This window comes from Lolium perenne, chromosome 1 (genome assembly GCF_019359855.2).
Source record: "Lolium perenne isolate Kyuss_39 chromosome 1, Kyuss_2.0, whole genome shotgun sequence".
NCBI classification, from domain to species: Eukaryota; Viridiplantae; Streptophyta; class Magnoliopsida; order Poales; family Poaceae; genus Lolium; species Lolium perenne.
In genome coordinates this window covers 1,551,854-1,623,189 of record NC_067244.2, presented here as the reverse complement: position 1 = coordinate 1,623,189, position 71,336 = coordinate 1,551,854, and the positions used below count along the sequence as shown (strand labels likewise).

Genomic DNA, 71,336 nt, shown 5'->3' with positions numbered 1-71,336 from the left:
GTTCGATGAAATGCCTAAGATCTTTTGCCACTTGAGTTCACACAAAACAAGCCACACTTAAAGCTTGGTCCTATCTTTTTTCTTCTCCATCGAGGTTAACAACTTTATCCTTTCATCTGTCATTGATAAAATGCATGTGTATATATATATACATTGTCTCACTAATCATGATGTTCTTTAATGGTTTTTGATAAGCTTAATGATATCATGCAGATGAATCGGCAATGGATGTACATTGACTGACGCTTTAACTAGTTCACTTGGGGCCTGAAATTTTTTATCGATGTGGCTGAGGAAAACAAACAGGGTGGTTTTATGTATTGTCCATGTGTTAACTGTGAGAATGTCATAAATTACTCTTCCTCGAAGAAAATTCACACCCACCTGCTGCGGTCCGGTTTCATGCCCCACTACAATTTTTGGACCAAGCACGGAGAAAGAGGGGTTATGATGGAAGACAATGAAGAAGAAGAGGATGATGACAACTACCCCATGTTCGCTGAATACGGTGATACTGCAAAGGGGGATTGTTTTCCATCAGAAGGCAATGAAGACAATGAAGCAGAAGATCAAGAGGCACCATATGAGCCTGCTGATGATCTTGGTCGGGCCATTGCTGATGCAAGGAGAGAATGTGAAACTGAAAAGGAAAGGTTGAACTTCGACCAGATGTTAGAGGATCACAACAAATTGTTGTACCCAACTTGCGAAGATGGCCAGAAAAAGCTAGGTAGCACACTGGAATTGTTGCAATGCAAGGCAGAGAACGGTGTCACTGACTCGGGGTTTGAAAAGTTGCTGAAAATAATTAAGAAGCAGCTTCCAAGGGGTAACGAATTGCCCGCCAGTACGTACGAAGCGAAGAAGGTTGTCTGCCCTCTAGGATTAGACGTGCAAAAGATACATGCATGCATTAATGACTGCATCCTCTACCGCGGTGAGTACGAGAATTTGGATGCATGCCCGGTGTGCACTGCATTGCGGTATAAGATCAGATGAGATGGCCCGGGTGATGTTGAGGGCGAGCGCCCCAGGAAAAGGTTTCCTGCCAAGGTTATGTGGTATGCTCCTATAATACCATGGCTGAAACGTTTGTTCAGAAATAAAGAGCACGCCAGATTGTTGCGATGGCACAAAGAAGACCGCAAGAAAGACGAGATGTTGAGACACCCTGCTGATGGGTCCTAGTGGAGAAAAATCGATAGAGAGTTCCCGTACTTTGCAGAGGATGCAAGGAACTTAAGGTTTGGTCGAAGTACAGATGGCATGAATCCTTTTGGAGAACAGAGCTACAGTCATAGCACCTGGCCAGTGACTCTTTGTATCTATAACCTTCCTCCTTGGTTGTGCATGAAGCGGAAGTTCATTATGATGCCAGTGCTCTTCCAAGGCCCGAAGCAACCCGGCAACGACATTGATGTGTACCTGAAGCCATTAGTTGAAGAACTTCTACAGCTGTGGGCCATAACAGGTGTACGTGTGTGGGACGAGCACAAGCAGGAGGAATTTGACCTACTAGCGCTGCTTTTCGTAACCATCAATGATTGGCCTGCTCTTGGTAACATTTCAGGACAGTCAAACAAGGGATACAATGCATGCACGCACTGTTTAGATGACACTGACAATGTATATTTGGATAAATCTAAGAAGGTCGTGTACCTGGGGTATCATCGATTTCTTACGCGTACCCATCCCGTAAGAAAGAAAGGCAAGCATTACAACGGTGAGGCAGATCACCAGAAGAAGCCTGCCCACCGTCATGGTGCTGATATATTTGGTATGGTCAAGGATCTAGAAGTAATATTTGGAAAGGGTCCTAGCCGACAGTCTATTCCGAATGACGCTGCCGGACACGCGGCCATGTGGAAGAAGAAATCTATATTTTGGGAGCTACCCTATTGGAAAGTCCTAGAGGTCCGCTCTTCAATCGATGTGATGCACGGGACGAAGAATCTTTGCGTGAACCTGCTAGGCTTCCTGGGCGTGTACGGGAAGAAAAAAGATACACCAGAAGCACGGGAGGACCAGCAACGTATAAAAGACCCAAAAAAACTGCATGAGACAGAAAAAGGACGTCATTACTCCAGCTATGCTCTTACAAAAGCAGAGAAGGAAATCTTTTTTTGAATGCCTGAGCAGTATCAAGGTCCCGTCTGGCTTCTCCTCCAATATAAAGGGAATAATAAATATGGCAGAGAAAAAATTCCAGAACCTGAAGTCTCATGACTGCCACGTGATAATGACGCAGTTGCTTCCGATTGCATTGAGGGGGCTTCTACCGGAAAATGTTCGAGTGCCCATTGTGAAGCTATGTGCATTCCTCAGTGCAATTTCTCAGAAGGTAATCAATCCAGAAAGTCTACAGAGGTTGCAGAATGATGTGGTCCAATATCTTGTTAGTTTTGAGCTGGTGTTCCCACCATCCTTCTTCAATATTATGACGCATCTCCTCGTTCACCTGGTCGATGAGATTTCCATTCCCGGTCCTATGTTTCTACACAATATGTTCCCCTTTGAGAGGTTCATGGGAGTCTTAAAGAAATATGTTCGGAATCGTGCTAGGCCAGAAGGAAGCATCTCCAAGGGCTATGGAACAGAGGAGGTCATTGAGTTCTGTGTTGACTTTATTCCTGACCTTAAGCCGATTGGTGTTCCTGAATCGCGGCACGAGGGGAGACTGAGTGGAAAAGGCATACTAGGAAACAAAGCAATGATATGTAGGGACGGGCATTCTTTCACTCAAGCACACTACACAGTTCTACAAAGTTCCACCTTGGTGGCTCCGTATATTAATGTACACAAGAATTTTGTACGCTCCCAGAACCCAGGGCAGTCGGACGACTGGATTATACGTGAACACATGTCGACTTTCGGCGGTTGGTTGCAAAAACATCTCATGAACGACACTACTGTTGGAGATCGGCTGTACTTGTTGGCCCAGACACCATCTTCGACTGTATTGACTTTCCAAGGGTACGAGATAAATGGGAATACATTTTACACGATCGCCCAAGATAAAAAGAGCACCAACCAAAACAGTGGTGTCCGCTTTGATGAAATTCCACCCTTCACAGTGAACATTGACCCAAGTATCAAGTTAAATGATGAAGATGGTCCATGGTTACGGCCGAAGAAGGTTCAATGATGAAGATGCTCCATGATCAAGTTAAATGAAGAAGGATCATGGCACAAATGAGTATCTCAACATGGCAATCAATTTCCCATTTATTTTTGTGTAATCATGTAACTGTATGTAAGATATTAACAGTGGAGATGGTTGGCTCTTTGTACCATATATATAGGGAGATTCCCCAACACTGTTAGAGGAGATGGAGTCTTTCACGGACTTGCAGGAAAAAAATTCCGAGGCAGAGCTTCCGAAGATGTCCTAGGGCGTGTGCACCAACGACATCTTTGGGAAGCTCCACCACGGGAGATTTCCCAACCCTTTCCCCAACACTGTTAGAGGAGATGGAGTCTTTCACGGGCTTGCAGGAAAAAAATTATGAGGCGGAGCTTCCGAAGATATCCTAGGGCGTGTGCACCAACGACATCTTCGAGAATCTCCGCCACGGGAGATTTCCCAACCCTTTCCCCAACACTGTTAGAGGAGATGGAGTCTTTCACGGGCTTGCAGGAATTTTTTTCCGAGGCGGAGCTTCCGAAGATGTCCTAGGGCGCGTGCACCAACGACATCTTCGAGAAGCTCCGCCACGGGAGATTTCCCAACCCTTTCCTCCAACCATGGGGATGAAGCTCTCCCTACCTTCTAGGTTGGCTTGTTGAGCTGCTTGCCATTGCGTATCGATGCTCCTTTTATAGGCATGACGCCGCTTCTCCTTCGTCTTGTTCCTCCGACAGGGCGTCACGCGCTACATGCTTTATCTCATCGAGCAGTGCGTCCACCCACGCGTCCTTATCCTGCCGACAGCTTTAGTCTCAGTTGCACCCACCAGCCGGGACTAAAGGTTACCCACACGTCCTTATCCCACCGACAGTTTTGTTAGATGACACAAAAACCACCTTTAGTCCCGGTTGTACCCACCAGCCGGGACTAATGGTTGCCCGCACGTCCTTATCCAGCCGGGACTAAAGGTTAGATGGCCAGCTCTGGCTTCCTCTTCTTCCTCCATATGCTCACCACCAGCTCTAGCTTCCTCTTCTTCCTCCTCCTCATCATCATCGGCGTCAGCCACGATGAAGCCACCAGCTTAGGCTTCCTCTTCTTCCTCCATATGCTCACCACCAGCTCTGGATTCCTCTTCTTCCTCCATATGCTCACCACCAGCTCTGGCTTCCTCTTCTTCCTCCATATGCTCACCACCAGCTCTGGCTTCCTCTTCTTCCTCCATATGCTCACCACCAGCTCTCGCTTCCTCTTCTTCCTCCTCCTCATCATCATCGGCATCAGTCATGATTAAGCCACCAGCTTAGGCTTTCTCTTCTTCCTCCATATGCTCACCACCAGCTCTGGCTTCCTCTTCTTCCTCCATATGCTCACCACCAGCTCTGGCTTCCTCTTCTTCCTCCTCCTCATCATCATCGTAATAGAAATTATGCAAAAGATATAAATTAATGCATTTTAAATTAAAAATGGCAAAATGGTTATTAGTTTGAATAGTTAGAATAATTATTTAAGAAAACATAAAATGGTTTTAGATTAATTATCTAAATTAAAACACTTTTCATGTTGAAAGTTTTGTCACATTCAAAATTATACATAAGTTATTCAAATTCATATTCAAATTCATAGGTTATTCAAATTCATATTCATAAGTTATTCAACTTCATATTCATAAATTATTCAAATTCATATTCATAAGTTATTCAAATTCATATTCAAATTCATATTCATAAGTTATTCAACTTCATATTCAAATTCAAATTCATATTCATAAGTTATTCAAATTAATATTCATAAGGAATTTAAATAGTTAAATGTTCATAATAAATAAATTATACTTTTATTACATAGAAATTTCTTTTCTGAACATTCTGAAATATCATATGTTATTTTTTGATTTGAAATAAGGCGGGAAACGAAATTATTTGAAAAGGCACATAGAAATATGCCTTTGGTCCCGGTTCGTGCCACGAACCGGGACCAAAGGGTGTTTTGCGCGCGTAGGGCACAGGGCAACCAAAAAAAGGCCTTTGGTCCCGGTTTGTGGCACGCACCGGGACCAAAGAGGGGTATTTGGTCCCGGTTCGTGCCACGAATCGGGGCCAAAGGGTCCTGCACCTATACCTGCAACTCCTCCTTCTCCGCGCAGATCATTCGCGTGGAGAAGGACGAGTTGCACCGCCAGCTGCCGAACTCGCCCGCCGCCGCCCAGATTGCTGCCGCCGCGCGCCACCGCCACCGCCAGCTGCCGCCGCATCCAGCGCGCCCGGCCTCCTTCTCCGAGCCACCTCTCCCGCCGTGCGTCCCGCCGCCGCCGACCTCCGCCACGCGCACCACCGCGCGTCTGACGCCGCCGCCGCCGGCCTCCTCCGCCGCCGGCCTCTTCCACCTCCGTCGGCCTCCTCCATTTGTTGGTAAGTTTTTTTTTTAATTTAGCACTATTTGTTAGTAATGTAGTGTAGTAGTAATATTAATATTTGTTTAGTAGTAGTGTAGTAGTAATATTAGTTTAGTATTAGTAGTAATATTTGTTAGAAAAAAAAGTAGTGAAATTTATATGTTAGAAAAAAATTTAGATAGAAATATTTGTTAGTAAAAATTTAGATAGAAATATTTGTTAGTAAAAAAGTAGTGAAATTTATATGTTAGAAATATTTGTTAGATAAAAAATTACATGTTAGTAAAAAGTAGTGAAAAGTAGTAATATTTGTTAGTAATATTCATAAGTTATTCAAATTCAAATTCATATTCATTAGTAGTAAATATTAGTAGTATAAATATTTAGATAGAAATATTAGTTAAAAGAATTTGTTAGAAATATTTACTTACTAAATATTAGTAGTAGTATTAGTTATAAATATTAGTTATAGAACTATATTAGTAGTATGTATATATAGTTAGTTTATTTAGCACAATATTATTTCGTATATAGTTAGTTTATCTAGCACAATATTATGTTTATTTAATTATGTTAGTATATATATGATTTAGTTTTCATAGCTACGATGCCGCGCCCGCCGCGTCGTGGAGGGTCTGTGCACGTTCTGGACCAGATGCTGACGATGGGGGAGGTCAGGGACTGGGCTCCGCCGGGGTGGCACTGGGAGCTGTTATCTTCCGGAGCGCGTACCTTGGTGCGGAATCCGGGTCCCGTTGTCGACCCGGATCTTCTTTGGTGGCGGTCGCGTGGGCCACGATCGGTGCGGAGGGAGCCGGCCCCCGAGGAGGTGGTACATCGCCGCATTAGAGAGGAGGATGAGCACGTTCGCCTTTACCTGCATGTATTAGACACCATGTATAGAAACGGATGGTCAGTTATGCAGGGATCTCACGTGAGCTATAATCCTGTGATTGTTATGTGGCTTTGGGTGTTCACCCGGCGTGGCTCAGCACCCGGTCGGCGCCGTTGAGAGGTTGTAGTGATGTATTAGGGTTAAATAAAAATGGACCCGAGCTATATATGCATGTAACTGCAATATCTGCTTTCAGCACTACATTATCCTTAATTAATAACTATATATGTAACTCTAATCTCTGTTTTGTGCAATATCCTTAATTAATATATATATATGTGATTATATGATGGTTTCTATAACTTGCAAGTCGTTGCAGAAACTATGAACGCTGACAGAGACGAAGTACAAGAAGAATTCATGGCGAACCTCATATCCGGCGGTATTCTGGATGATGGCGGTGGAGATGCCGATGTCACCGCAACGTATCCGAATGAGTCCGGTGAGGGAGCGGAGGATCTTGAGCGAAGAGAAGATGGCTCCAGTGAGGAAGAAGATAATGGCTCCGCTGATGGAACCTTAGTTATTACAAAGTCCACCGAGGTATATAAATTAAGCCGATGCTGACTAGATGCATTAACTAATTTGTATATATATATATTGACGATGAATTCTTTCTTTTTTAGCCCTCCAGATCGAGCAATTCTTCTGTAAAGTCGAAGCGAGACCCGGCCAAAAAGTTGTCCGAAGGTGTTAGGTTCAACATCGTCGAAATCGATCAGAGTGGCCAACCGACTGCTCCCGACAAGGCTGCAAAATTATTTATAAGTCAATGCGGAGTGATTGTTAGGGACTGCATCCCGATCACCGTTCGAGAATGGCACAAGCCGAAGGCTGGAGAGGCTGATGCAGGTCATTATGTCGATGATGTAGCCAAAAGAAACCTTTGGCGTCGGCTCATGGCACATTTCAACCTACCTCCAGAGGAGAATGTCAATAAAGCCAGACAGATGGAGGAGAAAGTCAAGAAGTTTGCTTTAAAGAAGATGGCCGAACTATTCAAGAACCACAAGAAAAGATTGCACCAGGACTTTGTCAAGCAAAAGAAGACTCTGGATTTCACTGGAGCGTATGAGAAGATAAAAGATCACTGGCCCGAATTCGTGAAGTACACGCTGTCAGAAGAATTTAAGAAAAGGTCGGAAACAAATAAGAGAAATGTTGCGTTGAAGAAATATCACCAAGTTACGGGTCCAGGTGGCTACAGGGCTAACATGCCTAAGTGGCAGACAGCTGAGGCGGAACTGGTCAACAAAGGGATCCAAATAGGGACATTCGATTGGACCGAACGGTCGAAGGAGTGGTTCTACGGGATTGGGCTAAGGTTGGACCCAGAAACAGGGAAGTGTATTTATAATAAAGAACATCTCAAAAACCCTTGTGAAGCCCTTATAGCTGCACATAGGGACGTGCGGGAGGGGAGGTTCCATCCCGAAAGAGAGAACGACGAGCTGACACGCGCCCTTCGGAACAAAGAACACGACGGACGAACACGAGACACGATTGGCTCCGTTCCGTGGAAGTATGGCTTTCCCGAGGAAAGGAAGAGATTTCCTGATAAAAGCCATGAAAGGAGAAAGGCAAGGGAAGCAGACCGCATATCGTCCTTAGAGGAATCTGTGAGCGTCCTTACAGCCCAAATTCACGAAGTACTTACCCAGCGATCTCAGGGGCAGCATGAAGATACTGCATTCGATGCTATCGACCCGTAGCAATCTCAGCACCAGAAAAGCAGTGTGGCTTCCACTCAGCTCGATAATGATGATCAGGTGATGGTGCCTACTCGCTACCCCCCCCCCCCCCCCCCCCGTGGATGATATCACAGAGAGCCGTCCTTGTGAGCTGCATGTAAAAGTTGTGAACATATCCATGAAGGAGGCGGTCGGCTATGTCTTACCTACAAAAACTTACCATTGCCGTCCGGTTCCAGATGGCTATGCTGTTGCGGTGGTAGATGAAGTGACGGCAGGATATGAGCCGTTGATGCTTGACCACCCTGCAGGTGAAGACGGGGAAATCACTGAACTGGGAGAAGCCCTTAGAACAACCGTTCTATGGCGAAAGGAAAACATTGTGTTTCCAGGTTCGAAGCCAAGCAGGCCACCTACAGCTCATTCTCCGCCACCTCCGCCGCCTCCGTAGTCTCCTCCGCGTGAGCAGTCTCCTCCGCGTGATCATACTCCGCCGCCTCCTCCTCGTCAGGAGACTCCGCTGACTCTGCGACCTAAGCAAAAGAGGAAGAGTACTACAACTCCCAAGAGATCATCAACTCCGAAGAGGTCTAAGACTCCTGAGTTGTTACCATACGAGAGGACTGATGAGCAAAACGACGAAATCGTAAAGGCCTAGATGAAGGCGCATTTTGCACCGAAGAAGCCCCCGCCAAAGCTGTTTATAGCACCGAATACAGTGAAGCACTTTGTCGAGACGAAAGCAAAGCAAGCTGAGTTGCCAGCTGATTATGACCGTTCTCTTGGACAGTCGTCTAGAGTGAGAAAAGCGAAAAGAATTGCCCAGCTCGGACAACAGGAAAATCAATCGCTACCCCCCTTGGTCGTGCACTCCTATGATGATCCGGAGACGGCAGGGATGATCGAACGGACGGCTAGAGAGCTTGGAGCAGTGGTTCAGTACGAAGGTTACTTTCCCATGGCTGAAGTCAAATGCACATACACATACGGGGAGCCTCTCGTCAGACCTGGCCATCTAGGGACTCAGATGCGAAAGTTGCATGAATGGTACATGCAAGCCTGTAGGGACTCGGAGATCGTACTGACAGTGGGAATTAGAGATGAGCATTATTTCCGGGGAAAGGAGGAGCTAAACATTGATTTTGAAGAACTATTTCAGTTATTCAATCAAGACGCCCTCGACAAAGCTCTCATTAGTTGCTACTGTCTGTAAGTGATTTATTTCTGTAATTAAGTCTCTAGCTCAGCTCGTTCATTGCACTAACTATTATCCTCGCTATATTATGCAGAATGAAGATACTCGAATGCAAAAGAGGCGGACTCTATGACATTGGGTTCATTGACCCAAGCACCGTTCATGAAGTTACGGTAAACCGGTTCACCAAGGACACAGAGGATAACATGCTAAGGTTTTTACAGAAGCAACAACACAAAGAGGAAATATTCTTCCCTTACAACTCCGAGTGAGTCTTATTGTCTTATACATATTCGATTTCGCTTACTCATGTTAAGTCTTAACTAATCCTCTGAGTTATGCGTGCGCAGATTCCACTATATTCTCCTAATCATTCAGCTTCAGAAAGGAGTAGTACTTGTCATGGACTCGAAACGTAAAGAGCATGCGCAATGGGCGAACATGGCTGCCATGCTCCAGAGATAATTTCAATCAATATCGCCCTGTATCGACAGCTTCTATCCTCATTTCCTGATATCAAGTAATTAATAACTCATTCCGGGGCAGGGCTTGGAAACGGTTCATCAACACTGCTCCAGGTAAATGGAAACCAGAGCTTACATTTAAAGATCGCCCTGTAAGTAGTACTATAGCTATGTCCGCGAATCTTTTTGATATTTTGTTTCAATACCATGCTTGAATATTAGTTTGATCGAACTATTTTTTCGTAAAGTGTTTGAAGCAGTAACCCGGGAATAACTTATGTGGATACTACGTCTGCGAGTTCATTCGCGAGATGACCTGTCACCGGGACCCGGAGGAGGCTATACATGCCACTAGAGTACGTGAACAATATTTCACAATCTTATTTTATTACCATCAATTGTATTGAGTTCCATTCATATATATTGGTCTCCTTTTTTTTTAAATTAGATGGAACGCTTGCGGGACTCTCTCCTAACGGTGGAGCATATCCGAGCAATTCAAGAGGAATTTGCAGGATTCTTACTTAGGGAGGTCATAGCTCCAACTGGAGAATACCACCGGGAGTTCATATATTTAGGGATTTGAGATAGATATGGTCAACAGGATCAACTTTATATTTGTAAACATGCATTACGTGTACTGTATTTCATGACGATGTCTATATACTCATGACGATGTTTGTGGTTTCTTGAATGATGCATGCATTGCAGAATTGAATGAATAACATAAAACCCTAAAACTCTGCCGCGGCAGAGAAACGCTGCTCCACCCTAAACCTCTGCCGCGAGCTCCCTGGCCGCACCACGTGGAGAAACCTTCAGGCCCGGTGTATATTTGAACCGGGACTAAAGGGGAAGGCCTTTAGTCCCAAAGGTCTAGTCCCGGTTGCAAAACCGGGACTAAAGGCCAGGACTAAATGTCCGTTTTCCACTAGATGACGACTCAATGAATTTCTTTGACTTCATTCATTCTCCCCTCTTCGATGAGATCACAGGCCGAAGAACACAGCAGTTTAAGTTTCTAGTATAGTGGATTGATGTGATGGCTGTGATGCTACACTGGTTTTGTTTTATTTTTTTATTTTTCTGTGGTTTTTGTTTATCTGCATCATCCGGTGTTTGGAGGCCTTTTTGTCTATCGTAGTACAATAACTGGATTGCGGTAGATTGCAGCTTGAAAACTTAATTTAAACTACAGGCGCAGCTTGGAAGGTAGCTGGGTGTGGTGGATTGTGTATTTTCTTCACAGAAAGAAGAAATTACTGGATGGAAGTGCGGTGCAGTGCAATAAAAAAATAGAAAAGAATAGTTTCTAAAATCGTTTACAGTCCTCAAGTGCTGCTGCATTTGCCACTTCCATGAAGAGACTGAGAGCAGGCCAGCAGGAGCTGTGCCTGAAAATCTGGGTGAACCTGGCCGTGAGGTCAACAACTGCATCGCGCAAACCCTCACGGTGCTCAACCTGCTCGTCTCGCTTGTCCTCGCTGCCGTCGATCATGGGCGTGCACACGCCGTGCTCTGCATGATCGCGTACCTCGATCCACCTCGAAGAGACTGCAGGTGCTCGGGGACGACGCCTGCAGCCGCGGTGGTGGACGTGGTGGGTGAGACGCCGGCGCATCCGCGCACCCCTGCTCAACCGCCTTCCTGTGCAGGCTCGCCGGTGCCGCCGGCCCTGCTCGGCCGCCTCCCTGTGCGGGCTCACCGGCAGAGCTCGAACGGGGCTGATCCGGTAAGGCTGCAGCGCGGCGCGGAAGGATAGGGGCAGCGCGGCGAGGCAGGATAGCGTCGGCGTGGCGGAAAAGGATAGCGGCGGCAGGCTTGAACACTTTGCGAGTGTTTCCGAGTAAGTAAAGTCTCCTGCGTATGTAGGAAGAATTAATGAAACATCTACTAATTCCACGCAATTCAGAACGGATGGAGTATATATCATATATATCTTGCATTTTAATTGGGTAGCATTTGGTCATATTCTTATCTTAACCAAACCAAACAAGACTTAGAACTCGTGATGGATGGAGCAGTGTGATTAACTAACCAAAATTTCCACTTGTAGCTAAACTAAGAATCCAGTCCACATCATCAAAAAATCCACTTTAAACACAGCTGATCAAGTATGTAATAGGCGCCGGACCATCGAAGATAAACAAGTAAATCACAATGTCCACATCCATACATGCGCTCCACGACAACAATGACCAATTACCGTCCATCCTTTCCAACAAAATCTAGCTTGCACAGAACCGATCGAGAGAAAAGCAGGTCCACATGCATGCACAGTGTACCCAGCAATAAATTAAAACCCTACCTAAATTTTTAAATACATCAGATATATAGATGCTGGCAAAGAACGCATATATGTACCTTTCACAGGATGAAAGTTTGGCCCTTGGTGCCATGAAAGATGCATATGTATATGGGTGCATATATATTTTGATGTCGGCATGCTCTCTTGTTTAACCGTCTTCGCATATATAACTCGTTGGACAACGGGCCCAAAATATGGTGGGACCCAAGCGTAACGATAGTGACAATAACTTGACCCGCCAGCTTGAAATGTATGGTCCAGATGTCTTCCAGGATAGATCGAACGGGTTAGAATGTGTATGGCTTCAGCGGCGGGTCAACATCCCGGCATACAAGTAAAGAAATTTCATGGTTCCGAGAAAGTGTGCATAGTAGGCTAAATAAACTGGAAAATACCAGATAGAATTTATATTTCTCCCTTGCCAGTTCATTCCATAGTTTCTAATTTCCACCACCATTTAAGCAACGTGCTAATATTTAAAATATCCGGGATCTAAACATGAAGCAGTTTCGTTTCTTTTTTGGCAACCACATTGCGGGCCATAGCACCGTGAACTAAGAGACACGAAAATAGACAAAACCCGATTTCGAAAAAAATCACCCAATATGCAACTTAATTTAATCATTGCAAAAACTATGGAAAGAAAATCAAAGATAAACTCACTACCATGGTGCAACTGAAAAAATGTTTATACTCACTTGCAACCATTATGCAACCGAGTTGACCGAGCTCTAAGCTAACTCTACCAACCCCTTACATTTTAGATACGAATATACGAATATCGCAGGGCCATATCACAATCTACTTTTAGAGACAAGAAAATCCGAATAGACTTATTAGATGTGGACAGACACGCATATAATTAATCACTGTAAGTATGGTTAGTTAATTGTCAACATGTACATACATAATTCCATGGATACATATAGTATGTGCATACATGTCAGGCCACACATGCATTCAAATGATCAGCAGTTGGTGCGTTGATTTGGACCGCGATCCTTCCTGTCCATATATAAACACATCTAGCTAAGCTCTAAGCCAGGACGATCTCTCCCTTTCCTTTCCTTTCTACACCCACGTACCAATCATCTCTCCCTAGCTCTCGATCGTCCGATCGGAGCTTTCGGCCGCCATGGTCAGCGTGGCCGCCGCTGTGCATGAGTCCCCGGCCAACTCATCGACGACGGCGTTGTTCCTGGAGCGGTGCGCGGCGTCGGGGGACGCGGCGTACGGCGAGCTGAGGGAGCTGCTGGCGCGGCTCAACGACCCGGCCACGAGGAAGGAGGCCAGGGTCTTCCTCGCCGCGCTCGGCCGGATTTCCGTGGACGGCGCCGGCGGCGCCGACGAGTTCTTCCGGCGGTACGGGTTCTGCGTCCGGGAGCTGCTCCTCCACGACTCCCACTGCGGCCTCCCCATCACCACCCTCTCTTCAGGTTAGTATACAATATTCATCATCATGGTCATCATTAGAAAGATTCAAACCTTAATTAATCATAACTCTCTCCTCCACCGATCATCATATCAGCGAACGAATATGTTTTAGCATATGAATTATTTAAGCTGATTGATTACCATTTTTTTTCTGTTTGTTTATATATGTGTGTTTGCTGTTGCTCTACTATGAATATGCCTATTCAGTGACAGTGAGAGACTAGGACGTGGTGATGGATTTCTACGTTAACTATAATTATTGCCCAAAAGTTGGCTAGGCAGAGTAGAGTCAACTCCCAAGTCTTTGTAGGAGCACTAGATTTCTCTTTTTGCTGGCAAATATGTCAGTCGTCCTTGTAGAAAATCGTGTCCAGTACACATTTTTTGGGTGGCCACGGACTATTTTTTAGTAGCTCTCTATGTCTCGGCAGAAATAAATGAGTGAATTGGAGAGTTACGTAACTGCAAGTTGGCATATGACATGTCCACTTGTGGTCAATCAAGCAGCATTTTTTTTCAAGAAAAAGAAGTTGCATTTTTTCCCTAGAACCTACATCATTTGCTCTTGCATACCAATGATTAACCATTCGCGGCAAAAATAGATTGAATTATTGTGGCCACCGGATTACCATTCAAAATGTTTTTTCATAAGTAATTTGCTGGCTTACTTCTATTTACAAAGAAAATAGAATTCACATGTTTAATTAGGAAGAAATATCTATACTAGAAAAATCTCCGTTACCATCGATGACTTTTTTGTAGACCTTGTTTCACTAAAAAAATTGATTTTGAAATAGTTTACAATTATGACAAGGCCTAAAGATTGGTTGGTGCGATACGTGACCAAAAACGACAACAGAGTACGAGAGGGACGACAACGAACTAGCTACAGTAGTCCAACACATGGGAAAAGGGTGTTATGCATGCAACACCTTTTCCATTATTGCCATAGCAAACCTACCAATCATTTGTACTCCACCTTTAAAAAAATATAATGTCTATAGGACAATGATATGGCCTTCAAGATCAATTTCCCATGTTAATTATTAGTCAAAATAGTTGAAATGCTATCTAGTCAGAGTCAACTTCCAAGTCTTTGTGCTACTGGACATTTTCTTGGGTAAGTAAAGTCATCTTTGAGAAACACATGCTAACTTCCAACACCTATTTTGGCTGACCACAAAAATGAAATAACTATCTAGATTTCTTCGAAAGAGAATCAATGAGTTGGAATGGCACCCAACTGAAAATTGACAGATGACATCTACTACACTTATGGTGAATGGTGAATCAAACTACTCCCTCCGATCCATAATAAGTGTCATGGTTTTAGTCCAAATTTAAACCAAACCACGGCACTTATTACGGATCAGAGGGAGTAATTTATTTTTCTTCATCATGCCACATTCGTTCTTGTGTGCCATGTAGTTCTTTTTAGGCAAGTTACGCATTCCATGTGCCCGGATTATCATATTTTGTGGCCCACCGGAAATCACAGTCACCCCGGCCATGCCAAGGTTGAATTGGTTCTAGAAAATAAGGTTCAAATGTTGACCCTAAAAATAAAATATTCATTTGTTTGCTAAAATAAGATAGCTTCATTATGGCCCACAAGCAAGTTGCTTCCGTACCAGATTTGTAACGAATAATTTAAAATCATTCTTGAAAAACATAATCCCTAGTTCTCTGTGACAAATTATAGATTGACCCATGCGATGCCAGAATTGAAAACGGCGACAAACTATAGCTAGTACAATAATTTCATACATGTTTTTTTTCACGGCCAAGCTAACAATAATATTATTTTATTCCCATCTAACTCAAGAAAGTTGACTTTAGGACATCTACCCAGTTTTCAGTACGATTTTGTGATCATATATTTCGTTTAAAACATGTTGCTTTTCTAAATTTAGTCACATATATATAATTGACAACACATATTCGAAAAGGTTTTGCTAGTTCCTACCTAACTTAGTTCTCAGTCGGTTTCTACACCATCATATTTTCATCTTAATTCAAGCACTCGAGTTGCAAGTTGGGTTGGAAGTGAGATTTTTTCAATTCCAACTTGGATTGCAACAAAAACATTTCAGTTGCAAGTGAGGTTGCCTCTACGGAAAATGTCTCCATACCATTAGATTTTGTTCAAGATTCGTGCTAATTATGACTTGCAACATGGGTTGCAAATGAAGTTTGATAACGTCATTTGACAAAGAACTAAGTTAGTTCTCAGTCGAATGAGAATTAGTCGCACCCTATTCACAAAGACTAGTATTTATACAAAAGAAGTATTCTTTCGTTATTAGCTACCTTGCATGCACACAGTTTTTTTAGGTATCCACGTGATAACAAAGATAATACTAAAATATTGTTTTTATACACATGGAAATGTTTGATGAAATTTCGCACGTGGAAAAGGAATGGTAATATCACCGTTGTGGGTACAAAATATAGTAACATCTAAATAATTTTTTCTGCAAACTTGACATGTCAATTGCCATTGGTTGACTCTTAAATAATTCCCCTATCAAGACGAATACATAAGAAATTATTCACAATTTTCACAATAGAAAGGTAATACATTTTAGACTTAAATCTACTTTTACAGGCTTCCTTTTTTAAAAGTTGCTTCATGTACACGACAAATACTAGCCTAATGTAGAAATATCTTGTTGTCTAAAGTAGTGTCATCTTTCCCCTTAATGCGATAAAATCATGGGACAATAAATTTTAATTTAAATTTGTAGACAAATACTAAGTTTACTTTACAACTATTCTACATCATCTGCAACTCATTCTGAATCAGAATGCGCATTCTGAATCAGAAAGGCGTGGAGATATTTAGGGAGTCAAAGGATTCAAAAGATTTGAATCCTTAGGATTTTTTCATACAATAGTAGTTTAATTCGTAGGGTGCTATATTTAGATTTTTTTCTCCAAGGATTTATTCGCACTGTATTTTACGGTAAAAATCCATCAACTCCAACCTTAAATTAGAACTCCTTTGTTTTTTCCTGCGTATCAAACACTTGTTGATCCAGATCCAGTAGTTTTCTAACCAACATGGGGTTCGATAGGAAATGCCACTCCAACGCTAGAGTTTTCATACTCGAAGAATGCAAATCCAACGGTCAGGCGGCTCAAGGAACAACTAGCTTAGACACCACCACCACCACCACCACCACAAGTTGATGCATCTCGATTCAAAGGAGCAAAAGCCACACAACTACAATGTCCCATAGACCATATATTAGAACTTTATTTGCAGAGCTTAAGGAATATAGAACAAAATAAAAAGTAGAGGAAAGATATATATAACACCAAGTTGGTGACTCACCTAACCTACAACCATGATTCATGTGCTTTCGTGCCACCCCTTTTCAGTTCTCAAAAGCCTAAGCTAGTGCTTGAATAAAGGAGCATTATTGTGTGGAACTATGCACAACCTCATGATTTCTGTAGTTTAGAATGTGTATATTATACATAATGACATAAATAGTGTGTGAGACTATCCACAGCCTCATATAGTTTCTTAAAAACAAATTTGATGACAAATCATGACATGCTACTATTATAAAATTAATGAATATATTTTTTCAAGCTTCAAATTTCTGAGTGGTCAATCAGGAAATGCAGAATCCCCATGCCATGATGCCGTCACAGAATCTCTGAAAGTAAATATGAATTGACGGTTCTACCCTTCTTCGTCTTCCACGGCGACGACGTCTAGACCCTTCGCCCGGCCCGCCTATATAAGCCAGACGCAGCAGCCAGGCTCCGCCATTGCTCTCCACCTCCATTCCCCCTCCACAACCCGAACCAACCGACCCGATCCGCCGGAGGGAAGGAAGCAATGGCCGCCGCGCCGCCGCCGGTGGAGGAGGTGGACGCGTTCCTGGCGACGTGCGCGGCGTCGGGCGACGCGGCGTACGGCGCCGCCAAGGCCGTGCTGGAGCGCCTCCGGGCGCCCGACACCCGCGCCGGAGCGCGCCGCCTCCTCGGCGCCGTGCGCCGCCGCTTCGCCGGCGGCGGCCCCGCCGCGGGCCACGAGTGCTTCCGCACCTTCCACTTCCGCATCCACGACGTCGTGCTCGACCCCCACCTCCAAGGTATCCCCCCGCCCGCCGCCATTGGCAACGGATCCGGGAATCCCGGGGTCCGGTGGAGAACCGCGTGTTGCCCCCGATCCGGTTCCGGCCGTCAGTAATTTAGTTGTAGAACATTGCGTTCATTTGCGTAGCTGATACTACTGGTACTCTACTGAACTTGTTTATTACTACTGGCTGGCTGCTAAGTGTGGAGTGCTAGTCAGCGTGTGAGTGGCCGCCATCCTAGCTAGCAAACACAACAAAGATCTGACTATAACTTCGCCCAGAAACCAATGGACCGATTGCGAGGAAAGCGATTAGTACATTACTAGTGATAAGAGGATTCCAGCACAGTTCCGCGTGCACTGAATAGATTATACGACACACAATTATCTTGTCTGCTGTAATGTCTACGGGGTCTTTGAGAGAGGGAGCGTATCCTGTGGTTTCTAGTGGTGCATCGGCCATGTGGGCACCATGTGATGCGCTTGACCGTAGCAAGCGTTAGGTGTCCCTGGAGGGATTTTATAATTTGAACACCCATGCTCCTTATCCAAGGAGCTACTTGTCTCGGTTGTTGAGTTATGTGACGTGTTTTAGTTCATTGTTTACTTGGTGGTGTTGGCTGATAGGTTTCCCTTCCAGGATTTGCTACTGCATTGTCAATCATAATGTGACGTGCCTCCTTGTTTGAGGCTTGCTTTGGTAGTATATCTAATTCCCAACACATTTTCAAGAGATCACTTACACATTCCGACATTCAGTACAATATATGCAATTTAAAACAGGGAATCATTTTCTAATGGGTAGAAAAATTCAAATTGAGCAAGAACTAAGCCAAACCAGAAATAGTTCCTGTTTTTTTTCTTATGATATATATATGTTTTGCTGTGATGGGCACTTATTGGCTTGTGGAGTTGGTAGTTACAAAGGGCCAAACGAAACACTTATGAGATTAGAACAGAATAAGTCATTGGTCAAATGATTCATTATAGGAGTATTTTGATGACATTAGGATTCCTGCTGTTAGATATTTTGGTGAGACAGGTTTTTTTCTACTTTCCTTTTTCGCAGAACAATCATGCCGAACTTACCTTTTTCACAATAAAACATGAAAGATAAGCCTGACAAAATTATTGCCATGACAACTGCAATAGAATATATGTACACCATATCTCTAGTTAATTAATACTGATTGATGTTGTCTTTGCACTGGAACAGCTGTGATGTTGGACCTGACATGATTTCTCTTCTATTGTTTCTGCTTATAAATTGTTGTCTTCAGTTGGCGGTTACAGCTTTCCCGCTTCACTAATGCATTAAATTTGTGCTGTTCTATTATCTTTCATTTGGTTTCATACATAATACCTTGATGAATTTATCAACTGCTTTTAGGATTCCAGCAAAGAAAGAAGCTAACAATGATGGAGATACCTAGCATTTTCATTCCTGAAGATTGGTCATTCACTTTCTACGAGGGTCTCAATAGGCACCCGGATTCCATCTTCAGGGATAAGACAGTAGCAGAGCTGGGATGTGGCAACGGTTGGATATCCATTGCACTTGCAGAAAAATGGTGCCCTTCGAAGGTTGGTACCTCTTGTTCTGCTACAAAAGTGGAAACACCAGCAGTTATTCATTTACTCAGGTTGCATGATATAGAACTTTTAGGCGTCTGCCAATCTGCTGACGGCCTAACTTGTTTTGTATACCTGAAAAAAAAACCTGGAGAGTATATTTTGCTTCTAAATTTTGTGTCTAATTACACATATTGTCTCAACCATGATGATCATCGTTTTTCAGTTGAAAGGAAGAAAAACAAGAATGAATTGAACCTTGATAGTCTGAGCTTCACACACAAGCTTATCAAACTAATTTGCGGTCAGCTTGGCATTACCTTACTTTATAATTGTTTGTTCTTTTGAAGGTCTATGGTCTGGATATCAACCCAAGAGCTATCAAGATTGCATGGATAAACCTTTACTTGAATGCCTTTGATGACGATGGTCTCCCAATTTACGACAGCGAGGGGAAAACACTACTAGATAGAGTTGAATTCTACGAATCTGATCTTCTTTCTTACTGTAGAGACAATAAGATAGAACTCGATCGCATTGTTGGATGCATACCACAGGTATGGTCAGGTTTTTTATCAGTTTTTTGTAAATGGAGACTATAGTAGACCAGAACTCAGCAATGCTCTCAATATCTGGCTTTCAGATTCTCAACCCCAATCCAGAGGCGATGTCAAAGATTGTAACTGAAAATTCAAGTGAGGAGTTCCTGTACTCCTTGAGCAACTACTGTGCTCTTCAGGTGAGCTGAGATATATCTTTTATTATTCATTGCTCAGCGTATATTTATTGACATGCATTAAACTTGAATTAAATTTTCCCATCACTAAATGTGTACTCATGCAATATATCTTCAGGTGAGGAGTCCGCTAATATATTTTTATGCAACGAAAGTGGGAAATAATTAAATTATATCCCATGCAATGACTTTCGGATCAGTGAATCATACTCTTGGGAGATCATATATTTTTTCATAACCTTCTTAGGAAAAGGATGCATTCTAACATATCTTGTTTCCTTGGTAGGCGCGTGGTCTTACCCTTGATATAATAAAAATGAAACTTAGTAGAAATAATGTATGGTCTGTGCTTACAACATAGTTCCACCAGTATAATCAGTTTATCTCTAGGTAGTTAGGATGGACAGCACTGGCAATCTATATTGACTGGGGCAACAAGCCTATTCAACTTATAAGAACAAATGTGATTAGCAGTGATATTTACTTTTAGCGTTTTCCAATGATAATTTTTTATCATTTTCTTTAAGAAATATAATCCTTATGCCATGATGTTACACATAGTTTTACTCAAGTCAATATTTGTTACTATAGCTGGTTCTAATATTTGCCATCTTTCTTTTTGAACCTTGAACAGTAGGGAATGCCCCTACTGTTATAATATTTTTAAATAGAGAGGAAAGTTAATATTTTCCATCTTGTTGTTTCGTTATGTTTGTGAACTTACTAGTTTATGCATGTCTTGTTGCATACAGGGTTTTGTTGAGGACCAATTTGGCCTCGGGTTGATTGCTCGGGCAGTTGAAGAAGGGATTTCTGTCATAAAGCCTAGTGGTCTAATGGTATTCAACATGGGAGGCCGACCAGGGCAAGGTGTCTGTGAACGGCTATTTCTACGCCGTGGATTTCGCATCAATAAGCTCTGGCAAACAAAAATTATGCAGGTAATGATGCTGTGACAGTCCGGGGATAACAAATCACAAAGTCTTTTCCATGCTAGCATTATGTCCTGGTTAGCAAGAATACAGTCTTCATGTTGTACACCGCTTTAGTAGGGCCTAGAATTTTCATGTACTTACAAAAACGTTGGTGTGGAGATTCATTACCAACAAGTTGGGTTCTTTGCAGGCTGCTGACACAGACATTTCAGCTTTAGTTGAAATTGAGAAAAATAGCCGACATCGCTTTGAGTTTTTCATGGATCTTGTCGGGGATCAGCCTGTGTGTGCACGCACAGCCTGGGCATACATGAAATCTGGTGGCCGCATTTCACATGCTTTGTCTGTGTATAGCTGTCAACTTCGTCAGCCCAACCAGGTACTTATGAGCTCTGATTAGCCTTATAAACATTGGTATTAATGATGGGAATAGTAATAATTTGGAGGAATTTCAGGTGAAGAAAATATTTGAGTTCCTTAATGATGGATTCCATGAAGTAAGCAGCTCTCTGGATTTGTCCTTTGATGACGATTCTGTTGCGGATGAAAAAATTCCTTTCCTAGCATACCTAGCTAGTTTCTTGAAAGAGAACAAGTCCAATCCTTGTGAGCCTCCAGCTGGATGCTTAAACTTCCGGAATCTTGTTGCTGGATTTATGAAGAGCTACCACCACATCCCATTAACTCCTGATGTAAGGCTTGGTGGCTATTGACTCTACAGTTATGTTTGGTTACTAGAAATTCATAAGATCAACCTATTCAATGATTCTCACTTATGCTTCATATGCTGTCCCTTTTCTTTTCTGGTGCACCAGAATGTTGTCGTGTTCCCATCCCGTGCTGTGGCGATAGAAAATGCACTTCGATTATTCTCACCGGGGCTTGCAATTGTTGATGAACATCTAACCAGGCACTTGCCCAAGCAATGGTTAACATCTTTAGCAATTGAGGTAATATAGTTCCCCCTCCCCTGTCTCTTTCTCTGTATGTGTGGAACTGCAGGAAATACATGCCTGTTCTGTGTATGAAAAATGATTGCCTTTCTTTTAAATTTCAGGGAAGCAACCATGCTAAAGATACGGTCACTGTAATTGAAGCACCACGGCAATCAGATCTGCTGATTGAGTTGATAAGGAAACTGAAGCCTCAGGTTGTTGTTACTGGTATGGCTCAGTTTGAAGCCATCACAAGTGCTGCTTTTGTGAACTTACTAAGCGTGACGAAAGATGTTGGCTCCCGGTTATTACTAGATATTTCAGAACATCTGGAGTTGTCTAGTCTGCCAAGCTCAAATGGTGTATTGAAATATCTTGCTGGAAAGACACTACCTTCACATGCATCTATATTGTGCGGTTTAGTAAAGAATCAGGTGCTGTAACTTTATCGCATCAATTCAATCCCATTGAGTGTGCTTGCATGCTATGTTATTGTCAATCAGCCTGGACTATAGGGTTTTTTTGAACCTTTTTTTTTAACTTGAGCCTTGACTATAGTTGAACTGTTGCATTTTTTGCATCTACTTTATTTTTTTCTCATTTGCGTTTGCTTTATTTTTTATGTGCAGGTTTATTCTGATCTTGAAGTTGCTTTTACCATTTCTGAAGATGCAGCTGTCTATAAGGCATTGTCACAAACTATTGAGCTGTTGGAAGGGCACACTTCGGTGATAAGCCAGCACTATTATGGTTGTCTTTTCCATGAGCTCCTGGCATTTCAAATTGGTGACCGGCATCCACCACAAGAGGTAAACATTACTGGCTTCTTCCAGTTCTCCACCTCAGTCGTCCTCACCTCAAGATGCTGAATGATCTGTTTTAGTGGACTCTCCCCTTAGTATGTATCAGCTAGTCTTTAAATTTTGGATTAGTTCCATCTAGTTGGTTACTTGGATAACACACCAATGAGCTCCTAAATATGTTAGTTGGTGTTTGATTATGTTTTTCATCTTTGCATTCTAATTTTTGGTCGTTCCTTTCACAGAGAGAACCTGCAGAAGTGATACCTAAGGAGATGATAGGATTTTCTAGTTCAGCTATGTCTACCCTAGAAAGAGCTGAGTTTTTCGTTCCTGGTTCCAAGGAGTCTGGGGTCATACATATGGATTTGGATCGCAGCTTCTTGCCAGTGCCTTCTGCAGTAAACGCCTCCATTTTCGAAAGTTTTGTCAGGCAGAACATCACTGATTCCGAGACTGATGTACGTCCAAGCATTCAACAGCTGGTGAAAGATAGCTATGGTTTCTTGGCAGATGGCTCCTCGGAGATCATATACGGCAACACCTCCCTCGCGCTCTTCAACAAGCTCGTGCTCTGCTGCATGCAAGAAGAGGGCACCCTCCTTTTCCCCTCGGGCACCAACGGCCATTACGTCAACGCGGCAAAGTTTGTTAACGCAACCACCTTGACTATTCCGACAAATTCACAATCTGGATTCAAGATCGAACCAAACGTTCTAGCTTACACACTGGAGAACGTATCTCGGCCATGGGTGTATATTTCTGGCCCCACAATCAACCCTACTGGTTTTCTGTACAGCGACAATGATATGAAAGAGCTGCTATCTGTGTGCGCGAGATTTGGAGCCAGGGTGGTGATCGACACCTCGTCCTCAGGTCTCGAGTTCCAGGATGATGGCTGCAGCCAGTGGAATCTGGAGAGATGCGTCTCTACCTTGAAGCCGTCAAAGCCCTCGTTCTCAGTCATCCTGCTCGGGGAGCTGTCCTTTGAGTTGACCACGGCGGGTCTCGACTTTGGGTTCCTGATTTTGAGCGACCCATCCTTGGTTGACGCATTCTACAGTTTCCCAAGCTTGAGCCGTCCGCATAGCACGCTGAAGTACACTTTCAGGAAACTCTTGGGTCTCAAGAACCAGAAGGATGAGCATTTCTCTGATCTCATCAAGGAGCAAAAGGAGACGCTCAAGAATCGTGCCAACCAGCTGATCAAGGTTAGCCTTTGCTGACATTTTGTGTTTTCGTCTCAATTTTCTTCCACTCACCAGTCCTGGCCCTTTTAGTTTGTAGATAAAGATCAGTAGAACCTTAGGTTAATCTGAGTATTTCGAGTTCTCCTCAAAATATCAAAAAAAAATTCACATACAAAATGGCATGACTGCAACTAGTCAGACATAGAGAATCAAAAAATTGGACAGGCATTCTTTGGCGCAACCGTAAGAATTTCTAATTGAGCATTCATGATTTCCACCACGCATGTCTGACAAATTGCACCCTCTTGTTTGCTTTTCCTATGATGATGAACAGACACTCAAGAGCTGTGGCTGGGATGCTCTTGGCTGCCATGGTGGCATTTCGATGCTGGCGAAGCCGACCGCCTACATGGGGATAACACTCAAGGTGGGCGGCTTCGAGGGTAAGCTCGACGGCAGCAACATCAGGGAAGCCATCCTCAGGACCACGGGGCTGTGCATAAGCAGCAGCACGTGGACCGGGGTGCATGGTTACTGCCGGTTCAGTTTCGCCCTGGAGAGCGGCGAGTTCGACCGGGCCATGGACTGCATCACCCAGTTCAAGGAGGTCTGCCTGGGACCCAAACAGTAACTAGGGGCTAGGGTTGGTCAGGTGGGTGAAGAAACTACCAAACCTGAGATAGATGTAACCACTCCTCTTCATTCTCGCCTGTTTGAATTTGAGTTTGAGCTGAACTTTGTTTTGAATATAATCTAAAATGAATAAAATTACGGAATTTCAGTCTGGTATAATTATACATGTGTTTGGCTATTGTCTTTTGTCTTGGAGAATGTACCAAAAATTATGTATCTCCTAAAAAATTATGTATCTCGTGACGGCTCTGCCTGACTTATCACAATCTTGATGCGATCAATGAAGAAACATTAGAAATTCCTGGACTCGGGGGCCCTCGCCATCATCCCCTAGGGCTTGGACTTGGGGGTCCTCGTTGCGCTCATCCCCTAGGTTGGTCGTGTGGGGCGGTGCGAGCTGGTGGCGGTGTCCCATAGCAGGAGTTCGATGACAACCGACGTAGGCTGGCTGGTGACCCGTGGCCGGAGGAGCTCTATGCACATCGAGGTGATGTGGGTGAGCGTCACGGACACCTACATCCTCTTTGTAGGATCTCTTTGTAGGAAGGCGAAGACGGGTGGATCGGGTGTGACACCAGGATATGGGACGATCATGGCAGCGGTCCTCTCTCGATGTGGCATGCATAGGGGTTCCGGCAATCATGGCCGGGGTGCGCGGGGGAGGGAGGGGGTTCAGTGTGTGTAGGAGATGTATGTAGGTTACCGAGTTCACCAAAATTTAGGAGAACTGTTAGAGGGTTCCGTCCTTACCTTCTTTTTGTCAAAGTCAATTTTTTTAAGTTTGACCAATTATTATATAAGAAAATAAACATCTAGTGCACTCCCTCCATATCGGTTTATAGAGGTGGTATGCACTTTGAGATAAAACTTTGATCTTTAACTTGGTTAACAAAATATGAAATATATGCAAAAAAAGATTATAACTATTAATGGTTAAATTTTTTTTTATGAAGTACGTATTATCATAGTAGACCGGTATGGAGGTAATATCAAAGCATATAATATGAAAATATAACTTATGATGTTTCTAGCTATATTAATTTAAAATTATAAACATTGACATTTTTTCCTAAATAGCTGGTTAAACTTTAGTTTATATAAAGGAGATAGTACGAGAAATAATTTTGAGCCATTTTTCTTCACTGAAGGAACTTTGTTTAGGTTCAAGTAGATCCAATGTGTGGATAGGTTGGGCTCCGAAGTTCCTTTTGAACCGGTTCGCTCAGGATTGTAATGACACTTTTACTTAATTAATACAATCCTGTTTCCCCTTGAAAAAAAAGAAGGAACTTTGTTTAGATGAGGATTGATGAACAATTCAGACGTCCGCTTCAAAATTCAAACGAAATTGTAGACAGTGTAATCTGGACTCTTTTTGGTAGGATAGAAATCTTTGTGTGCCACGTGGCAAGAAGAGATAATACAGTATTTTCTGTTTACGCGGTGGAAATATTTAAATTCTATTTTGCAAGTAACCGTGTCGTCTCCATTTCTTCAAGAGAAAGAAATAGGGATTCGATATTCTTCCCAATCCATCCAAAAAACCAAACTCGAAAATCGGCGGAGGCTTTTCCCCATGGCGGCGGCGGCGGCGGCGGCGGCGACGTCGGACGGGGTCGGCCCCGGCGTGGCCCGGCAGGCGGAGCTCCGGCGCGCCGAGGGCAACGCGTGCTTCCGCAAGGCCCGCCTCGGCGCCGCCATCGACTGCTACACCGAGGCGAGCACCAATCCCCTTCTTCCCGATTGCGGCCAGTTCTTGCCCGTGACAGATGAATCCCAATCTGGTTTCAATCGAACGCGCGAACGAATTGATTGATTGATTGATTGTTTTGGTTGGTTGCCAGGCGATTGCGCTGTGCCCCGACGTGGCCGTGTACTGGATGAACCGGGGCCTCTGCCACTTCAGGCGCAAGTAAGCCAGCGCCTCCCTCTTCCCCTTCACGGATTGGTCCAGCACTGAATCCTTGCCTGTTCCGCCGGCGCGCGCAGGGACTGGGCCAGGGTCGAGGAGGACAGCAGGAGGGCTCTCGCGCTCGACGACGCCCTCTTCAAGGTTGACGATTCCGGCCTTGGCAAAACGTGCAGCTGTGAGATACTAGTTTGTAATACTTGTGTTCGTGTGATGCAGGGGCATTACCTGCTAGGATGCGCCCTGCTCGAGAAGGAGGAGTGCGCTCTCGCCATCGAAGAGTTTCAGAAGGTTTGGCATTCTGTACCAACTTCTTTTCGTTATGTTTCCTCTCTGTCATTACAGTATGGGCTTGGTGGGTTCGGCATCTTGCAAACTGGCTGTGCCATTCTGCATTATGCTAAGATTGTTCGCGTCTGTGTCATTGCATAGTTGGCTTGTTAGTTGTACCAAAAAATGTCACCATTCTGATGATTGACTTTAAGATTGTTTAGAATATCTGCAGATCAAACTATGATCTGACAATGTTGCACAAGGCGGCATATATTTCCTAACTATGCTTGAAGCCTACCCGCTTTCATCGCACCAGCCCATTGTGTCCTGTTTCTGTTCAAATTAAAGGCATAGGTTGTAGTTGACGGTACTGTCTACGTCTTCACTAATATCTGTGCAGGTGGAATTTGAACTGAATCCCGTGTTCTCTTTGAACTGAATCGTGGATGAGATCGTTTCAGAAAAAAAAAAACCTCTGTGGCTGCACATAATTTTTGCTTTTCCGCTTGCTGTTGATATGAGAAATGTGGTGATTGTCAATAAGTAGTGCAGCCTTGGTGGCGCCCTTCACCAAGCTCTTCTGCTTATTTAGGAGCTCACGTGATGTATTCACAAGTACCTTGCTGCACATTTAGTTAGCGGACTCAGCTAATGGTTATTTTGACTTGACATGGTTGATGTCCCGCAATACACTGCCACTAATGTCTTGCCCATCTTATATTACGGGGAACAGGCTTTGAATCTCCTCAAGTCTTCGAATTCAGTGGATAAAATGGCGGAGGACATCTGGCAGGTACTTGCCAAGGCGAAATATCTGCACTGGGAAAAACACTCCACTGAACGAGTTTGGAAGATGCAAAGCTTAAGGTAAGGTGTATACTGAATTACCATTGTGCTGTAGGTAAACCGAAGTGTGTCTATTTTGTGCCGAGATTCAGTTTTATCAAACTTTCACACTCACTGTGGTGGTGCCTCAAATTCCTGACATGATGATTTTCCTTAATACTGCTCTAACATGTACATGCAGGGAAGCATGTGAAAATGCTCTGCAGGAGCATCACTTTCTTAGCGGCACACTTCCGGAACACTCTGACAATGAGTACTCAGAACAATGCAAACTATTATCTGAAGTCTTCACGAAAGCTGTACTTGATGACACACCAGGAGATGTAAAAGCACTATTTACTTACGATATCTTATATCCAACTTTCTTTTGTTCGATGCCAATTTTTGTCTGTGTTCTGAAGCTGTTCCCGCTTTGAACACCTAGGTGCCTGACTACCTTTGCTGTCAAATAACTTTTGAGATTTTTAGAGATCCAGTTATCACACCAAGTGGTGTGACATATGAAAGGGGCATATTACTTGAGCATCTTCGCAAGGTGTGCCCTCTTCCTAAGCTGGCATTTGCTTACAGCGAACTCTTGATTTTATTCATCTTATTCTTATGTAATCTTGTTTTGCTATTATATTCCCCTGTAATTTCCATTCTAGGAATATTCCACTTCAATATCTTGCCTGATTCTGCAATGCTGTAGATTTAGTTGGTTCCTGCATAGCTGAAAGAACTGGTACTACAGGAAACCACACCGGCACAGAAACTTTATCAGTAGCTGGTGTAGCTAAATTGTACTAGTACAGTATTTGACTGGTATATTATGATCATCAACTCACCAAGTATGATTCGTTATGTGCCAATGCTTAAAATTAAACACCGGCTTAATGTGTGTGGTACATATGATTCAGTTTATATTTATGGATAATAAATTTACTTGAAAGTACAGTATTTTAAAGCTCATAATAACTTTTTCTTTAGGTGGGAAATTTCGACCCAGTGACACGGGAGCCCTTGAAGGAGCAACAGTTGGTTCCGAATCTTGCCATCAAGGAAGCAGTCCAGGCCTACCTCAAGGAGCACAGCTGGGCCTACAAGTCTTAACTGAGGGGATTGATGGTTGGCCTTTGGGATTAGCTGATTGATTCTTGGGTAAACACTAACGAAAGCTTGGCAATTGTACATAAACAGCCAACACTCTCTAGGCTAGAGCAGTTTGTTGTCTATAGGCTAGTCATTTTTAGTGTTGAGCTGTTGAATGATTTGTTTGTGTTGATCCTCTAGACTGACCATTCGTCTATTCTAGTCTGGTGTTAATGCATTTTTACACCACTTCTTTCGTTGCCATTCTGCAATATCTTAGAACATGTGAATTTGAAGGCTTATGAGTTATGACCTGTTCAGAACACAAAATAATTTAGCCTGAGAATTAGCATGTTCAAAAGGTCTCACCATGGGTAGAAACTTATCAAATCTTACCATGTTTATTAATGATTTAAATAATTCAAATTCATTTAGACACTGACTAGCCCAGCCTGTGTCCCTATCTGCTGCTACATATGTACCTATCCGATTCACTTCCATTTAGACACGGATATCTGATGTAGTTTTTTGGGTTGTTTTCCATTTATGAAGGCCTGTGTTCCTTAAATAGTTGTTGGATTTCCTTCTGGCCTTCATTCGGTCAGAAACCTGGGATTGAATTGATACGTCGGTGTACTGAATTCTCGGTTAGCTGTTTTTCTCAGCACTGACGGGTCCTCGTTTTTAGCAAACAAAACTTATTTTTAGGACGAGAAACCTAATCGACTGTTTCAGTCTAACCGAATCTCCAGCGCAGTTACTTTGGTATTGTTTGGGGACAACAAGAGACCTATTAGTTTTATTGCACATTTCCTGGCATAGTAGATATTCACCTACCTCCTGTCATGTTCAATATCAATTACAGAGTCAATAACTTAGCAGAAAAGCTACCGCTACTATATTACTCCATGCCAGGAGTAGCAACTAGTAACATCGATGATCCATAAATATTAATCAGATGCCAACTTTGACCGGAAGAAATGTGAGGTAAGGGTGATGTCAATGTCGAAAGGGATGATCTGCATGAAAACATCGGTTCTCATTCAAAAGTTATGATGGTACCTTGAATAGAACTAGCTAGAGGTGAGTTACAACAATTTTGATCCATTTTCTCAGTGGTGCAATGATGAAAACATTTCTTCAATGCTTATGATTTCATCATGAACGTCCTTAATTGTTGGCCGATCCTTCGGTGATGTCTCAGAGCACTTTAGGCCAAGTTTAGCCAGCTGTTTGACCAACCATGTTATTTTTACTGTTGTGAGACTTTCCCCACCTTCATCATATTTGGTCAGACTGGGTTCTAAAATGTCACCAAAATTTTGTTGCAGTGCTTCTTCCACAAATCCGTGAAGGTTCGTACCATCCTTGAACATATCATCTGTTGGTTGCTTCCCCGTCATCATCTGTAGAAGAATAATTCCATAGCTATAGACATCCCCCGCTGTTGAGATTTTGCTTCCTGTGCCGTACTCTGCAAAAATACAAAGTTCTTTAAGAAATCTTCGATTTGTTTGGTTGAAGAATCACAAGATTCTAGAAAAAAGTATCTGCACATTTTATGAGGCCAATAATACAGTACAGGCTAGAAATATAAAAATGGGATAAGTGTTACCAGGTGCAATGTAGCCGACTGATCCTCTTGGTCCAGCAATGCTTGTTGACATACTAACCCCCGTTGAAGAGTCGCCATGAAGAAATTTTGCGAGACCAAAGTCAGTAAGACATGCAACCATATCGTCATCTAGAAGGACATTTCTTGGTTTAAGATCACAATGAACCAAAGGAGGACTGCACCGATTATGGAGATAGTCTAATGCAACAGCTATGTCCTTGGCTATTGTTATTCTTGAGCCTAAACTTAATGTTCGTTGATGGAGCCAACTTTCTAGGTCACCAAGTTCCTTGTACTCAAGAATAAGTGCTTTGAACTCATTTCCTCTTGGATCAGTGGTTGAGCATAAACTAATAACCTTTATAAGATTCCGGTGGCGAAAGTTTCTCAATGCCTCACATTCAGCAAAGAAACTCTTTGATGCTCCAAATTGGTCAAGCTTGAATACCTTAATGGCAATTGTTTCCACTCCTAATTGGCCTTTATATACCAATCCAAATCTTCCGGAACCAACAACGCTGGCCGAAGAGAAACCATTTGTTGCTTTGAATAAATCATTGTACGATAGTATGTTGCGCCACTTGAACGATTGGGTGATGGGCCGTTCAGTTGCACCTCTGTTCTTCTTCAGAAGGATGAATCCAAGACATGCCGAGGTGATAAAACCAACAATGGTAAGCGGAACCACTATTGTTAGAACATATGACGTCTTCTTGGTTTTGGAAGGTAATGCACCACACAGTGGCACTTGGTGCATTGGAGATCTTGCACATAACTTTTTGTTTCCTTGGATAGATATGGCAGTTGAATTGGCGAAAACACCACCTTTAGGAACTGGTCCCTCAAGTTCATTGAAGGACAAGTTGAGAATATATAAGGAGGTAAATGACTCGAAAAATTCTGGAATTGTACCAGACAAGTTGTTTTGGGATAGATCCATCTCATATATGCCTCTTAAAGCGCTCAGAGAACCTGGGATTTTTCCTTGCAGGAAATTTTTCTCCAAATGGAGAGATTCCAAAAGAAGGCATTCACCGAGTGCGGAAGGAATTTCACCTGATAATTGGTTGTTGGAAATACTAAGTGAATTGAGATTCATCACATGACCTATTTGCGAAGGTATGTTCCCACTAAGCTGGTTATAGGAAAGATCCAAGCCTTTAGAAAGTGTGGAAATTGATAATATTTCCCATGGAATGCTTCCATTGAAGCTATTGGAAGAGAGGTTCAACAACAACAAATTTTTACATCCTTTCAAACTAGCAGGTATTTGACCAGTCAAATTGTTTTCCATGAAGTAAATTTCAGTGAGCCGCTCAAGTTTACCAATCGAATGTGGGATTTCTCCGGAAAGTTTGTTGTTGGATAAGCTTAGTAGGGACATGTTTGGAAGATTTCCAAGTGTATCAGGAATATGCCCTGTGAGTGAATTTTTTTGCATTACAAGGACAGTTAGACCTTTGAGTTTTCCTATCTCTGAAGGTATATCTCCAGTCAGCTGATCTTCCGATAGGAGAAGCACTTCTAAGGTACTTGAAAGATCCCCAATAGATCTAGGTATTATACCCCCAAGGCCATTAAAATCCAAACATAATATCTGTAGTTGAGTACAGTTTGTTAGAGAGGACAAAAAAGTCCAATCTCCAGATTTAAGCATGTTTGTACCCACGTCTAGGATTTTCAACTTGCGCAAGAGTCCGAGTGATGGAATACCACCAGTGAGTGAGTTTTTCCGAAGGTCTAGGTTTTGCAGATTTGATGCATTTCCCAACGAAGCGGGAATTGGGCCATCAAAACGGTTCCCTCCTAGTATCAATTCAGTGATGTTTGGTAGTGTATAGCCAATGTCGGAAGGGATTCTCCCAAAAAGTTGGTTGTTACTCAGACTAAGATATGTAAGGGAACAATTTGTGTAAATGGTTGATGGGACAATTCCTGACAAATTATTACCTTTTAAGTTCAGTACCTGGAGACTTGAAATCTTGCCTATGCTCTCTGGAATGTTACCTTGGAAGTTATTGTGAGCAAGTTGCAGGGAAGACAAGAAAGACATGTTTCCAATTGAGGAATGAATGCCTCCTGAGAGGTGATTTTCAGTTAGAGCAAGATATTTCAGTAGTGAGGAGGTTTGAGGGAAAGGTGGGATAGGCCCAGAAAGGTTATTGCGTGATAGGTCTATGTAAGAAATTGTTGTGCTATTGAACAAGGCAGCAGGGATTCCTCCGCTGAGGCTATTATTTTTTAGATTCACCCTTATGAAAAATTTGTTGCTCCCCAATAACCGAGGAATAGTGCCAGTGAGCTCGTTGCTGGTGAGCAATAGTGCAACAAGTTGGGGAAGTAGACCAAACCCGGAAGGAATGGTACCTTTAAGATTGTTGTTGCTAAGAATAATTTGTTGAAGAAACGAACACTGAGCAAGACTTGGAGGGATCTCACCTTCAAGGGAGTTTCTCTCCAAGCTGAAGACCTCGAGACGGGTACAAGAAGATATGGTGTCTGGAATCATACCATCAAAGGAGTTCATGCTAAGGTTTAGATATCTAAGTCGGGTCAACCGCCCGATGTCTTGGGTGATGTGGCCATTGAGCTGGTTGTTGGGCATGTGGAGTCTGGTTAGGAAACTGAGCTCTCCAATGCAGGGGAATATGTGGCCAGCGAGGTTCAGTGACTCCAGGTCTAATGAAATCACACGAGATGTCTGTCTTGTGCTGCATGTCACTCCACGCCAAGAACAGAAGGTGATAGAGGAATTACTCCATGAATCTAAGGCTCTTGTGGGATCAGAGAGTTGAGATTTGAGGCAGAGAAGTGCATCACTATCAGTAGCGGAAAAAAATCCTATGAGACCGGGTCTAATACCCAGCATGATAGACCCACCCTGATGGATGACACCTGGCTTATCCGAATCTTCATGGACGTAAATCCCCATTAATTTCAATCCCGATTTTTCAGCCTTTGTTTCCATCTGCTAATCCCGATTTTTCAATCTAACTAGCATACGTTGTCATTGCGTGTTTTTAAATTCAGACCGCCAGGTATCAGCCATCAGGGTGGGTCTATCATACTGGGTAATAGACCCGGTCTCATAGGATTTTTTTCCATCAGTAGCGGAATGCATGCAGGGGAAAAGGCTGAGGAAACGGAGCATGACAAAAAGAAGGGGAAGGCTATGGGGGAGGCTATGTGGTGGTAGGCGAAGCATTTTGCTTCTGGTATGCTTGGATGAAAGCTTGTTTCTCGGTAGCCAGTTGGCATCTGGACATGTATATAAGCTAACGGAACCATGCCTACATATAATAAAATTCAGACCTCATACGTGATGTGTATGATGCCTTCATGTAATTATTTAAAAAATTGCAGTTGACTTAGACACAAACATGTGATCATGCTTGTTGAATTAGTCGGGGGTCATATCTCATTGGCTATACATTGAATAAACCAATTGTTGGATTAGCTGGGCGATTATATCTCATTGACACGCATAAAACACAGTTGTTTGTACGTTTAGGACGCTGCACGTCTCAGAAAATACACATGACTTGAAACTTGTTCTAGTCGCCGGCGGCTATTCCTTTTGGCCAGTCTTCTACCAATCAGCCACACACAAAAGTATACTGAAGCAGAGCACCCTCCAGTGTCCAGTCATACACATACTGACATACTTAGTGAAGTACTGATCATACATTATTAACATATCAATTGAACAACCTAGCTAACCAAAAGATATATGTTGAACAAAGAACCAAATCTTGATATAAGTGGGAGTTTGAGATAATCATTCAAATACATCGCTTTCAAAGGCATGGCAGATATGTATGGCTAACTAGCGCGTTGGACCATATCTAAATGCATGGGCAACATATTTAGTATGTTTAGTCAAAACTTCCATATACTACATCCATCCGATCGAGAATATAAAACGTTTTGGTAGGCTAGAGAGGTAGTAATACATAGATATTTTATTTTCAAATCACAATACTACCGAGTGTTTAGCCTCAAGAAAAATATGAATGCCCACATGGTGCACATATTCTTCCTGTGGTAGTTACAAATGTAGAGTAAATGTTGAAAACTGGAAGATTTTTCTGTAGGAGCAACACATACCACTTGGAGAGGAACACCTCTCAAGTTATGAATGTATAGATCTAATTTCAGCCTTTGAATGATGCAAGATGAGCAAAGAGGTAAGTCCCACTGACAGGGGGACTCAATCAGTGAAAGTGAGGAGGAGCATGAAGGATGCGGTATTGATGTTTGTTTTAGAGGCTGAAGGGACAGTGACCGCAATCATGGTGAACTTTTCAACTGGTATGTGGTGGTAGACTGATAGTATGCCACCCCTTTTTGTGTGTTCTCTGTAGGATGGCACTCTAATACACTAATCACAAACCACAGTTCACACACAAAACACAATTATTTCTTCCCTTAAGACGCTCGACAGCTCCTTTAATCTCTGAAAAGTACACAACATGACTTGGACTTTGTTCACCAACAATCTCAGCCACAGGCTACAACGTACACAATGACGTACGGCTCAGCTACACACATGACTTGGACTTTGACAGAGTCTTCGGCCATTACTTGTTCACTACGGTTAGTCATGTACCACCAACCTCAGCTACACACCTATACTAACACCACCGGCCCGACGATCAAAGCCTCCATCGTGTGCCTCTGTAGTTCTTGTTGAAAAGATGTCGACAATCAGTAGTTCCTGGTTTATCACTGTGTTGGTTCTGCTACTGTTAGTGATCCTTCAGATTATCAGCGTGCTTGCGCTCGAAGAAAATGATGCTCCAAGTCCAGGACCATGTAAGCAAGCCTATTAAGTACATGGTTTCTCAGTATTTTTCTTTTGAGCTATTTCTATTTATACAAGGCTGCTCACTCTCTTCTCGGTGTACACACACTTATTTACCTTACTACTCCAATCACCGTAGTGAAAACTCTTATCAATTGGGCCGTCTTGGTGCGGCCGATTTGAGTTTACAAGAACTTCCTTTGATGAAAAATATACTCTGCGAAGATAACATAACTTGCAATTTAACCGCGAGCTCGATCTGTCTATAGAATTTTTTTTCCGATAAAAGGCACTTTATTAAAGTCTATAAAATGGTTTACAAAATATTATAGAGAAAAATGGTTCACAAATATTGTACTTGGTACAATGTGTACCACCGCCTCACTGCTGACGAGATCAACATCGATTTCACTGTTTTACTCCATGCTTTTTGACTCATGTGCAGGCGGCTATCTTGATCCATGTTTTTTGATTCATGTGCAGGCAAGTGGCTTGATCCAGAGAACTGTTAAACACAAATAAAATGAAATTGGAAAACTGAGCGCTTGATCAAGTTTAGTTAGTTAGTTCATTATCATAATGTCGGTCGATGCTGAAAACAATTGTACTACCGGAAATCAACTGTTGGCAGCTAGTTTGTTTGTTGGATGTAATAAACTCAAAGCATAGCACACGGTAAAAAGGGGCAGTCTATTCGGATGGCAATCCTGTAGTACCTGAGGAATATTCCATTTATCATTATGTTATCTTTGTTGCAATTTAACAACCTAGGTTGTGTTTTAGTTCTGCTGTAGCGTGCATCTATGAACCTGGAAAGTATCCCTTTCTGAAAGATACCGGCCGTTTGCTAACTAGCATAGCCTATGACTTCTCAAGGATAGTAGATATATGCCTCGACATGTGTTAAGCACATCTCCAACAGGGCGATCTAAACAGACGCTCAGTAACCATTTGCGTCCACGCACGCTTAAAATGTGTCAGGAACCAAACCCAGTGGCCCGACGCATATTGACCGGGCCATCGGCGGAGACGCAAATACAGTGCATATTTGCACATGGGATGCATCGTGGCGGACGATGCACGGACGCGCCAAGTGACTGCTCGTTTTTCCACCAGGCCCGCCTAGCAGCGAGCTATAGGGCTGTATCGAGCGATCGCTTCTGTGGCCGCTGCTTCTGCGGTCATCACTTCCGCGTCTACGTCTGCATCTGCGCCGTAGCCTTCGTCATTAATGTCGTGGCTGCCTCTTCTGCACACACACTGGTGGGCGGCAGCTGGGCTTCTGCGCCGCCATCAATAGCGTCGTGTCCCGCGCTTACCCAGCCTTAAACGTCGACCGGCATCGTCCCTGTCACTTCCCACACCACCGACACCGACACCTCCACTTCCACCCCTCACCATTGCGTGCCACTGCATAACCATTGGAAAGAAAAAAGCACGACTACAAGGCATCCAGTAGCAGCAACAAAAAGGCGGAGCAGACGAACAGGTGCCGCTGCCTGTCGACGTGGCGCGGCTCATGAACCGGAGCTGGACGCCGTGCCAAGGCGGGTGGGGGGGGGGGTGGGGGGGGAGCGTGCACCTGCCTGGCAGCGACTGGCGGCTCAGCCAGCTCCGGGTGCCTGTCCCCCCGTGCCTCTGCGCGAGCCGGAGAGGAGCGCCAAGATCCGGCGCAGGTGGCGGTACCTCCCACCGGACCTCCGCGACGATCCCGCCTTCGTCGCGGACTCCTACAGCTGGCACGGCTGGCGCGAGACCGAGAACGATCCGAGGAGGTAGGAAGGCTTCCTCGGCGACCGGGACTTCTAGAACACGGGAGCCGCCGGCGCCTCCACAGGACGACGACGACGAGGACTGCGATGCGTTGGCCTACCACAATGAGGAAGCCAAGGACGACAGCGACGACTTCATCGCCTGCATTTTCCATGAATGGTAGTCGGCCATGGGGAGGGCCGGAAGTTCAACTTCTCGGCGACGATGGCCGCCGACGAGATCGAGAGGCTTGGCGTCCTCTTCTCGGAGCCTCGATACGCCAACGGCATCATGCCGCCGGGCCTCACGGAGGAAGAGGCGCTACGACGGGCACTCCAGAACTCGGCCCCGCAACCGCCGCCTCCGACTCAACCTCCACCTCCAGCGTATAATCCGTGGGCGGCTCCACCTCCACCTCAACCACCGGCGTGGGCTACTCCACCACCACCGGCGTGGGCTGCTCCACCTCCACCTCCATCGCCGGCAGCACAGGCGTATGTTCCGTCTGTTGCCAACTGGCCGTGGCCGGTACCGGATTTCATCGTGCTTGACGACGACGAGTAGGCGCAGGCGTTAGTTTTTATATTCTATATTTTCCTTATTTTACTAAGTAAATTATATTTTTATGTTGAAAAAATGCAATATCGAAAAAATGCACCCTATCGCTGGGACCCCCGACGTACATACGGTCGGTTTCGATCATTTGAACCAACCCAAACAGACGTGCGTGAATATTTTGCGCGTCTGAAATCGCCCGTTGGAGACAGCCCTTAATGCAAAACATGTTTGCCTCCCCGTGTAGCCTACCCGGTTCTTCAGGATTCCGGAAACCTTGATTGATTCAGCAAAAGAAAAGAAAAATACTAATCGAAAATGGACTAGCACAAAGATAATGTAAGGACGTCCCCATCTGCCCATTGTTAAACGTTTTCTGCGCATGGCCCATGAGGCCTGACAGAAATGGTTGCCCACACTACCTCCCTAGTTTGGCAGCTGCGAAAAATATAAGATCGTTGCCGATGTGCGAGGCCACATTCTTGATGGACATATGAGCTAGCCATTGCAAATGCTTCATGGTGCAAGATGAGCAAAGGGCGAGAAGCCTCGCAGCGGCAGTGCGGGAGAGGTATCCTAAGAGCATCTCTAGCAGAGTCCGTAAACACATAAAAAATTTGGAATTCAGTTTACCGAACTCGTATTTACGGGTCGGAAAAACGTTATCACAGAGCAGAACCCGTAAAACAAGAACTATAAAAGTAAATTTGAAATGTCGCGGGGAATTTGTTCGATGATCAATATATATAGATGGATTCGATGCTCCGATTGAGCATCAAAAGTTACATAATTCGATAAATTAAACCTAAATTACTTAGTACACCGACGGGAGCTACTAATTTTAACCAAAATGCGGTCTAACGGCCTATGCGCGCGGCGGTGCTGGTGGTGGCGGAGCGTCGAGGCGGCCGACGGCGTCGACCCTGGCGTCGAAGAGCTTCACTCCTACTCGGCGTCAAGCTCGACTATCTCGAGCTTGACGCGGTGGACGTGCTCCTCCCGGCGGCGCGCCTCGTACTAGCGCACTTGGCGGACGGCGTCCGCCTCCTCCCGGCAGAAGCGAGCGTGGGACTCCGCCTCGGAGATCGCCTCTACCTGCGCGAGCACGGCCTCCTCCTCGTCGGAGTCGTGGACGTAGTCGCCCATCGAGATCGTCGGCGAACTCGCGGGGACGAGCTCGACGTCCTCGGACTGGAGCGGCGGCGCATGATTGGAGCCGCCAGACGACGACCCCTCGCCGTCGTTGCCGTACCTCGCCAGCTTCCCTGGGGGCGTGAGCCCTCGTCCACCGGAGGGCGCTGCGCTTGTGCGCGCCCTCCGACTGCTTCCACTTCTGGCTTTCCGCGTCGGTGCGGAACACGGTGGGACGCGGCGACGAGTCTCCGCCGCCCAATCCCGCGCCGCGGCCTGCTGAGCCATCACCGGAGGCCATCGCGCCGCTTAGGAGGGTGGAGGGGTGGCTGCACAGAGCTCGATTGCTCGCCAGAATATGTTTGGGGCGGCGGCAGAGGGAGTGGATGCGGCGGAGGGGAGTAGGGTTTAGAAACCGAACTCTCCTTCGCGACCCTTTTAATACGGGGCAGCCGCGCAGTTTCTCGGGGTCCCGAACTCGTTATACGGGTCAGGCCGCGAGTTCGGGCTCCATTATGACCTAGATTCGGCCCGAACCCATATTTCCGCCGAAGTTATTCAGTTTCGGCCTGTTTTACAGGCTCTGTAACCGTAATAGGATGCTCGGTGTCTAAATATATTGCTGCAACGACTGTTTCGGAAAAATTGGTCTTAGGTTCTGATTATATGTATCTGTGTTCAAAGACGACAGATGAAAATGTTGTTCGCCGTGACAACATTGATGCAACCCCTTGCTTTTTAAAACTTGCACTTGACTTGGACTTTATTCAGGAGACTGTGGAGTGTCCGTTTCGGTCATTCCTTCCAACCTCAGCCACTAACATGAAAACATTCAGTTCGTAGTTGAATAGATTGCCAGGTATCGACATACACGATTGATGCAAATACTGAATTTTGTAAATTTACACTTCCCTAATTTTTTTTCCCGGTCACTGTTTTTGTAAATCCATTTCAGCTAGTTGTCTCTCTCAACGTCACCCACAAACTTGAAATGTAGTTTTATAGGATGCTCGGTTTTACAGCTATAATTGGTGCCATGATGACTGTTTGAGAGCGGAACCAGGAAAGAACAGGCACCGCTGCCCCTCCACCCTCAACCCTCCCTGTTCCGACGCCCACTCTCCCTGCGCCGCCGCCCCTCCACTTTCCACCACCGACCCCTCCCACCCCCTCTCCTCCCTCCCCACCCGACCTTTGCCCCGGGTCGTCTCGCACGAGGCGACTCCGGGTGACGACCTAAACCCTAGAAAAAGGCGGCTGATATCCCTCCTAATGGCCGCCGCCACCGTCGGGGTCGGCGGTGGCGGCTGCGCCCGGTTGCCAAAGGCAGGGGCGGTGGTTGCGCGCCCATGGACTCCCCTTCGCGCGGTGGCGGGGTATTTCAGGGGCGGCGACGGTGGACGGCAGGTCTGGTGGTGGTGGCATTCGGCTACATCACCTAGATCATGCGGCAGCGGGATCGGGCAGCGGTGGCAAGGTACATGGTCGTGAGGCGGCGACAAAAGCCAGCCGTCCCCGCGTCGTGGGTGTGTAGCCGCTATCCCGACGGCTGCTGGCCTCCACCGGTCGGGTTGGATGAGGAAGATGGACCGCGGTTCCCAGCCATGGCGGTGGCGTGGGGGCTGGCGGTTTCGGCTTTCATGGTGGTGGTCCTAGGGTTCTTCTTTCACGAAGATGAAGACGTTACGGATGCCGATCTTTCTTCATCTGGCCGGAATGATGAGTTCCGGAAGGCCCCGATAGCGAATGTAACAGTGCATCTTTTTCCTGGAGTTCACAGGATCGGGTGGTATTCAGTCGCGCGCATCCATTCTTTTATTCTGGCCGTTTGGTTCCGGAGGGAGCAGCGTGAAGCTCTGTTCTATGTTGACATCAAGAGACTTTTGGTCCATGGTGAAGTCAGAAGCAGAGAATATCATGAAGGCGGAATTGGGGATTAGCTAAAGAAGGTTCAAGTCTCCGCGATGTTGAGGAACTTGTTTAATGTTCTGGGATCCGTAGCAGTGGTATGAAAGTGGGGGCGACAACAGAAGTGAAGTTCAGAGTCCAACTTTCAGGGTGAAAACCCAAGGTATGACCTTAATTGGTTGTGTCTGATAATGACCTTGTTGGAGGAATTGTTTTAAGAGCGGGGAGCATCTTCAGGGTGAAAACCTAAGATCTTTGATCGGGCGACGACGGTGCTGATGCATTGTTCCTTCTTGGAGGCGTCATTTTTGGAGAGTCTGTATTTTAGGTGTTATCTTGGTGGTGGATGTATTGTTGTTGCTAGGCTTGAGATATTGTAGCGGGACCTTTATTTCTTAGTTTTCTTTTCTTTTTTAAGCTATGTGCATCCGTACTGCCATTAGGGTGTTGCGTTGTTGCAGAGGCTAGATGTAATTACTATCTTTTAATATTAATATATTCTCTTTATTAAAAAAATTGGTGCCATGACTGTTTCCACAAAATTGTTTGCCTTCTGATTGTAAATCTCTGGTAGACTGGGTTGCAAGATGCCCGATGAAAAGGATGTTCGCCGGTGACTCGGACAAAGGCAAGTTCAGTGTTATAAAAGAACTTGTTGCTATCTACGTATGTCACACCCTATGATCCAATTGTTTTTTTCGGTGGCAAATGCTGCGAGACGACCAGTAGGGGTGGCGCCCCGTGGTCGGGGAGCTCAGGAGCCACCAGCCTTTCGAGGTAAGTTCTCACTACCGGAAAAATATGCGTTGCCGTGCAGCATTTCTTTGCCGTGTGTCCCCGCACGGTAAAGAAATCTTTGCCGTGCGCACAGATAAAAACGCACGGCAAAGACCTTGGTAACGGAAAAGATAGACACAAGCGCACGGCAAAGATACGACTCACGGCAAAGATGGAAGAGGCCGCACGGCAAAGAAAGGTGCACGGCAATGGTCCAACACACCGCACGGCAAAGACTTGGTGCACGGCAAAGGCGTTGGGCATTGCCGTGCCTCATCCTTTGCCGTGCGCGCAGCTGGGTTGCACGAAGACTCTGGTGTTCTACATCACATGTCGATGACGTCGACACCGCGAAGAGGGCTTCGTCCGTGTCACCCTCACCGGCTTCCTATCGACATGCTTCGCTGGAGGATGTTTTCGGCTATAATTTCCGTGTCACTTTGGACTATAATTTTAGTTGTTTTGCTACAATATTTTTGTACATTTTATTGAAATGGGGGAATTTGCTATATGTTTTGCACATTTGTTATGATTTTTTACTAAATTATAGGGGCCAAATTTGGTAAATATGGAAATATAAATAATTTGGAAAACACGAGACAAGTGTTTGAGGAGCGCTCAGGGGTGCACGAGACAAGTGTTTCCGTACATATGACACTCCCTCAGTCTAGAAAAAGGAGATCTCAACTTTGACATGGTATATACATTTATCTAGATGAATTTCAGTGTGTTTATACATGCAAATTTTGACAAGGTTGAGATATTTTGTTTATGATGGACAGAGTTTTTTCGTGTCACCGAATCTGCATATCTTTAGCGGATATGGAAAGATAGGGTCATACACATGACGCGGAGAAATGAGTCACCTATGGTTATAAGATCAAGGAAACTAATCAACCAGAGGATTTGCACAGATTAATGCATTAAATCCACTCTAGAATTAGGCAATTAATTAATTATCACCATTAGAAAAAACCATAAAATCTAGCCAAAAATTAGGATGATAATAAATCAGCACATAAAACACATGGTCAACTTCTGTTCTCCAATCTATATAAATACGTGCAAAAGGAGCTAGTAGGGTCAAGACATTGCTGGAAGATCAAACAGGAGAAGAAGAGAAAATATCAGTAGAAAGCTAGGAATATATTGAGATGGCAATTTGCAAGAGGAGTACAAGCGTTGTGTGCATGGTAGCTTTCATTGTGGTGATGGCCATGGTGATGCTATCTTGTGATGCAGCAGACGAGCCAGGTACATTGTATTAATTTTTTCTTCCATCGTCTATATATAAATCTGAAGAATATATATAGTAGATCCAAGGTGTTTAATTAAGATTGGCACGTGCTTTATTTACTCCGGATGATCGTTTTATTAATCTTGTATGGTCAATCCCATGGTATATATAGCTTGTACTAGCGATCTATTTCAAACTATGTTTGCAACTGATAGTGTACATGCATTTATATGTTTGTGCTAATTCATTTATTTAACATTTCCGTGTAGAACGGTGCTTTAGCCTTGAAGATGGATGCGATAGTGAAGACAAGTGCAGGGATTATTGTGTGGCATCAGGTTACACCAAGGGATCTCATTGCACGAAGGAGCACCAGGAGTGCTGTTGCTTTGTGTCCGGCCCCAAGCCCAAGCTGCACGCCGTCAGTCCTCAAGATTGAGACATTGCTTTTCTTGATTATATAGTACTATATATTATCAGAGCTATTCTGCAACCGATTAAATAATATTTCACAGTTTAGGAGTAACTTTAAAATATTGAAATATGGATCAACCAAAAAGCAATGGACAGTATTTTGATACTCCTATACTTTTTTAACAGTTTGTCGGAATGATGCAAATAATAAGACATTTGGAATTGCCACCCGATGTTAAATCACCCACAACTATCAAACGACAAATCGGAATGACGGAAATGATACTCAGAACGACGAGGTTTACACAAAAGATGCATGTCCCACAAAATAGATTGCTGAGAATTCTTGTTATCTGTTTCCGTGTTTGTACATGTATTTAGCTTTTATCATTTCTACATTCAACCAAGTATCCGTACTACACATGATAAAATATGTTTACATCTGAGGTGTTTCCTTGCGGAATTTTTTTGTTTTATGTTATTTTTTGCGTAAAATATATTTTATAGGAAATATTTTAGAAGTTTGTTTATTTTTAGCAAAATTCGCATACTCTACAAATTCACATTTGCAGCATGTACCCGCCACCAAACTTCGGGATATTTTATAATTTGACACAATTTTCTCTAAACCTCTATCATTTACCTTGTGACCACCACATGTAAGTAACAATGATAGGTAGTGGTCTTGTGGCCAACAATAGAGGTGTAAAAACAAGTGTGGCAAATTATAAAATCCTCCAAACAAAGGCGTCATATCTTATGAATCCGCCTCTTGTTGGTGTGTATCCCTGCATGCATCCGAAGATTGTGTACCGTCGATCCGATCTAAATCATGCGCGCAGTCTCAATCCCATGCAGTTTAGCACTTAACCGCGCGCCCCTAAATATCAAAACGTCTCAACCTTTTTTTTTGACAATCAATACCACATATATTCGTAACAATAAATAATACATGGTAGAGATACATGAACTGACTCCAACGATTACAAAATAAAGTCTAAAAAATACTAACAAATCTTCGAGGTGTTCAATTTCTTTCTTCTTCCAGAACACAATCTTGTACTCTTCTGAAGGCAGCCAAAGATAGATAACGAACCATAGACCTGTAGATACCGACGAAAGTTCTCCCATAATTTTTTGAGCCGCAATGCCAAGGCTGCGTGCACGCACATAACCATTAAAGCAGTCATACAACATCGGCAAGAGTACCAACACCAATATGTCAGGGAATAATAACCGACTAGCTTTGTCATCGTTGATGGAGAGCCGAGAGTACGAATCACCATTGTCGAGGATGTAGCAGCCGGGAAAAAACCTGCGAGGATAATCCTCCTCGCGGCAACAACGACAAAAGATCCAAAATCGATCTGGCGAAGCAAGATCCGAAGACCCATACTTAGAAAATTGTGACTGTTCAACACCACCATTGACGCCGGGAAGAAGATCTCGTCGCCGAACGAAAGGCCGAAGATCACTTATTGCAGACGATGCCATCTCCATTGAGGGGAAACCAACAAGAAGACGGCTACCAAAATCCTAACATAATCTAATAAAAATAATACTTTTATTCGAAACTCCACGAACAGATTGGGTTTCCCACTCCTCCCGATGCCGGCGAAGCCGACCGGAGGAGGGGGAACCAATCTATGGAGGAGGATGAACTGGAAGCAGCTAGGGTTGAGGCGGCGGCTGAGAGGAGAGACGTGACTAATGCTCAGACTTAAGTTTCAAAACGTCTCAACCTGATTCATGTCCCACCTGTCCACCCCCTGTCTTATCCCTACGAAGATGGTTCTCCCAATTGGCAATCAAACCATCGTGCTCAGACCATCTCCACCGGCAGCCCCCAAATAGGCGCCGAAGGGGTGCCGGTACCTTCGTTTAGGGGACGCTGGCACATCATCCTCTATTTGGGGACGCTGCTCCCACACCGGCGCCCCCGGTATATTTAAAAAATCAAATTCACATATTGAAAACGATATTCGTACGAAGTTCGAACGAAATTTGTACAAATTTAACGCGAATTCAAACTAAAAAACTAAAAAAAAAATCTAGCGCGGGGAGTCGAAGGCCCTGAAGTCCAGTTCGTCGCCGCTGGACGACCCTGATGTCTACGTATGCTTCTATTCTTGTAGACAGTGTTGAGCCTCCAAGAGCAGAGGTTTGTTGAATAGCAGCAAGTTTCCCTTAAGTGAATCACCCAAGGTTTATCGAACTCAGGGAGGTAGAGGTCAAAGATATCCCTCTCAATCAACCCTGCAATTAAGATACAAGAAGTCTCTTGTGTCCCCAACACACCTAATACACTTGTCAGATGTATAGGTGCACTAGTTCGGCGAAGAGATAGTGAAATACAGGTAATATGGATGATTATAAGTAGCAATTGCAATCTGAAATAAAAATGGCAGCAAGCGAACATGTAGCAGAACTTGTTGGAAACGGTGTTTCAATGCTTAGAAACAAGGCCTAAGGATCATACTTTCACTAGTGGACACTCTCAACAATGATCACATAATTGAATAAATAAATGCTACCATGGGAGAGAGAGAAGAACCACATAGCTACCGGTAGAGCCCTCAGCCTCGGGGGAGAACTACTCCCTCCTCATCATGGGAGACAGCAACGGCGATGAAGATGGCGGTGGTATCGATGGAGATGGATTCCGGGGGCACTTCCCCGTCCCGGCGGCGTGCCAGAACAGAGACTTTTGTCCCCCGAACTTGTCTTCGTGATGGTGGCGGCTACGGAACTCTTCGTGGAATATGACTGATGTCTTTAGGGTTTTCGCATCTGGGAGAATATATAGGCAGAAAGGCGGCCTCGGAGGAGTCCTGAGGGACCCACCCCATATGGCGGCGCGGCAGAGGGGTGGGCCGTGCCCCCCTATGGTGTGGCCGCCTCGTGGCTCCTCTTCGTCTCTCCTTCGGACTTCTGGAACACTCCGTGGAAAATAGGGCCGTGGGCTTTTGTTTCGTCCAATTCCGAGAATATTTCCTGTGTAGAATTTATGAAACCAAAAACAGCAGAAAACAGAAACTGGCGCTTCGGCGTCTTGTTAATAGGTTAGTCCCGGAAAATGCATAAAATGATATAAAGTATGAGCAAAACATGTAGGTATTGTCATAAAACTAGCATGGAACATAAGAAATTATAGATACGTTGGAGACGTATCAAGCATCCCCAAGTTTAGTTCCTACTCGCCCTCGAGTAGGTAAACGATAAAAAGAATAATTTCTGAAGTGACATGCTACCAATATAATCTTGATCAATACCATTGTAAAGCATATGAGATGAATAAAGTGACTCAAAGAAATGGTCTATAGTTTGCTAACAAAAAGATAATGCCTAAACAACTGAATCATATAGCAAAAAACTTTTCATGAATAGTACTTTCAAGACAAGCATCAAAAAGTCTTGCATAGGAGTTAACTCATAAAGCAATAGATTCTTAATAGAAGGTTTTGAAGCAACAAAAAGGAAGATTTAAGTTTCAACAATTGCTTTCAACTTTCAACATGCATATCTCATGGATAATTGTCAACACAAAGTAATATAATAAGTGCAATAAGTAAGCATGTAAGAATCAATGCACACAGTTGACACAAGTGTTTGCTTCTAAGATAGAAAGAAGTAGGTAAACTGACTCAACATAAAGTAAAAGAAAGGCCCTTCGCAGAGGGAAGCAGGGATTAAATCATGTGCTAGAGCTTTTCAAGGTTTGAAATCATAAAGAGAGCATAAAAATAATATTTTGAGAGGTGTTTGTTGTTGTCAACGATTGGTAGTGGGCACTCTAACCCCCTTGTCAAACAGACTTTCAAAGAGCGGCTCCCATGAAGGACGTTATCTCTACCAGCAAAGTAGATTATCCCTCTTCTCTTTTGTTTACACATGTACTTTAGTTTTATTTATGGATGACACTCCTCCCAACCTTTTTCTTTCACAAGCCATGGCTAACCGAATCCTCGGGTGCCTTCCAACATTTCACATACCATGGAGGAGTGTCTATTTGCAAAATTAAGTTGCTTACTGATGAATCAGGGCAAAACATGTGAAGAGAATTATTAATGAAGGTTAATTAATTGGGGCTGGGCACCCCGTTGCCAGCTCTTTTTGCAAAATTATTGGATAAGCGGATGTATACGCCACTAGTCCATTGGTGAAAGTCTGCCCAACAAGATTGAAAGATAAAACACCATATACTTCCTCATGAGCTATAAAACATTGACACAAATAAGAGGTAATAACTTTTGAATTATTTAAAGGTAGCACATGAAGTATTTACTTGGAATGACAGAAAAATACCACATAGTAGGTAGTTATGGTGGACACAAATGGCATAGGTTTTGGCTCAAGGTTTTGGATGCACGAGAAGCATTCCCTCTCAGTACAAGGCTTTGGCTAGCAAGGTTATTTGAAGCAAACACAAATATGAACCGGTACAACAAAACTTACATAAGAACATATTGCAAGCATTATAAGACTCTACACTATCTTCCTTGTTGCTCAAACACTTTTACCAGAAAATATCTAGACCTTAGAGAGACCAATCATGCAAACAAAATTTTAACAAGCTCTACGGTAGTTCTCCACTAATAGGTTTAAACTACATGATGCAAGAGCTTAAACATGATCTACTTGAGAGCTCAAAACAATTGCCAAGCATCAAATTATTCAAGACAATATACCAACTACCACATGAAGCATTTTCTATTTCCAACCAAATATCAAGAAACTCTCAAAACAAATATAAGTGAAGTAAGAGAGTACTTTCTATAAAATAACTAATAGCTCTGAATAAGAGATACATGAAAACCAAGAGCTAGAAGCTACATAGTGCGAAAACTGAATTCTCAACAAATATAAGCGAAGAATATGAGTATTCAAATGAAAAAGCGCAGTGTGTCTCTCTCCCAAACAAGATAGGATCCAATTTATTCAGAGAACTAAGATAACAAAACGAATATAAAAGCACACAGACGCTCCAAGTAAAGCACATAAGATGTGACAGAATTAAAATATAGTTTCACTAGAGGTGACCTGATAAATTATTGATGAAGAAGGGGATGCTTTGGGCATCCCCAAGGTTAGACGCTTGAGTCTTCTTGAAATATGCAGGGATGAACCACGGGGGTATCCCCAAGCTTAGACTTTTCACTCTTCTTGATCATATCATATCATCCTCCTCTCTTGATCCTTGAAAATTTCCTTCACACCAAACTAAAAGCAATCTCATTAGAGGGTTAGTGCATAATCAAAAATTCACATGTTCAGCAAGGACAAAATCATTCCAAACACTTCTGGACATTAACCAAGGCTACTGAAATTTAATGGAGCAAAGAAATCCACTCAAACACAGTAAAAGAGGCAATGCGAAATAAAAGGCAGAATCTGTCAAAACAGAACAGTCCGTAAAGACGAATTTTTTCGAGGCACTTAACATGCTCAGATGGAAAAGCTCCAGTTGAATGAAAGTTGCATACATATCTGAGAATTACGCATGAATTTTTTTAGCATTTTACGAGTTTCCTACAGAGAGATCAACTCAAATTCGTGATAGCTAAAAATCTGTTTCTGCGCAGAAATCCAAATCTAGTATCAACTTTCTATCAAAGACTTTACTTGGCACAAAAACGAAATAAACATGATAAGAAGAGGTTGCTACAGTAGTAACAACTTCCAAGACACAACAAAACAGTAGCAAAATAAAAACATGGGTTATCTCCCAAAAAGTGCTTTTTTATAGCCATTAAGATGGGCTCAGTAATTTTAATGATGCTCTCGCAAGAAATAAGAGTTGAAGTAAAAGAGAGCATCAAAAGCAAATAAGAAACACTTTTAAGTCTAACCCACTTCCTATGAAAAGGAATCTTGTAAATAAACAAGTCATGTAAGCATATTGCAATAAGCATAGGAAAACAAGACAAGCGCAACTTCAAGATTTTAAGCAAAAAGAGAGGTGTTTTAGTAACATGAAAATCCCTACAACCATATTGTCCTCTCTCATAAAGATTTTCAGTAGCATCATGAACAAACTCAACAATATAATTATTACATGAAACATTCTTATCATGAGCTACATGCATAAAATTATTACTCTCCACATAAGCATAGTCATTACTATTAATTCTAGTGGGAGCAAATTCAATAAGATAGCTATCATTATTATTCTCATCACCATAATCATCATATATAGGAGGCATATTGTAATCATAATTAATTTTCTCCTCAATAGTAGGTGGACTGAAAATATGATAGTCATCATTGTAATCATCATATATAGGAGGTAAAGTATCATCGAAGTAAATTTTCTCCTTCATGCTTGGGGGACTAAAAATATCATGCTCCTCAAAAACAGCTTTCCCAAGCTTAGAATTTTCCATAGCATTAGCAACAATGGTGTTCAAAGCATTCATACTAATAACATTGCCATTAGCATGCATATAAAGTTCCATAGATTTTTTAATTTTCTCTTCAAACACCTCATGTCCTAACTCAAGATAAATACTATAAAGATCTCTAATATTTTTGTTGTTTTCCATTAAGCCTAACTAGTGAAAATAAAAACAAGAGATAAAAAGATAAAATTGCAGAATCTAAAGGAGATACCTTCGAGCACTCACACACCGACAACAGTGCTAGGAAATAGCTTAGTAGTCGGAGGATGTGAATACCTTTTACCTTACCTCCCCGGCAACGGCGCCAGAAAATAGCTTAATGTCTACGTGTGCTTCTATTCTTGTAGACAGTGTTGGGCCTCCAAGAGCAGAGGTTTGTAGAACAGCAGCAAGTTTCCCTTAAGTGAATCACCCAAGGTTTATCGAACTCAGAGAGGTAGAGGTCAAAGATATCCCTCTCAAGCAACCCTGCAATTAAGATACAAGAAGTCTCTTGTATCCCTAACACACCTAATACACTTGTCAGATGTATAGGTGCACTAGTTCGGCGAAGAGATAGTGAAATACAAGTAATATGGATGATTATAAGTAGCAATTGCAATCTGAAATAAAAATGGCAGCAAGCGAACATGTAGCAGAACTTGTTGGAAATGGTGTTTCAATGCTTAGAAACAAGGCCTAGGGATCATACTTTCACTAGTGAACACTCTCAACAATGATCACATAATTGAATAAATAAATGCTACTCTCAAACACTCTCTTGTTGGATAACAAACACCATTAATTATGTAGGGCTGCAAAGCACACCTCAAGCCGGAGTAAACAAGCTCCACAACGTCATAAAGGAATCACACACGATGCGCACACTATCACCATCACACCGTGGAGAGTGACTCCGGAATTCATATTAAAGTAACCTCTAGAGTGCATAATAGACAAGAGTAACATCTGCATATTCAACTAGATTACAAAGCTCATGATCACATAAAGATCACACCATGGGAGAGAGATGAACCACATAGCTACCGGTAGAGCCCTCATCCTCGGGGGAGAACTACTCCCTCCTCATCATGGGAGACAGCAACGGCGATGAAGATGGCAGTGGTGTCGATGGAGATGGATTCCGGGGGCACTTCCTCGTCCCGGCGGCGTGTCGGAACAGAGACTTCTGTCCCCCGAACTTGTCTTCGCGATGGCGGCGACTACGGAACTCTTCATGGAATATGACTGATGTCTTTAGGGTTTTCGCATCTGGGAGAATATATAGGCGGAAGGGCGGCCTCGGAGGAGTCCCGAGGGATCCACCCCATATGGCGGCGCGGCAGAGGGGTGGGCCACGCCCCCCTATGGTGTGGCCGCCTCGTGGCTCCTCTTCGTCTCTCCTTCAGACTTCTGGAACATGATGTATATGCCCCCTCCTTTTCCTGTAGACAGTGTTGGGCCTCCAAGAGCAGAGGTTTGTAGAACAGCAGCAAGTTTTCCCTTAAGTGGATCACCCAAGGTTTATCGAACTCAGGGAGGAAGAGGTCAAAGATATCCCTCTCATGCAACCCTGCAACCACAAAGCAAGAAGTCTCTTGTGTCCCCAACACACCTAATAGGTGTACTAGTTCGGCGAAGAGATAGTGAAATACAGGTGGTATGAATAAGTATGAGCAGTAGCAACGGTGCCAGAAAATAGCTTACTGGCGTGTAGTTGATGGTGGTAGTAGTGCAGCAGTAGTAACACAGTAAAACAGTAAACAAGCAGCGATAGCAGTATTTAGGAACAAGGCCTAGGGATTAGACTTTCACTAGTGGACACTCTCAACATTGATCACATAACAGAATAGATAAATGCATACTCTACACTCTTGTTGGATGATGAACACATTGCGTAGGATTACACGAACCCTCAATGCCGGAGTTAACAAGCTCCACAATTCAATGTTCATATTTAAATAACCTTAGAGTGCATGAAAGATCAATTCGACTAAACCAAGTACTAGCGTAGCATGCACACTGTCACCTTCATGCTATGTAGGAGGAATAATACACATCAATACTATCATAGCAATAGTTAACTTCATAATCTACAAGAGATCATAATCATAGCATAAACCAAGTACTAACACGGATGCACACACTGTCACCATTACACCGTGCAGGAGGAATAAAACTACTTTAATAACATCACTAGAGTAGCACATAGATAAATTGTGATACAAAACACATTGCAATCATAAAGAGATATAAATAAGCACTTCACTATGCCATTCATAACAGTGAATAAGTATTCTGTGAAATATAGCCTAAGAGACCCACACGGTGCACACACTGTCACCTTTACACACGTGGGACAAGGAGTCTCCGGAGATCACATAAGTAAAATTCACTTGACTAGCATAACGACATCTAGATTACAAGCATCATCATATGAATCTCAATCATGTAAGGCAGCTCATGAGATTATTGTATTGAAGTACATAGGAGAGAGATGAACCACATAGCTACCGGTACAGCCCCGAGCCTCGATGGAGAACTACTCCCTCCTCATGGGAGACAGCAGCGTTGATGGAGATGGCGGTGGTGTCGATGGAGGAGCCTTCCGGGGGCACTTCCCCGTTCCGGCGGTGTGCCGGAACAGAGACTCCTGTCCCCCAGATATTGGCTTCGCGATGGCGGTGGCTCTGGAAGGTTTCTGTGGGTTTCGTCAAACGTGATAGGGTTTTCGCGACGGAGGCTTTAAATAGGCGGAAGGGCAGCCTCGGAGGGGGCCTGGGGCCACCACACCATAGGGCGGCGCAGCGCCCCCTCTGGCCGCGCCAGGGTGTGGTGTGGGGCCCCCAGGGCTTCCCTCTGGCGGCTCTCGGGTGTTCTGGATGGTTCCGGGAAAAATAGGAACCTGGGCGTTGATTTCGTCCGATTCCGAGAATATTTCGTTACTAGGATTTCTGAAACCAAAAACAGCAGAAAACAGGAACTGGCACTTCGGCATCTTGTTAATAGGTTAGTTCCAGAAAATGCACGAATATGACATAAAGTGTGCATAAAACATGTAGATAACATCAATAATGTGGCATGGAACATAAGAAATTATCGATACGTCGGAGACATATCAGCATCCCCAAGCTTAGTTCTGCTCGTCCCGAGCAGGTAAAACGATAACACAGATAATTTCTGGAGTGACATGCCATCATAACCTTGATCATACTATTTGTAAAGCATATGTAGTGAATGCAGCGATCAAAACAATGTATATGACATGAGTAAACAAGTGAATCATAAAGCAAAGACTTTTCATGAATAGCACTTCAAGACAAGCATCAATAAGTCTTGCATAAGAGTTAACTCATAAAGCAATAAATCAAAGTAAAGGTATTGAAGCAACACAAAGGAAGATTAAGTTTCAGCGGTTGCTTTCAACTTATAACATGTATATCTCATGGATATTGTCAACATAGAGTAATATAATAAGTGCAATAAGCAAGTATGTAGGAATCAATGCACAGTTCACACAAGTGTTTGCTTCTTGAGGTGGAGAGAAATAGGTGAACTGACTCAACATTGAAAGTAAAAGAATGGTCCTCCATAGAGGAAAAGCATCGATTGCTATATTTGTGCTAGAGCTTTGATTTTGAAAACATAAAGAGAGCATAAAAATAAAGTTTTGAGAGGTGTATGTTGTTGTCAACGAATGGTAGAGGGTACTCTAACCCCCTTGCCAGACAAACCTTCAAAGAGCGGCTCCCATTTTATTTTATTTTTGGATGGCACTCCTTCCAACCTTTCTTTCACAAACCATGGCTAACCGAATCCTCGGGTGCCTGCCAACAATCTCATACCATGAAGGAGTGCCTTTTTATTTTAGTTTTATTATGATGACACTCCTCCCAACTTTTGCTTACACAAGCCATGGCTAACCGAATCCTTCGGGTGCCGTCCAACAATCACATACCATGGAGGAGTGTCTATTTTTGTTAATTAATTTGGGACTGGGAATCCCATTGCCAGCTCTTTTTGCAAAATTATTGGATAAGCGGATGAAGCCACTAGTCCATTGGTGAAAGTTGCCCAACAAGATTGAAAGATAAACACCACATACTTCCTCATGAGCTATAAAACATTGACACAAATCAGAGGTGATAAATTTTGAATTGTTTAAAGGTAGCACTCAAGCAATTTACTTTGGAATGGCAGGAAATACCATGTAGTAGGTAGGTATGGTGGACACAAATGGCATAGTGTTGTTTGGCTCAAGGATTTGGATGCATGAGAAGTATTCCCTCTCGATACAAGGTTTAGGCTAGCAAGGTTGTTTAAAGCAAACACAAGTATGAACTAGTACAGCAAAACTCACATAAAAGACACATTACAAGCATTATAGGACTATACATCGTCTTCCTTGTTGTTCAAACACCTTACTAGAAATTATCTAGACCTTAGAGAGACCAATTATGCAAACCAAATTTTAGCATGCTCTATGTATTTCTTCATTAATGGGTGCAAAGCATATGATGCAAGAGCTTAAACATGAGCACAACAATTGCCAAGTATCACATTACCCAAGACATTATAGCAAATTACTACATGTATCATTTTCCAATTCCAACCATATAACAATTTAACGAAGAGGAAACTTCACCATGAATACTATGAGCTAAGAACACATGTGTTCATACGAACCAGTGGAGCACGTCTCTCTCCCACACAAGCATGATGTAATCCAATTTATTCAAACACAAACAAAAACAAAAGCACACAGACGCTCCAAGAAAAGCACATAAGATGTGATGGAATAAAAATATAGTTTCAGGGGAGGAACCTGATAATGTTGTCGATGAAGAAGCTTAGATGCTTGAGTCTTCTTGAAATATGCAGGGATGAACCATGGGGGCATCCCCAAGCTTAGACTCTTCACTCTTCTTGATCATAGTATATCATCCTCCTCTCTTGACCCTTGAAAACTTCCTCCACACCAAACTCAAAGCAAACTCATTAGAGGGTTAGTGCATAATCAAAAACTCACATGTTCAGAGGTGACACAATCATTCTTAACACTTCTGGACATTGCCCAAAGCTACTGGAAGGTAATGGAACAAAGAAATCCACCCAACACAGCGAAAGAAGCAATGCGAAATAAAAGGCAGAATCTGTCAAAACAGAACAGTCCGTAAAGATGAATTTTAAAATGGCACCAGACTTGCTCAGATGAAAATGCCCAAATTGAATGAAAGTTGCGTACATATCTGAGGATCACTCACGTAAATTGGCATAATTTTCTGAGTTACCTACAGAGAATTTTGCCCAGATTCGTGACAGCAAAGAAATCTGAAACTGCGCAGTAATCCAAATCTAGTATGAACTTTACTATCAAAGACTTTACTTGGCACAACAAAACACTAAACTAAGATAAGGAGAGGTTGCTACAGTAGTAAACAACTTCCAAGACACAAATATAAAACAAAGTACTGTAGCAAAATAACACATGGGTTATCTCCCAAGAAGTTCTTTCTTTATAGCCATTAAGATGGGCTCAGCAGTTTTAATGATGCACTCGCAAGAAATAGTAGTTGAAGCAAAAGAGAGCATCAAGAGGCAAATTCAAAACACATTTAAGTCTAACATGCTTCCTATGCATAGGGATCTTGTAAATAAACAAGTTCATGAAGAGCAAAGTAACAAGCATAGGAAGATAGAACAAGTGTAGCTTAAAAAATTTCAGCACATAGAGAGGTGTTTTAGCAACATGAAAATTTCCACAACCATATTTTCCTCTCTCATAATAACTTTCAGTAGTAACATGAGCAAACTCAACAATATAACTATCACATAAAGCATTCTTATCATGAGTCTCATGCATAAAATTATTACTCTCCACATAGGCATAATCAATTTTATTAGTTGTAGTGGGAGCAAATTCAACAAAGTAGCTATCATTATTATTCTCATCATCAAATATAGGAGGCATATTGTAATCATAATCAAATTCATCCTCCATAACAGGTGGTAACAAAAGACTACTATCATCATCATAAATAGGAGGCAAAGTATCATCAAAGTAAATTTTCTCCTCAATGCTTGGGGGACTAAAAATATCATGCAAACCAGCTTCCCCAAGCTTAGAACTTTCTATATTATTATTAACAATGGTGTTCAAAGCGTTCATACTAATATTGCTACCAGCATGCAAATAAGATTCCATAGGTTTTTTAATTTTCGCATCAAACAATCCATGTTTTAAATCAGGAAATAGAATAAGAAGATCATTCTTGTCCATTATGCCAAACTAGTGTAAACAAGAAACAAAAAGATGCAATTGCAGGATCTAAAGGAAATAGCTTCGAGTACTTACGATAGCGAAAATAGCTTAGTAGCCGAGATCCGGAGTGTGAGTACCTTTTACCTTTCCTCCCCGGCAACGGCGCCAGAAAATAACTTGATGTCTACGCCCCCTCCTTTTCCTGTAGACAGTGTTGGGCCTCCAAGAGCAGAGGTTTGTAGAACAGCAGCAAGTTTTCCCTTAAGTGGATCACCCAACGTTTATCGAACTCAGGAAGGAAGAGGTCAAAGATATCCCTCTCATGCAACCCTGCAACCACAAAGCAAGAAGTCTCTTGTGTCCCCAACACACCTAATAGGTGTACTAGTTCGGCGAAGAGATAGTGAAATACAGGTGGTATGAATAAGTATGAGCAGTAGCAACGGTGCCAGAAAATAGCTTGCTGGCGTGTAGTTGATGGTGGTAGTAGTGCAGCAGTAGTAACACAGTAAAACAGTAAACAAGCAGCGATAGCAGTATTTAGGAACAAGGCCTAGGGATTAGACTTTCACTAGTGGACACTCTCAACATTGATCACATAACAGAATAGATAAATGCATACTCTACACTCTTGTTGGATGATGAACACATTGCGTAGGATTACACGAACCCTCAATGCCGGAGTTAACAAGCTCCACAATTCAATGTTCATATCTAAATAACCTTAGAGTGCATGAAAGATCAATTCGACTAAACCAAGTACTAGCGTAGCATGCACACTGTCACCTTCATGCTATGTAGGAGGAATAATACACATCAATACTATCATAGCAATAGTTAACTTCATAATCTACAAGAGATCATAATCATAGCATAAACCAAGTACTAACACGGATGCACATACTGTCACCATTACACCGTGCAGGAGGAATAAAACTACTTTAATAACATCACTAGAGTAGCACATAGATAAATTGTGATACAAAACACATTGCAATCATAAAGAGATATAAATAAGCACTTCACTATGCCATTCATAACAGTGAATAAGTATTCTGTGAAATATAGCCTAAGAGACCCACACGGTGCACACACTGTCACCTTTACACACGTGGGACAAGGAGTCTCCGGAGATCACATAAGTAAAATTCACTTGACTAGCATAACGACATCTAGATTACAAGCATCATCATATGAATCTCAATCATGTAAGGCAGCTCATGAGATTATTGTATTGAAGTACATAGGAGAGAGATGAACCACATAGCTACTGGTACAGCCCCGAGCCTCGATGGAGAACTACTCCCTCCTCATGGGAGACAGCAGCGTTGATGGAGATGGCGGTGGTGTCGATGGAGGAGCCTTCCGGGGGCACTTCCCCGTTCCGGCGGCGTGCCGGAACAGAGGCTCCTGTCCCCCAGATCTTGGCTTCGCGATGGCGGCGGCTCTGGAAGGTTTCTGTGGGTTTCGTCGAACGTGATAAGGTTTTCGCGACGGAGGCTTTAAATAGGCGGAAGGGCAGCCTCGGAGGGGCACAGGGCCACCACACCATAGGGCGGCGCGGCCCCCTCGGCCGCGCCAGGGTGTGGTGTGGGGCCCCCAGGGCTTCCTACGGCGGCTCTCGGGTGTTCTGGATGGTTCCGGGAAAAATAGGAACCTGGGCGTTGATTTCGTCTGATTCCGAGAATATTTCGTTACTAGGATTTCTGAAACCAAAAACAGCAGAAAACAGGAACTGGCACTTCGGCATCTTGTTAATAGGTTAGTTCCAGAAAATGCACGAAGATGACATAAAGTGTGCATAAAACATGTAGATAACATCAATAATGTGGCATGGAACATAAGAAATTATCGATACGTCAGAGACGTATCAGAACACTCCGTGGAAAATAGGGCCGTGGCTTTTGTTTCGTCCGCTTCCGAGAATATTTCCTGTGTAGAATTTCTGAAACCAAAAACAGCAGAAAACAGGAACTGGCGCTTCGGCATCTTGTTAATAGGTTAGTCCCGGAAAATGCATAAAAATGATATAAAGTATGAGCAAAACATGTAGGTATTGTCATAAAACTAGCATGGAACATAAGAAATTATAGATACGTTGGAGACGTATCAGACCCGAAGGACCAGCTGTCGACGTCGTCGGCCTCCTCCTCGTCGGCCTTCTCGTCCTTTGGCGCCGGTAGCTCCGATGGTCCGGCGAGGTCGACGTAGTTGGCGCCCTGGTCCCTGGCGGACCACACCGCTGACTGCCGCGGGTTGATCGAGATATGCCGGTAGTCTTGATCGACGGAGCGGCCAACAATGTACTGTAGGGCGGGGAAGTCCGCCTCGTCGTCGTCGACACGGAGGGCCACCTGCGCCTCGGCCTCCTTCTCCCACCATTTCTTCTTCGCCGGCAGAAGTGGTGGCGAGGTGTCCTCCTCCTTGACGCGGGAGCGGCGGCCCGACCCCGTCGTCCGACGAGCCGGAGCAGAGGACGCGCGCCTCGTGTCGCAGTGGATGACGACGCCTCCGGAAGGAGGCGCGGGCGCGCGACGGTAGACGGTCCGGTGCGTGAGGTTCCGAACACCGTCCTCCATTCCGGTTCCGGCGCTGACGAGGGATCACCTCGCCAATGCCTACGGATTCTAGACTTGGGTTTCGGAGAAAAGCGACGATGGAGATTCCGGGAGCGAGATTGGGCACACGATATACCCAGCTTTGGGTTCCCTCGGTGGAGGATCCCTACGTGTTGCTAGCAATCTACTATATGATCATAAGTATATTTACATGGTGCCACCGTAGCGGAGCTATGTTGTCTATCTCTTGTCCTCCCTATATCGGGTGCCCTAGCTGGCTTTATATATGCAACCAGCCTAGGTTTCACAAGAGTCCTAGTCGACTACTTCTTCAGGTTGCCTTGTTGAGCCTTCTCCATATTGAGCCGAGCCGAGCCGAGCCGAGCCGAGCCAGGTATACTAATAATGGGTACCCGAAGGGTATACCCATGTCAGTAGCCCCCGAGTGTGTAGGGAAGTCGAAGACTTGCATAGAGACTCCAAGCATAATCATCTCCGAAGTCGAAGAAATACAAGGCGAGTCCATTGATCCGAAAAATACATCAGGTCAATGCCATAGATCATGTGTAGCGTAGATGATGTCGACGATTCTCAAAATTATTTTTCTATCGGGTGCGCGGTAGCGCTCCCGATGGGAGTAGCCCCCCGAGTCTATAGGCAAGTGCTTGCACTTGGGCATAGACTTAAGTTGTACTACTCGATGAAGAAGTTGACTATATTTCTGGGCGTCGCCCCTCTTTTTATCGACTCCTGTTTGAAGCCTTAGTGAAATCCATGCACTCCCGATGGGAGTAGGCTCCACTCGAGTCGCAGAGTCGAGTTGAGTCTACAAACCTTTATATATTTACATAATCGAATGAAATTTCCGTGCTTTTTCTCTTTTTCAAATTCTTCGAGACCGAAGAGACACTATATTTTCTTCGTTAAATATATTGTACAGGGATATTGGTAAATGCGGTTGGTTCATCTGACGGATCAGGTACCAGTTAATTGCTCTAGTGGCAAATCCGGATAAACCTACTTCAAACTCATGTCCTCGGACACGAATTCGGGATACTGGCATAATTCAGAACGTGCCGCTTTAGGACTTACCGAAACTGAATTCCAGCAATATTATCGGGTCCACAGCGCGTCCACCGGGATTTTTCTTCATGTCTGTTGATGTGGATAAAGTAGCAGAGCGCATTCGGGTGCGATGCCACGCCACACATGATGGATCCTGGGGTCTTACCTTCGTGACCTTTTTACGAGTCACGACATTCGAAGTTTTTACCGTGGCGGACGCGCTCCGAGAATATGTTGTCTAGCGCCTTGTTCGGCTGATGTAATGACCCATTTTTCGGGCTATTCTATATTTTTCGCGGCGTGATGGGATGGCCGAATATATTGGGTTCTTCTATATTATCGTCAGGTACATCGCCGATGCTCTTGATCAGAATGAATGACGAGTCAATGAACCTGAAGATTTTTCCACCCTTTTTTGTTTTGGATTCCTCCTTGATGAAAATTTTGTCGAGTTCCTCCTTGAGGAAAATTTCTTCGGGTCCACCTTGAGCAAAATTCTTCGGTTTCCTCCTTGAAGAAAATTTCTTTGGGTCCTCCTTGAGGAAAATTCTTCGGGTTCCTTCTTGAAGACAATTTCATCGGGTTCCTCCCTGAAGAAGATTTCGTCGGGTTCCACCCTGAAGAAGATTTCGTCGGGTTCATCCTTGAAGACAATTTCGTTGGGTTCCTCCCTGAAGAATATTTTGCCGGGTTCCTCCCTGAAGAAGATTTTGTCGGGTTCATCCTTGAAGAAAATTTCGTCGGGTTCCTCCCTGAAGAATATTTCGTCGGGTTCATCCATGAAGACAATTTCGGGTTCCTCCCTGAAGAAGATTTCGTCGGGTTCCTCCCTGAAGAAGATTTCGTCGGGTTCATCTTTGAAGACAATTTCGTCGGGTTCATCCTTGAAGACATTTTTGTAGGCACAGTTCTTCTTTTGTCAACCGTGCAACTAAGTCGATGAAGCCATGGAGTGCAGCGAAGAAGTCGAGCCAAAGTAGAAACCACCAAATAGCGAAAATAGATGCCACCAAATTATTGATGAAGAAATAGCCGAGCCCTAGAGGGCTTCTGGGGTGGCATCATGATTGTTGCTTAAACGTCGTGTCGCAGTTGTGACCCGGGGCGAAGTCGTTGTCGAGCCCCCGACGACCATTGCTAAAAACGTTGTGCCGAAGTAGTGATTGCCTGGAATATTATGTTGTAGCTATGCTCGGGGGCGAAGTTGTTGTCGAGCCCCCGAGTGTTTGCTCCATGGATATGTGACATGGTTTTTTGTGTTTCGCCTAGAGAATCATAACCACATACGCCTGGGTCACGACGAAAGTTGCGACATCTTCTACTCATTTTTTACTTCCGCTAGAGAATTCAATCAAATTGTCGACCCCATTGAAGCTGAAGCCATTTAAATATTAAGCCATTGAAGATTACGTCATGAGAGATAAAGCATTGAAGATGAAACCAAGATGAAATATTTGAGATGAATCCATATTGAAGATTACGCCATTAAATATGAAGCATATATTGAAGATGAATCCGATGATATCATAGAGGGTTAATCCATTGACCCGAAGAAAATAAATCCAGTAATAACCGTAGAAGATAAATCCATTGACCCGGAAATGCGTCGGGTAGTAATTTTGTAAGTGTAAACCAGTAATATCCATATAGATGAATCCAAATAAAATAAATTCACTGACCCAAAGAAAATAAATCTAGTAATAATCATAGATCATATGTCCACTGGCTTGTGACCCGGGAATGCGTTGGGTAGTATTATATTAGAGAAAACCAATGATAACCTTTATAAGATGAATCCGACAAAGACAAAATCCAGTAAGCCGAAGAAGATGAATCCACTGAGCCGAAGAAGATAATTTCACTAAGACAAACAAAATAAATCCACTGAGCCGAAGGAGATATATCCAGAGCCGAAGAAAATAAATCCATTGGTGTATTTGCGGTAACGATGTAATGGCGCAGCCCCTAATGTCGGGTGTATTTGCTATAGTATTGCAATGGCACATCCCCTGAATATTCGGGTATGGCGAAAGTAAATAAATAATTGAATCTTGGAGGAAAAGGGAAACTTAGTTTTTTATCGGGTGTGGCGGAACCGATGTGGATGCAAGTCGCGCCTTGGACGCAGTCTGTAGTTACGCGGCGCCTAGCCGGAAGTAGTAGATCTGGCCGACATAATCGATGAAGAGGACGCAACTGATGAAACAGAGACATGCCGTGTTTTAGCCGAAAGTTGTTGACCCGACAGAACGCAGTCGATGAAGTGGATCCGCGACGGGTGAGCCCCCGAGCGTGCCGATGTGGAGGACATAGCTGATGAAGAAAGGATGCAGCCGATGTGGTGAATCCGTGATGTTGAGTCCAGCACGAGCGAGCCCCCGAGCGTGGCGAATGCCGATGTCGAGTGCGCGACGACGGACGCGTGATGGCGAACGGGATTGACACAACAAAATAGTCGAAGCTTATTCTTGAGCTGCAGTTATATTACGGCGCAAAAAACTTCGCGCAAATAGTACGAGCCAAAAAATATATGGCTAAATATATTTTTGCAAAAAATAAATAACTGAAAATATAGCACTGATGTTTCTTGTGTCATGCGACGTTTGGTCGAAAATACTCGACACGGCGAAGGAAGTTGGCATATCCGTAATGGGCCAGCCGCGGTCAACTTCGTCTCTTTTCTTTTCATGGTAGAATTCTCTTCTCTTTGGGAATTGAGTGAGCTACGTATACGTTTCTTGAATTCACCATGATACTCGCGTGCATGCTCGATCTGCCCAGAAAGCATAACCTGCTGATACTTGATGCGTCACCTGCCATGCTAATCCCCGTAGTCGCGTGTGTGTATATGCTTGACTTGTAGTTCCTGTTGCGCCTTAGGACTTGATCATACGATCGCTTTTCCTTCAATGAATTTGAGACAAGCTCATCGATCTTACTTTAATGAATGCTTATGGCTCAAAGACCCACGGAGGTGTGCACAGACAACAACGTGCAGATGATTAGATAATTAGATCTTGTAAAATTGCAGATAGAATAAGAATAAGCAGCAAGAGAGATTTGGCTAAAAAAAAGAATCAGCCACGGCCATATGCGCGGAGAAGATTCTACTGTAGTAGAAAATACTAGTACATATGCTTTTCCACTATCATGAGCAAACCGATAGGAGTGTCGCTGGTTTGATAGGTTTGATACTCCTACCGAGGCAAGTTAACCTCTCCCGATCTTCGAATCACGCAAGTAGTTTCTTTGCTACTTGTTGATATTCTGTTGAGATGCTAGTACTGCTACTTGCACCATATTCTGTTAATCCTGCTTGATCTTAAAGTTGTTGTTCATTATATTCCTTATTTGATCTGTTGATCGTACCTGATATTGTTGCACTGAGATTATTGGTCATGTTTGATCATCGTGTTGTTGGGGAGAGACAGGTAGTCATCTCCAGCTTCTAGAATCGCATAATTTGCGGGAGCTCATGTCGACCTTGAGGTTGTTGATCTCAAGATAGTGATTGTATCACTTACCTGCGAATATCCTGATCTTGTCGTATTGGTATCACGACGGCAAACGTATTGTACCGGTCACAGTTCAGGTATGGGACTGTCTGTGTTCTCCACTGAGGACGGCCTATGTTCGGGAACGTGTCGGTGATGGATCCGTAGGAGCGACCGACATCAGTAGGTCAGAGTGTCCGGGTCTTAGCGGGTAAAAGGGCACTGCTTGGCTGGCACGGTGGGACTAGTCAAGACTGTCGATATCGGAGTACCCCTCTGCAGAGCGTAAATGTGTGGAATTTCACCCCTGTGACTCCCGGGTTGGGAAAGCTTGCTGTCATGTGTGATGCCAGATATTCTTTCTCCGTTTTTGAACATGTTTTATTCTGCAACTATTTTATCTTTAACTTCACTAATCTTGTTATTTTGATCTGGTGCCATCAAGCTTTTCCTTTCCAAGTATGCTTGCTGAGTATGTGGTCATACTCACCCCTTTCATTTCTTTTTTCTTTTGCAGAAGTTGGCACTGTTGAACTTGATGGCAACGAGTAGGATTAGTGTTACCGGAAAGGGTTATGAATCAATAAAGAAGCTTGGTTGTAGTAGGATTTGTATTAGAAAAGTTAGTGAATAAAAGTGGTTCCCTTTGTTTTAGCTTTGTATATTTGTTTTCTTTTAAGCCTTACACGTTTATAATCGCGAGGTTATGAATATGTGGCGTTGTCACGACTAGGCCCGCTTTTGGGGTGTGACAAGAGCTATGCTCCCCGGCAACGGCGCTAGAAAATAGTCTTGATGACCCACAAGTATAGGGGATCGCAACAGTCTTCGAGGGAAGTAAAACCCAAATTTGTTGATTCGACACAAGGGGAGCCAAAGAATACTTATAAGCCTTGACAGCGGAGTTGTCAATTCAGCTGCACCTAGAAAAGCACTAGCAATAGGGTGATGTGAAAGCAGTGGTAATATGATGCGGCGGCAGAAAAATAGTTGGTACTAATTTGATGGCCTATTGACAGGGAAATGTGATGCGGCAGTAATATGAGAGCAATAGTAACATAGCAGTAGAAGTAACACAGAGGAGATGTCACTGAAAAATATCCCAGCGCGCAGTTGATTGAAAAGCAATGATGATGAAATAAAGGACCGGGGTTCTCGATGATCTACACTAGTGGTAACTCTCCAGATAACAAGTGTTGGGTGAACAAATTACAGCTGGACAATTGACAGAATTAAATTTAGTATTAAGACAAAATATCCAATCTATTAATATCGTAGGCATGTTTTACCTATATAGTCATACATGCGCAATGAGAAACTTGCATAACATCTTTTGTCCTACCAGCCCGTTTGCAGCAGGGCCTCAAGGGAAACTACTGGTAATTAAGGTACTCCTTTTAATAGAGCACCGGAGGAAAGCATTAACACTTGGTGAAAACATGTGACCCTCGTATCAAAGTCATCCCCTCCGGTTATCCCAATTCGAGATCACTTTGGGGCCTTGGGTTCCGGACAAAGACATGTGCATACAATTTGTAGATACAATCTAAGCAACAATTATAGAGCTAGATCTAAGATCATGCCACTCGTGCACTAGTGACAAACATTAAACATAATAATATTGCATCAACAAATACTTCACAAACTTATAAGATATACTGAATATAATGATCAATCCATCGGATCCCAATAAACACAACACCGATTACATCATATGGATCTCAATCATGTAAGGCAGCTCATGAGATTATTGCAATGAAGCACAAGAGAGAGAGTACCATCTAGCTACAGCCAAGAACCCATAGTCCCTGCGGGAATTACTCACAAACCATCATCGAGTCGAAGTGGAGGCGGTGGAGTCGATGGCGATGGCTCCGGGGGCACTTCCCCGTCCCGGCAGGGTGCCGAAACAGAGACTTCTGTCCCCCGAAACTTGGTTTCGGCGATGACGGTGGCTATGGAACTTTTCGTGGATGGAGGGTGATATGTTGCGGAGTTTTTAGGTCAGATGGGTCTTATAGGCGAAGAGGCGACGCGAGGGGGTGCACGGGGTGCCCATACCACCCCCAGGCGTGGCCAGGCCTGGGCCCGCGCCTGGGCCTGGTATGGCTGCCCCGTGGCACATCTCCGTCTCCCCTTCTGGCTCCCGGAGTCTTCTGGTATATTAGAATTTCTGTGATTTTTCCAGAATTTTCTGAGCACTTTCAATTTTGGACTTTTTCTGCAATAAACAGACATAATAAACAGAAACTGGCACTGTGGCACTTGTTAATATGTTAGTCCAATAAATGTCATAAAATGATGCAAAGTGCACATAAAACATAGATGAATTGTTGTAAAACAAGCATGGAGCATCAAAAGTTATATATACGTTTGCAACGTATCAGCCCCCGGGACCGGTGCAGGGGCCGCCGTGGTGGAGCAGCTACGGCCCCATGCTCACCGTCGCCTGTGCCCTCCTCATCTTCGCAGGACGACCGCTGCTTCGAGTTCCTCCTACGCATCGACGACGACCTACTCGGCATCAAGCGGCTCCCGGAAAAGTTTGCCGAGTTCGTCGATGGCATCGAGCCGGCACACTTGCAGCTACGGGAGGCCAGCTGCAACTTCTGCCGGTGTACTATGGAGGTCTTGTTCGATGGGCAGGGCAAGATGTATCTGCACACGGGGTGGGACAAGTTCGCCTGCGACCTCGCGCTCGAGCCCGACTGCCAGCTCACCTTCCTCTACCAGGGGGACGGTGAGATGATCGTCAAGGTGTTCGACGATACAGCCTGCTGCAGGCACTACCACACCGGCGAATCCAGCTCGAACACCGATAGTTAGAACTTAGAGTGTTCTTTCTTTGCAGCGAATATGGCTACGGGCCAGACGAAGCCAGTAGTGAAGGTTTCTGGTTGTTCTTCGTCGGAAGAACTAACAAGGGCACCGTCCCAAGCTGGATTTTCCAGTTTGGGTGACTGGATGTGCACTCGAATGTTCTTTCTTGGCAGCGAACAAACGGAAATCAACACAACTGGTTTTTTTAAATGTTTTTATTTGTGTCAACCATGGTGCAAACTATGTATTAGTTTGTGTAAACCATGTTCCGAATTATGTATTAGTTTGTGTAAAATCATGTTCCAATATGTAATATTTGGAACTATGTTTAAATGAAGAAGAGGAAAAAAACAAGTAAAAAAAATACATCACCCTACTGGAGCCACCCTAGACGCAAACGGACGTGCAAACTAAAACAATCATTTTAGCGTCCGCGGCGCGACGCAAACGGCGCGGAAAATAAAATGTGTAGCTGAAGATGCCCTAAGGGCAGCCGTGTCCGCATCGTCCGCGCCGCCGGTGGGAGAACCACCTCGTTTATGCATGGGTTCCCCTCCTGACTACTCCTGACGACGTCGTCTGTTACAGACTAGCGTGGTCTGCAACTTTCTGGCAGAGCGACAAGGCTAGGTCGGGAAGTTGATCGCCTGCTACCCCTCTGAATTGTTTTTTATTGTTGTTCAGTGATACTGCTTGTAGATTAGCCTCCTGAGAAGCTAATCGATTACATTTTCTCTTTTGGGTGTATGTGTAGCTTCGAACTTTACAATTTAAATGTACTGAGTTTAAGTTGTTGAGAATGGAAATTTTAGAAAAAAAGAATTGCTATAACAGAGTCAGGTCATAGTATCAGGCTAAACAATGACTGATCTATGTGCGTTATGTTTAAATGTATGGTACATGCATCAAGTGGTTCACATGTGAAAAATATAAAGCATCTACCAAAAAGATGGTGAAGCAAAGTACCATCATACCGGCACAAATCCTGTAGTTTCAAGTGAAAGAAAAACAGCACTACACCATCTTAATTCCAGAGAGGATGTGAAGGCAGCATCCAATCACTTTATTCTCACACATATTATCTCGTGTCGAAAATTCACCTGATACATAAACCTTTTAGCATGATACAGATTTGTACAATACTGGAACAAGTACTATCCCTTACCTTTGACGCAGATGATAAAAGCTAGGACGTATACAACAACATAAAGGAATTAGAACCTACCCATGCTCGGTGCAAGCTCAGGATATGAGTGATACCGATCGAGATCAAGAGGTCACATAAATGATCTGGATTTCTTGGATTTTCCTCTCATGCAAAGTCTCCCTTTCATCAACATATATGAAGATGATATACTGAGCAGTAGAAGCATTCAGTCGAACAAGTGTAAGCATTGATGCCTGCATGCTCTCTCGGGCGCCAATGGCAGTCTCACCGGCAGGGTGGCGCCCAAACGCATCTTCTCCCCCTCGAGTGCTCTTTGTTGGTTGTCCTCACCACCATCCTCCACAAGAGCGTGGCCGCCATGCCTTTTGCGTGCACGGTGCGGGTGAGGTTTAACTAAGATTGCAGAGGATTCAGATGATCAGGATCCAGATGCTTCTGATGTTTCATGTTAAATATTTTTGAGGACATACAAAATTCTTTTTAATAGTAAATAGATTGATCCTCGCCGAGGTGACCGACTCTTCCCCAAATACTATTGTAGGTTTTACCTGATGTTGGTTTTCAGCATATTCTTCAGGCCATTTTTGTTCTGGTACGTGACATATCTTCATATGTTAACTGGAATAGGATATAGGATAGATAGACGGGACACGCCACCGGCAGAATGGATATGTACAAATCGATCCAATTAATTCCACCCTAAAATTAGGGCGATCGATAATCAATTATCGTCATAAAACGCACCCTTAATTCCACCCTAAAATTAGCACGATGTTTAATTCTAGCCAGAAAACACATGATCAATTTCGGTCCTCCCCTCTATATAAACGGTTCAAAAACGAGTTGATTTTCCACACACTGCCAGAATATCAAATCTACTACTAGGAAAGAAGAGATCCGTAGAAATTTAGCAATATATCTTGCCATGCATGTCGCTTATCACGAGGAGTACAGGCCTTGCATGCTTGTAGTACTTCATGGTGGTGGTGCTGGCCGGGCTGCTGTCCTGTGAAGCAGACCTAGGTAAATTTTTCATAACATAAAATATCTTGTTTTTTCTTTCCGCAAAACTGGAAAAAAGGTCTCGTATTTGATACATTTTTCTGTTCCTATCGTACATACATATTTTATTATTATTAAAAAAAACTGTAATAATTGTTTTCTACATTTTAGTTCCAAACAAATTGCATAGGCATTTGAGTTTAGAATCCAAAGGTTAGTTATTCAGCTGATATTCATCAATACTGGTGATTCTGATTTGTTGCAAGGATTTGGGTGCAGGGAACCACGCTGAGGCCCTTGTTGAATCTTCAACCTCGCCAAGGCTGAGGCACTTGTTGAATCCCTCCTAAATCTTGTTACAATTAACTTTGGAATGTCCAGTTATGTATATATCTAAAAGTTTCAATGCATCCATTTTGCTTCTAGGTATGTTTGCAGTTGTTAGCACGTACACACTGGCACCGAATAGATGAAGGAACCCATCGTATTTCTGTTAAGTCATTTAATACTTTATTTTTTTCTGTTATGTCATTAATATTTTATTTTTGATTATTGGCGTGAAGGGATTACAGAAGGATACTTCCAAATGGAAGTGCAAGGGTTCTTGTCTTTCCAAGGGTTACAACAAGGACAGTCATTGGCAAGAGGAGGGATAAATTTGTTGTTGTTATATTGGTGCTAAGTACATGCTTGACGTCGTTCGTCGTGATTGAGCGCATGCAAACCTTATTTTTTTCTTTATTATCAGAAACATATTTGAATAGCTGGTAGAGATTGTCTTGTCTTTGAACAAGCTAGTTAGGCCACTGGTAATATCATAACCTACCAAGGAAGGCCACATGCTTCAAAAAAGAATAAAGGTAAATATATTTATGATGATGAAAAACCTGGTTCACAAAAAGACATAGCAATACCAAAGAACGGTCTTGCTACTCTGATAATTTTGCTCGCTATGGACGCTTGTTTGAAGGGATGCAGGTATATGGTAATGTATTTTTATCTGTATGTTTGTATACAAATGCATCTTCATGTCTATCTTCCGACATGCACATGCATTCATAAACACATGTAGATCAATACACATTACCAGATAGCTTCATCCCTTCAGACAACCTCCACAACCAGCAAAACATATCAAGTGTTGCAAGATAGTTCTGTTGTATTACTATATCATTTTCTGAACCAGGTTGTTCATCATCACAATCCTATTTTCTTTGTTCACTCTAGAATAAACAAGAGCCAGTGTAAGAAGGCTATACAAGCCCACCGGCATTTCATCAACTAAGGCTTACTCTTGAGACATCACAAAGGCTTGGCATTATTGCCCTACTATTAGTTTATAATAATCAATCCATATCGATTTCATCATACATCTATGACTCCACCTTACTTTTTTACCGTTAATCTTTAATGCTTACGTTTTTTGTTGTTTGATCCAGGTGTACTACACTGAAGATGTAATAAGTGTGCATCTGGCTAAGGTAGAGGAAAAATGTGAGGTTACAACAAAGATAACTTTTCTAGATTAAATCTTCCTAAATTGCTTGCAGATGCCTCTTATTGTGAACATTTATCTGCTCCAATGCCACCCACCCTTCCTTGTATGGGTCATGAGCTTAACTTTGTTTGATAGCGTCAGCTATCTGAATAGGTTTCTCAACATAATAAAGTAGAAGTAATTGGAGTAGATTAAATATTCATAGTAAGAGGCATGCTCAACCAATTCAGGAAGATTGAACTAGAAAGGTTATCCTTTGTTGTAACCTCACATTTTCCTTCTATCATGGCCAACGCCACACCTCTTATATCTTCAGTGTAGTACAGCTAGATCAAATAACAACAAAAACATGCACTAAAGATTATAGATACAAAAAAGGTAAGGTGGAATCATAGGCGTATGATAGTATCGATATGGATAGATTATTAGACAGTAACAACTAGGGCAATGATGTCAAACCTCTGTGATGCCTGAAGAGTAACCCATAGTTCATGAAACGTCGGCGGGCTTATATAGCCTTGTTACACTGACTTTGGTTGATTTTGGACAGGCTTTGTTAGATAGTATAGGAGGTTGATACAACTTGCATGTCCAAATATTACAAGTAAAAGTGTTTAAAGACTTCAAGATCATACTTGGTCCTTTGAGGATTAACGAATGAGTCAAACGAGCTTAAGAGTCATTGGGTCCAATCCAATGTACCAGTCCTTTGAGGATTAACGAATGATCAAATTTCTTTGACGATTAACGAATGATCAAATTTCCTAGATTTCCAAATCAAAGAGAGAAGAACACTATGTAAATGAAAACACCATCTCGACATTGTTGATTTGTTTCTTCAATCTCATACACTGATTTGTTTAACAAAAAAGAATTACATTTAGCATAGAGGGAAAAAAGGAGAAGATGAAGGCATCCTGCGAGCAGGATCACATGTAGTAATTCCTATTTCATACACTTGGCCGGCTCACGTAGTTAGTTTGCACCCACGTCCTCATTGTCTACGTCGTCAATGTTCAGCTGATTCCTTTGTACGTATGCTTAATACCCCTGGAACTGAGGAGGTGGGGGTGATGCGTACTTGGCCGACACCACTGGCGGCATGATGAAATTGTCGAAGGCTGGGGTTGGAACTGATTCTGCTGGAGGTGCCTGTGGCTCCTCTTTCGCAGGTGGTGGTAGGGTCTTTGCCGGAGGTGCCTTTGGCTCCTCTTTCGCCGGTGGTGGTAGGGTCTTTGCCGGAGGTGCCTGTGGCTCCTCTTTCGCTGGTGGTGGTAGCGTCTTTGCCGGAGGTGCCTGTGGCTCCTCTTTCGCTGGTGGTGGTAGGGTCTTTGCTGGAGGAGGCAATAACACTGGCGCCGGTGGTGGAGAGCTGACTGGTGCTGGAGGTGGAGGAGACTTGACTGGAGGTGGTGGTGAGCTAACTGGAGCGGGTGGTGGTGGAGACTTCACCGGGGGTGGTGGTGAGCTCACTGGGGCCGGGGGAGGCTTCACTGGTACTGGTGGTGGCGAGCTAACTGGAGCAGGTGGTGGTGGAGATTTCACCGGGGGAGGCGGTGAGCTAACTGGAGCCGGTGGTGGCTTCACTGGTACTGGTGGCGGTGAGCTTACTGGCGCTGGTGGTGGTGGAGACTTGACCGGAGGAGGCGGCGAGCTAACTGGCACCGGTGGTGGTAGAGACTTCACTACAGGAGGTGGTGAGCTCACTGGTGCAGGGGGTGGTGGAGACTTGACCGGAGGAGGCGGTGAGCTCACTGGAGCCGGTGGCGGTGGAGACTTCACAGGGGGAGGTGGCGAGCTCACTGGAGCAGGTGGCGGTGATGCCTTAACCACCGGGGTTGGTGGTGGTAAGGGCTTCTCCGGGGTAGGTTCTTTTGGTGGAGACGACTTCACCGGTGGAGGCAGTGCTTCGACAGGAGGTTCATACTTCTCAGCCGGAGGTGGAGACGATTTCACGATCGGAACCGGCGGTGGTAGAACCTTCTCTGCGGGTGGTGGGAGGATCTTGGGAGTGGGTGTTGGCGGAGTTATCTCCGGAGCGGGCGGTGGTAGAACCTTCTTTGGAGGTGGTGGGGAGCTCACCGGTGCAGGTGGCGGAGGAGACTTCACGGGGGGAGGTGGAGAGCTCACCGGTGCTGGAGGTGGAGGAGATTTCACCGGAGGAGGTGGAGAGCTCACTGGTGCGGGTGGTGGTGGAGACTTGACCGGAGGAGGTGGAGAGCTGACTGGTGCAGGTGGTGGCGGGGACTTGACCGGAGGAGGTGGGGAGCTGACCGGTGCGGGCGGTGGCGGGGACTTCACCGGTGGTGGCGGAGAGCTGACCGGTGCGGGTGGTGGTGGAGACTTCACCGGAGGAGGTGGAGAGCTCACTGGCGCAGGCGGTGGAGGAGATTTCAC

At 43.8% G+C, this 71,336-nt stretch overlaps 4 protein-coding genes and 2 long non-coding RNA genes across 8 annotated transcripts in view; 4 read left to right on the top strand and 2 right to left on the bottom strand.

Moving 5' to 3' along the window:
- Nucleotides 1-13,113: 13,113 nt before the first annotated feature.
- On the top strand, nucleotides 13,114-24,562 carry LOC127340890 (methionine S-methyltransferase). Of its 2 annotated transcripts, none has more exons than XM_051366650.1 (12): nucleotides 13,114-13,511; nucleotides 18,993-19,186; nucleotides 19,525-19,731; nucleotides 19,818-19,913; nucleotides 20,663-20,851; nucleotides 21,036-21,224; nucleotides 21,301-21,537; nucleotides 21,661-21,795; nucleotides 21,903-22,214; nucleotides 22,410-22,589; nucleotides 22,826-23,791; nucleotides 24,105-24,562. In XM_051366650.1, the coding sequence occupies exons 1-12, from the start codon at nucleotides 13,211-13,213 to the stop codon at nucleotides 24,399-24,401; spliced, it is 3,303 nt and encodes a 1,100-aa protein (XP_051222610.1). In that variant the 5' UTR covers nucleotides 13,114-13,210; the 3' UTR covers nucleotides 24,402-24,562. The 2 variants fall into 2 exon arrangements, with proteins under 2 accessions (XP_051222610.1, XP_051222621.1); XM_051366661.2 differs by lacking the exon at nucleotides 13,114-13,511 and adding an exon at nucleotides 17,301-17,618.
- A 1,349-nt stretch (nucleotides 24,563-25,911) lies between these two features.
- On the top strand, nucleotides 25,912-28,766 carry LOC127340873 (E3 ubiquitin-protein ligase CHIP). 2 transcript variants are annotated; one of them, XM_071825745.1, is made up of 8 exons: nucleotides 25,912-26,120; nucleotides 26,248-26,315; nucleotides 26,393-26,456; nucleotides 26,532-26,603; nucleotides 27,319-27,452; nucleotides 27,613-27,754; nucleotides 27,856-27,987; nucleotides 28,379-28,766. In XM_071825745.1, exons 1-8 carry the CDS (start codon nucleotides 25,980-25,982, stop codon nucleotides 28,562-28,564), a joined length of 939 nt encoding a protein of 312 aa, XP_071681846.1. In that variant the 5' UTR covers nucleotides 25,912-25,979; the 3' UTR covers nucleotides 28,565-28,766. The 2 variants fall into 2 exon arrangements, with proteins under 2 accessions (XP_071681846.1, XP_051222587.1); XM_051366627.1 differs by having other exon boundaries at nucleotides 25,918-26,120; nucleotides 27,856-27,966; nucleotides 28,401-28,766.
- A 522-nt stretch (nucleotides 28,767-29,288) lies between these two features.
- On the bottom strand, nucleotides 29,289-33,085 carry LOC127340884 (receptor kinase-like protein Xa21). The gene is made up of 2 exons (XM_071825630.1): nucleotides 30,118-33,085; nucleotides 29,289-29,976 (listed from the first exon to the last, which is right to left on the bottom strand). Exons 1-2 carry the CDS (start codon nucleotides 33,083-33,085, stop codon nucleotides 29,615-29,617), a joined length of 3,330 nt encoding a protein of 1,109 aa, XP_071681731.1. The 3' UTR covers nucleotides 29,289-29,614.
- Nucleotides 33,086-34,694: 1,609 nt separating this feature from the next.
- Nucleotides 34,695-35,706, top strand: LOC127302229 (uncharacterized). The gene is made up of 2 exons (XR_007852903.2): nucleotides 34,695-34,932; nucleotides 35,405-35,706. It is a non-coding gene; the product is annotated as an uncharacterized lncRNA (long non-coding RNA).
- A 6,440-nt stretch (nucleotides 35,707-42,146) lies between these two features.
- Nucleotides 42,147-42,861, top strand: LOC127301715 (uncharacterized). The gene is made up of 2 exons (XR_007852562.1): nucleotides 42,147-42,298; nucleotides 42,551-42,861. It is a non-coding gene; the product is annotated as an uncharacterized lncRNA (long non-coding RNA).
- Nucleotides 42,862-69,738: 26,877 nt separating this feature from the next.
- LOC127340824 (uncharacterized) overlaps nucleotides 69,739-71,336 on the bottom strand; it is a 3,339-nt gene continuing 1,741 nt past the window's right edge. Inside the window, exon 2 of the mRNA XM_051366577.2 lies at nucleotides 69,739-71,336. This exon is cut by the window's right edge and continues 1,221 nt beyond it. Within this exon, the coding sequence (XP_051222537.1) occupies nucleotides 69,981-71,336 (1,356 nt within the window). The 3' untranslated portion in view covers nucleotides 69,739-69,980.

What these genes read in the sequence shown, in the direction of transcription:
- LOC127340890 (XM_051366650.1), top strand. Translation starts at nt 13,211, where the DNA reads ATGGTCAGCGTGGCCGCCGCTGTGCATGAGTCCCCGGCCAACTCATCG. An exon ending in AAAAATGGTGCCCTTCGAAG is followed by an intron (nt 19,187 to 19,524) that starts GTTGGTACCTCT and finishes GTTCTTTTGAAG; the next exon opens with GTCTATGGTCTGGATATCAA. An exon ending in ACCGGCATCCACCACAAGAG is followed by an intron (nt 22,590 to 22,825) that starts GTAAACATTACT and finishes TTCCTTTCACAG; the next exon opens with AGAGAACCTGCAGAAGTGAT.
- LOC127340873 (XM_071825745.1), top strand. Translation starts at nt 25,980, where the DNA reads ATGGCGGCGGCGGCGGCGGCGGCGGCGACGTCGGACGGGGTCGGCCCC. An exon ending in TCGACGACGCCCTCTTCAAG is followed by an intron (nt 26,457 to 26,531) that starts GTTGACGATTCC and finishes CGTGTGATGCAG; the next exon opens with GGGCATTACCTGCTAGGATG. An exon ending in TGGAAGATGCAAAGCTTAAG is followed by an intron (nt 27,453 to 27,612) that starts GTAAGGTGTATA and finishes ATGTACATGCAG; the next exon opens with GGAAGCATGTGAAAATGCTC.
- LOC127340884 (XM_071825630.1), bottom strand. Translation starts at nt 33,085, where the DNA reads ATGGAAACAAAGGCTGAAAAATCGGGATTGAAATTAATGGGGATTTAC. An exon ending in AGTCGGCTACATTGCACCTG is followed by an intron (nt 29,977 to 30,117) that starts GTAACACTTATC and finishes GTATTTTTGCAG; the next exon opens with AGTACGGCACAGGAAGCAAA.